The sequence below is a fragment of the Magnolia sinica genome, chromosome 16, assembly GCF_029962835.1.
Source record: "Magnolia sinica isolate HGM2019 chromosome 16, MsV1, whole genome shotgun sequence".
NCBI lineage: Eukaryota > Viridiplantae > Streptophyta > Magnoliopsida > Magnoliales > Magnoliaceae > Magnolia > Magnolia sinica.
In genome coordinates this window covers 37,936,803-38,008,891 of record NC_080588.1, presented here as the reverse complement: position 1 = coordinate 38,008,891, position 72,089 = coordinate 37,936,803, and the positions used below count along the sequence as shown (strand labels likewise).

Here is a 72,089-nt window from a genome sequence, read left to right as displayed (position 1 = left end):
CCTAACCTATTTCGTGATTTAGGTAGCCGTTGTGCTATAGACGGAAGCGTAGTGTACGAACCGAGTTCGTAGTGAGCATACCGACAAAAGGTGCATACTATAAATGTTTAGGTTATAGTTTTCAAAGCTTTCAATGTCAGCAATGATTTATGTTTGACTTGATTGTTGTCATATGATATTAGTTACGATGTTTTGATAAACTATACATGTGCAAAATATGTAAATATAAAAATGCATCCTATGTGTTTGTTGAAATGTTTAAATTAATGTGAAATCTTGATTTATACTTATAGTAAGTTCTAATCTAAGATACATGTATGTTATATACTTTATAACTGATATTGTGAAATGAATTACTATAATTCATGTCGTAATAAGTCTAGTCTATATATTTGGAAATGTGTAGTCTAAGTGTTTGTTAAAATGTCTGAATGAGATTTTGTTGATGGATTGTACTTATTAAGTGTATTGAGACAGGATTCTTAGTTTGCTTGGTCATATGAATAGTTTTTCTTCGTATATTGTAAATTGTTACTATATGACTTATGAATGAAATGCATATGTATATTAACTTGTCTAATGTGTTTGATAAAATGCTCAAATGAGATTTATATTTAAATTTTTTGTTAAATGATGTTATGAATATCACGTGCATTGACATGCTGCGTTTGAGTATGTTTGGGACTACTACGTAATCCAGGCAATCGGTAACGATTCCTAATTGAGTGGCTGAATTCGGTTCGCCATATTAGGCACGTTCGACGAATTCGAGCCATACGCTGATTGTTGATAGTGGTTAGACCACGTGGTGTGCTCATGCGTTCCATGTCGATCAATTCAATGTGCGCTCTTACCAATCGCACTTGTCAAATAACCTGATTGGCTTAGTTTGTGTTTACCATGTATGGACACTACTGGAGGGAGAAATCCAGCATTTCTTATTAGCTTGGGTCATCGAAAATGATGTGGACCAATGAGACCCAACAACACTGAAATTTCCTATGTGTTTAACACATACGATCCACACTCAATTATAATTTATAAGTAACTTCTATATTGATCAGGTTCGAGTTGGGTCGGGCAACCCAAGACCTCAACCCAAGCCCAACCCAAGTTTTATCGGGTTGATGTTTATATAGCCCAAGCCTGAGATCGGACTCTATCCATCGTACCCAAGCCCAACCCAATGTCAGGTCGGTCACGGGTCGGTCGGGTTCAACCCGCCCAACTTTCAGCCCTACCCATAGTGACCAGTGAGTATCTCAAACTCGTGAGCTGAATATGGTGGTGTATGAGACACCATATTCGAGCTGTCGGCCTACGTTTAGGTGACAAGCCTCCCGTAGTGACCTCGAGTATAAATTTAGTCCTACGCTAAGGTGACGAGCCTTTCCGTAGTGACCTCGAGTGTGAACTCGTGAACTTACCTATCCACTACTTTTCATCCGGGGTGATGCCCTAAACTTGATTATCGTATGTGATTAACTAGGATTGACGACCCTAGATGGATCATTGTTTGGGTATGTGATATAAAGGGAGGCACCTTAGCTTCCTGAATCTGCTGGATGAATAAGCCTAATAAATTACTTGGCTAACACGACCATGCACTGCATTGCATGTGCTTTGGCAAGGAAGCGCACGTTTAGGGAGTTTTCCATGCGTGATCGTGAGATAATGTCGTTGAGGGAGTGCAGGCGAGGGCATGCATCATTATGCATGTCATTCCTGCATTAACAAGAATACTTAGGATATGATTGTTCTATTGCTTTATCATTACTGCTTGACTGAATTGATAACATGTTAACCTTTGCCTTATAATACCACTGAGTTGATCACTCACTCCCACTCTGGGACGGTGTTTTAAAACACCAACCAGACTTTGATTTAGATGCAGGTTCTGATGCTGCTTATGCGACGGAGCTAGACTTCATGGATGAGGAGAATGAATTTTACTATATTCCGCTATCAGACGGATCCCTATAGACCTCGTTCTGATTAGATAAGATTACAGGGTTACATGGATTAGTCAGATAATTACATTCTGATATTTTGTTAATTTTGTAACAAACACTTGTATTTATTTAGCCTGGTAGCATACTTATACTCTAAGGATTGATAAACACTTACATACTTTATATGTTCATCTTAGTGTTCCGCTTGCCCAATTTAAGTAAATCTGGAGTATAATATGCGATGTTGGTGTAATCTCACTCATGTTTAATGCACTAATATGGACAACATTTAATCATCATTATCTATGTTACATTTTTTTAACACACACACACACACACACACACACACACACACACCCCACACACTCACGCTAGTGGAATTTCACCACCTATGAATACTCAAACCCTTGACCGGGTGTTGAAACTCCCGTGAGTCTACCACTCGAGCAAGAGTAAGGATCCATTATCTATGTTACATAAGTGATGCGTTGGAACTCGGGAGTTGAGCTTTGCTCGACCCTTGATTTTTGGGGTGTTACAACACCATATATCATCTGTAATGATTTAATGCAACATGCTAGTCTTTCACTAGTTCACATATCAGGATAGTTCTCAATTGGATCAGCTGTAACAACCCCAGTCATAGTAGTTAGTCACGAACCCTTGAGCATATAAATATAAATCACGAGGATGGTGGTGAATGATAAGAGACATGGTAAAATACATTATCCTCATTCCCATTTAAGGTAGAAGTATTGAATTTTGGGGACGAAATTTCTTTAAGGGGGGTAGATTGTAACACCCCGTAGTTTTCTATACTCGGGTGTTATTATGAGAACCTAACTTAGTATAAATACAATCCCAATTTATATGAACATTCACACTCTGGCCTATCTTAAGTTGATACCCTAATAATTCATTTTAAATGTGATGTGATTGTGTGTGCGTGTGTGTATATATATATATGTTAACCAGGCGTTAGGGTATCTTGTGAATATAGAAATCTAAATTTTAGGCTCCCTTGAAATGCTTAGGGTTAACCATTTGAATTTAGAAACAAAAACCTAAGTTTCGTTAAAAATTACGATTGCTGAATTCAAGAACTAAAGGACATTGTACATTAGATCAAATATAAGCATTCGATAAACTTAAGAATTCATACTAGGAATTATAACTCGAATTCCTCAATATGTCTCTTTAATTAGAAGCGACATTTAATCGCATGTTCCAACAATCATAAATAACTAATAGTGAAATTTTAGAATTTTAGGTTAAATTGTCAACCCTAGACTAGGCTTATTGAGACTAAAACTTGAAATTTAGATAAGTTAGCAGATCTAAAACCTAGAATTTAGGCGTTGTGGAAAGTTGGGGTCGAATTCAAGAACTCACAAGTCTAGACCCCTTGTAGTTCATCTCAAGACACAAAGATAACCTTAAGATTATGGTAGAACCTTAATTGTAGGTCGAAGACTAGAAGGCATGGGTATAAGGATGTTTAGATGGTCATCTTAGGGTCTGTCGAGTTGTTGCATCTAATCGTAAAAGGTAGGGAGTTGTTGAGCACCTATCGATTTGAACAATGCTCTAGTTACATAATTCGTATAAATTGCCTTACGATCTTAGGTTAAGACTTGTTTAAACTTATGAGGATAGGACAATGATAAATCCTTTCTTTCAATAGGATTATGGCCTTAAATTCCCGTCGTTCAAGATCGCGAACTTTCCATTTTCTACCTTCGTCGACAGACGAGGTGGTTAGAGAAGGGAGTCCTAAGCGCTCTCTACACCTCCAGTTAGACGAAGTGGCCCTGAAAGAGAGCATACATCAGGAACTATCCTGTCTCAGTCGCCTGTGAGTCATGTAGGCACACCTCCACCAAATGCGCAACTTGAAACCCCACCTGACGATGTTATTAGTCAGCTGACTACCATCGTACAACAACAACAGGCTTCGATTGCCACACTGTTAGAAGCTCTCCAACATAATATGGATGTGTCGGCCTCGAAGACTGAAGAAGTGAGTGGGGTAGATATGTTTGAACGGTTTCAGAGGCTGAGGCCACTGTCCTTCTAAGGAGCACCAGATCCAGTTCTAGCAGAACACTGGTTGAATAGAATGGCCAAGATGATGAGATCGCTGGGTTGTTCGGACGCCCAAAAGGTTATTCTCGCCACTTATGCCTTGGAAGGCGAGGCTGATATATGGTGGGAAGGGGTGCTAAGAAGAGTACCATTTAATTATGAGTGGACCTGGACTGAGTTTAAGAAAAGTTTCAATGAAAAATACTTTCCTCCGTGCTATTGTCACGAGAAAATATCTGAGTTTCTCAAATTGGATCAAGGGAATACAATAGTGTTGCAATATGAAGCGCACTTCGATGAATTGTCACAATATGTATTAAAGGCTGTTGAGGATGAGGAATATAAATTGAAAAAGTTTAAGAAAGGTCTTCGACCTAAAATCCAGTCGAGATTATGCACCTTTGACTTTACTGACTTCACTGATCTCGTGGACAAGGCCATGCAATAGAGAAGGACTTCGAGCGTAGGGCCAAAACACGTTCTCTTATCCGAGGATTAGCAAGCAAAGCCAAGACAGCACCGATTGCATCTCTTATGGCTGAAGAAAGGATGGAAGTAATGTCTCACCTAATTCATTCTTTGAGTCAGGATAGACGCTATAGCTATTGTGGCAAACCGGGTCATATATTAAGGTGGTGTTTCATGAAACAGCGAGATGAGAGGACTTCTTCGAATCCTGCTCAAGTCTCGCGACCTCAAGCACGAGAACAGGGAACTCATCGCATGTATACCTTGAATACATCCAACCCTGAGCGAGTAGACCAAGGTACGACCTTTATAGTTCTTCTTTAGTAGTTATAAAGTAGTTCGTAAGAATTATAAATTTTTTGGGAATGTGTAGTAATGTGATTAAATTGATTAGAAATGATTAAATTATAGATTTTAAGATAGCACCCCAGATAGCTAAATCACAATGTTGAAGTGTAATGAATCATTAGGCTTATTCTTTAGGGAAGTAGGAAATTAAATAACATATCTCAAAAGACTAGAATGGTTGGGAACACGAATAGATGGAACCATGTTTAAGCGAAGTATGCACAGTTTGATGTGAATTCTAAATCTTAATGACTACAATGATCTTAATGCCCTGATCAAGTAGAAGATCGATATTCACTAGGATTGAGAAGGATACTAGTAGACTCACTGCCTGGCCAGGCAGAAGTTTAGCATATCGGGCTTAGGCCGACCATAACTGCCTGTTCGTGTTAACCCAAACATTGAGAGCATAAACTACTATTCATGTTCTAAATTATGTGAAATTGTCATTGTGAATTTCAAACTCATATATATATATAGGATAATCATAATAATACTCTTCTTTACATCATGCGAGCAAACCTTTAATCCTAATCAACACTAAAGGAAACTGGGATGAGCATGATCGAATCTCATGGGTGAGATTCTTCATTAAGGGGGGTAGATTGTAACAACCCCAGTCCTATTAGTTAGTCATGAACCCTTGAGCATATAAACAAACATCACGAGGAAGGTGGTGAATGATAAGAGACATGGTAGAATACATTATCCTCATTCCCATTTAAGGTAGAAGTATTGAATTTCGGGGATGAAATTCTCTTTAAGGGGGGTAGATTGTAATACCCTGTACTTTTCTGTACTCGGGTGTTACCATGAGAACCTGACTTAGTGTAAATACAATCCCGATTTATTTGAACATTCACACTTTGGCCTATCTTAAGTTGATATCCTAATAATTCATTTTAAATGTGATGTGATTGTATATATATACTATAATACAAAGTAATTTTATAATTATTCGTAGTAATACATATGTTACTTGAATTATTCAAATTATGTATATTATTTAAGCTATATATAAAATATATTATATGCCAACACATTATAATATAATTGATGTACATTGACTAATATTTGCATCTTTAACTACATATTATTGTGTTATATATTATATATAAAAAATGTACATCACTTAACATAAATTTTGCTATACTAACATTTGCATATATAATCACAAAAATACGTTATAAATCGTAATGATTGTAAATAAATACTTATCTATAACTATTAATGTATTACACTAAACAAACATGTAAATGTATTTTTATTATATAATCTAAAATATTAATTACTAATATTTATTATAATAAATAGATAATAATATTATATTAATTAGTTATAGTACACTTTGAATTTTATACACACACACACACACACATACATATATACATAATATTACAAATTAAATGCCTTATTAGTTGATAAATAATTATTAGTATAAAATATGAAATAATACAATAAATTTATTATAAGTTGTGTATATATTTATAATATATACTATAATATATATTAATGTAATTAGCATTACATAGTAGATTATTTTTATACTAATGTTGTAACTAATGGACGGGCCAGATTCCACTTAAGATTTCCATGGGCCGCTCAAACCACCAATCAAACACGAAATTGGCGTGTATAGCCCACCTAAGCCATGGTTCTACCCCATTCTTTGGGCTAGGCCCTAATTTAACCTAACTAAATGAATGAACAGAGTGGATTTCTGTTAAGCGTGCAAGAGAGTTGTGCACAACCACATTCCAAAAGTGGAAAGAAATCCGTTCTTTTTTGCTTTCCACACTGACAATCTGCGTGAAAGCTTCTCTTGGGATCCCAACCATCCATTGTAAGCAATCCTAGCCCTCGAAAATAGGGCGTTCCCTAGCTAGAAGCTTACTCCCACTGTTGTTGTTGAAGCCAAATGCTTAAGAGGTGCTAGCACCGCTCGTTTGGTGGCCCCCACAATGATCAAGGGACCTATCCACACCCTCCAGTCACCTTTGATCCTCAGATACGTCATCCAACGATGACCTGCCATTAACAGCCAGATCATCTTCTCCGATGGCTGAAATAACCCACCACCATTGTGTGGGCCCCATTGTCTGATCGGTGACGATCATTCAGTGGGCCATGGCATCAGAACTCCGTCTGTGGCTCCGAATTTCAGCCATACATGTAGGATCGATTATGCCCTCAAGATCTCTTGCTGTTTGAAGCCGTTAAAACGCAACTAATCCTTTGGATTAGTTGCATCCAAATCCCATATAAACTAACTAAGAGAGCCCTATTTAAGCTCTCTTTTAGTTAGGGCAACCCACCCAAATATAAAGGAAAAGAAAAATGAGAGAGGGAGCCGTTTCTTTTCTCCCTTTCTTCTTCTGTCTGCACATTGCCGCATCGATTCACGGTTCGAGCTTCCCCTGCCCAAGAGAGAAAAGAAAATAGTAAGGAAGAAGAAAATAGAGGAGAGAAAGAGAGTCGAGTGGTGGCAGCTGCACCAACCCATCTCAGTCGGGTCAAGCACAACTCAGGCACTGGCTCGATTCAAGTGTTGATTGGTCGTTGTTGTAGAAGAAGAAAGAAGCTCGGAGAAAGAAGGAAATCTTCCATTGCTGCCTCGACATCTGACCATGAGTAGTTAAACCACCCTTGGGTGAGCTCGCACCGAGTGATCAGAGATCGACCCAAGCACGCTCTAACCCATTTTTTTTTTTTGGAAACTCCTGATGGGTAAAACTCAGGAATCAGGGCGTGCTTGTGAGATCAACGTCCTGATCTACTCAGGCCCATTGCAGGACGTTCTCCGACCTCCTCCACACGATCAGAATCAGGCTTGTTATGCTCCAACTCGCTGGAACACACCCCGATCATCTGTATTGAGTCTGAAAATGAGCTCCCCAACTGAGACGTGCTCTGATCAGGATCCGACTCATCCTAACTACTTCGACAACCACAAACAATCGCTATTAGGTATAAAATTAGCATCTACTATCTAAGTTTCAATTCTCTCTCAACTTAATGGTGAGTTAACTCATCCAGATTCCCAATTGAACCGGATCTAAAACAATCCCCAAAATAATGGTAGATATCACCTCAGGAGAGCTTGAGAAGCCTCACCAATCCAGGGACTCGACATCTATTGCCACTAAAGGTGGTTTCCTTAAAACATAAATTCAACTAGTTGGTTAGTTGAGAATCCCAACCAAGTCAACTCAATGGTGACTCATTGCGATCTTGTAATGTCTCACTCAGGTGCTATTTCCAACAGTTTACCTGAAGGACACTTCCCTTCAATCACTTTCAAGAACAAGTAAGTGATTCATTAAAGTGATTAATGACTCTTGTACAACTTCTAACCAGGAACCCAAACTTATACTTAGCTAAATTCTAGGACTCTCAAACTCACCTCATAATAACATCTCAAAGCAAGGGGAATATTCATTCAAGGTGAGGACTCGCCCTTTGTGCTTCCCACTTAAATTCACTAATCTAGATAAATATGATGCCTTGATTTCTCTCATTGAATCATTTACCTTAGTATATGAATATGTTAGTTTGTTGCACACTTGATTCCTGTGTTAGATAATGAACATATTACTTTAACTTTGGTAATCATAAATGTTTGATAATAATATGCTTTCTTTAGTTATACACATGTTAATTAATTGTGTGATTGTCATTTGCGATCATTTGACGAATTGAATGGAGCTTGTCGTGATCTTACTATTTTGTGGTCCATATTTGATCCACGCAGCTTGCATCGCACGTCTGCCTTATACGGCTTGGATTACACATTTGCCTTACCTGGCTTAGATCACACTTTGCCTTACATGGCTTGGATCGTTTATTTGCCTTTCATGGCTTTGATGGATTATTATTGCCCTTTTGTGACTTGTTGGTTATACTCGCATATCTGTTGTTTCCAGGCCATCTTGCGGTGTTCGGCTGTATGGTGATTTTCGGGTGGAGTGGGTGTTCGCTTAGCGATTTCCTACCCATCTTGCGATGTTCACATATGACATGATTTTTGGGTGGTCTAGAGTTCCTATGTTGTCCTCTCTTCATCTTGCAGTGTTTAGTCGTACCATAATTTTTGAGTAGAGCAGTGTTCGCTTAGCGATTTCATAGCCATCTTGTGGTGTTCACGTATGATATGATTTTCGGGTGAAGTAGACATTTGTATGTTGTTCTCTCTTCATCTTACGGTGTTCATTCGTATTGTGATTTTCGGGTGGAGCGGATGTTCGCTTAGCGATTTCCTAGCTATCTTGCGGTATTCACGTATGATTTGATTTCCGGGTGAAGTAGAGGTTTAAAGGTTGATTTTCTAACTATTTTATAGAGTTTGTAAGGTTGATTATTTGATTATCTGGACATATTCCCTCGCATTGCGATTGCTATTAATTTTGCTTATGATGAGATTATGCTGATTGTCTAAATTTTTGAGTATATGATCATGATTATGAATTGCCTTGACTTGCGATCTATACTGGATTATGAATGATGGGTGTGCAATCTTAGAGAGTACTCCTCACAGTGATAGCCATTAACGCTATCAAACTGTAACAGTTGATGCAGGTGTAGAGCGAGCCGATGTTGTTCACTAGGTTGTTAAAGCAGAGCGGGTAGCTGAGGAGCTAGTCGAGGTCCCTACGGCCTATATCGAGCTCCACCACTAGTTGATAGTTTCTTGTTTTTTGTTATATGAACATGGTTATTTGGAATTGTATAAGTCCTATATGGGCGCTACATATGGCATTTTGTAATGATCAGAATATTTTTATTCAATGGATGGTTTACTCTAGCTTCATTACTGTTAACTCTAATTAATGATAAGCGATTGAAATTTAATCTGAATTTCATAGGCTAACAGTTAGGTCTTTAGAGAACGAGTCATATACTCGGGTTCCAAAAACCGGGGCGTTACAATAGCACCGAGGTCCAGTACATTTCTGACCCTGGCTACCGCCCATCACACGCAAGACCAAATGAGTGCAAAAGACCTCACCATCTGCCTCATTAGTAGTACATAGAAAACCACCCGACCTGTTGATAGCGAACCCATTTCACGAGCTGGTTAAACTGAACCTAGCATATAACCCTCTACACCTGGGTGAGTAAGGTCAAACCCCATTCTAACTAACCTCAATACAGTGAGAGACGCGACCTACTGATATTTAGCTATTATGTGCTCATGAATCCACTCGGTGTAGACATTAGAGCATCTTACTGGTACCACAGGGTTTAAGGACTTTCACCCAGGGATGCCTGTGACACCTTGTAACCTCAATAGTTTTCAGTGTCAATAAAATCATTTGCCAGCCATAATAAGACTACAGGACTACCTACCTAGCGTTGCTTAGGAGTAGAAGCGATGTGTCACACATGATGTACAATGCATGAATCACACTATCTAAGTCATGCATCAATCTTGTGTGTATCATGCGATCATGCAGGGTGACCCTATTCCATATAGGTCCCTCAAGTACTTCAAGCCAAAAAGGTGTATGCCATGATCAATAGTCATTCTAAGACATGCGTACAGATGATGCGTATGGGTAGATGAATGGGCATAGTATCCATTACACATAGCATATCATTGGTATCGACCTATCAGGCTAAGTATACCAGCATGTTATTAAACATATCATGTGATGATCGACCTTGAATGACCTGAAATATAGAGAGTGGGATTCGATTAGTGGGCCCCTCTAGAAATGCAAGGGTCCATGTGGCATGACCCATTTGAGACTTGAATTGGCCCATCATATGATTCATATACTAAAATGGTACATCAGACATATGCATGGTATGGATAAAATACATTCATCAAGGCTGTTTTAGTCAGGTTGCAATGGTTGGTATACAACCACCACTGTTCTTAGCCTGCTTCAAAATCTAGTGGGTCTCTTGCCCTTGCCATGTTGGCAATGGGGTCAGCCCATCAAGGTGGGGCTCTCTAAATCAGGTTGGATGGAAAGTAGACATTACAATAGGCCTTAGGAAGTTTTTGAAGGGTAGGCATTCAATCACCTTGGTTTCCTTTGGTGTGGCCTGCTTGAGGGTTTGATTGGCCTCATTTATGGGCTCATGACCATAGTTTCCTTTAGTTTCCTCCATATATTGTTAGGACTATATTGAATTCACTAGCAAATTAATATACCACATGAATGCGGTGTCTGTTAATGAACTCACGAATAACTTCAGCTTTACATACTCATTTGTTGAGATTTCATCACATTCCACAATAAAACGACCAATGTGTTTTACCATATATTGGCCTATCTCCAAAGAATAACGAAAATTCTAGAATCTTAGCGCCTCTCGGTACCTTGGCGTACCTATAAACCCAGTTAGGATACAACCTATGATAAACAAGATGATTGGTATGACGACCAAGATGTTGGTCAGTTACCTTGTTAATCAAGTTAATCAATTCACCTTGACCAGTTGGTAACAAAGCGACTCCTCTTAGATCTCGAAGTCCTTGATTAACCACTTGAGGTTGTACACCTTCGGCAGGTGGAACCTATTCCCTAGGTATTTCGTTATTCAGCATATGTTGTCCTACAACAGGCACATCATAATCCTTTTCATTTAGGCCATTGGGATGACCATTTCGTCCATTCCTTCTAATGCCTATCGATAGTAGCATATTTTGTCCCACCAAACTAGGGTCTGGCCAGATATTATATAGACGAAAAATTGATGGCCTCAAAAAAATATTGCCGAATTGACGTATTTTCACGTTATATTGGCAAAAATTGGCCAGCTTGTTTTGAAGGAATGTCATCAACCTATTAATAGCCCCATTTTATCCCTGGAAAACTCGGCTTGAGCCTTGGAATATTCACCTTGCATTCTTTCATGTTCAATTAGTTTCCTTAGGCTAATTTTGATACTTCATAGAACTCCATTAACATTTGCGGAGTTATTTTGGTTCGATGATGCTACTTCTGGGATGATCGAAAGTGGAATATTCAAGACCTCTGAATCGGCTTGCATCTGAGATGCGTTGGGTGCCTGATTGAGGTCCTGTTCTTCAATGTTCCCACCGCCTTAAGTAAATTGCCTACTCGTGTTGTCGTAATATTCAATCAACAACTGCACTTTTGTCCCACCGGGCTTATCACAAATAGTGTTGGTGTGGTTTCTAGCCACGCATGTACTTGTCTTGGTGTGCATAGGCATGTCAGGACCGATGTGGGTCCAATCCAAACTATAATCACCGTTGACCCCTAGTGTAGAGATAGAGCGACGTTGGGTTAGTCGACCACCGTCTATTCAGTCAATAATCTTGTGCTTATTTTTAATTAGACAATTTGCGGAGGCTGGAGCCCCCCTTCTAATGAGCTCTTTTTTCCTTGTCAATCAAGGACTTGCGAATGTGCAATAGTCGTATGGGCAGAGGTGGATGGAGATGAATGCAAATTCCAAATGTAATCAGTTATAGTCTCTTAACACCAAGGTGGGATTGCCGACCCTAATTGAAAGCAGCAATAGCATGCTGGTGAATGGGGTGATGGCAATACCAAGGATTACAATATCTAATGTTAGCCCAGCCTATGAGCATAGGCATAGATGGAAGGGAATTACAACTATGGATTAAAACTATGAGTCAGTCCGGCATAGTCGTAGGGATGAACTTATGCTATTCCTAACCTAATGGTTCATGGCCGACAAGTGGTGGATGAACTAATTAAGCTAAGATGTTACATCAGTATAATCATCATCATTGCACTGGTAAGGGGTTTGTGCTTGGATTGATGATTGAGGATCTCGTCTTGCTCTTGCTATTTATAGCTTCTCCTACTAAAGGTTGAGGATAATTGATGACTTACATGGCACCTTTGCATGTAACCAGTTAGGCCCTTCTCTCGATCATGGCTTGCCTCGGGAATGTGCTTCAATGCTGACACATTCATAACAACTATTTATCCTTATCCAAAGATTGTTTGGCTGATGTGGCATTCAAAGAATTTATCTACTTTTTAGATATTTGGTGGGCAAGCTAGACATGTTGTACATGCCATGTGTCATAATCTGTGCTATTGATATGATCTGCCAAATTTTGATACGAACAGTAGTATTGCAATATGTTGACATGACATGCAAGGTGGGGAGTGGATTAGGTGCAGCCTTGTTCTCACCCAACATGGTGTGGCCCCAACCATGGGACCCACCATGACGTATGTCTAACGTATCCACTCCCTGGATCCATTTTTCTTGATCATTTTAGGGCATTAGACCAAAAATGAAGCAAATCCAAATCTCAGGTGGACTACACTACAGAAAACAATGGTAATTGACCATTAAAAACTTCTCGTGGCCCACAAAAGTTTTGGATCAAGTTGATATTTGTATTTTTCCTTCACATCCCAATCTCCATGACATTATCAACAGGTTGGATGGCAAATAAACATTATGGGTGTTAGGAAGTTTTTAATGGTGGGCATAATCAATTACCCATGTTTCTTGTACCGTGATCCACCTGAGATTTATATTTACTTCATTTTTAGGCTCATGCCCTAAATGAGCAGGCAAAATGGATGGACAGCGTAGATATATTACAGATATATCAAGGTGGGCCCCACAATCAGGGTTGCACCTAATCCGCTCTCTACAAGGTGATGCGGAAATGAGGCCCTCCCATAGGAAGGGTCATAGATTGTTTGCAGAATTCACTCTTATAAGTCTTATCCATCTAATCTATAGTTGTTAATGCAACGGTGGAAGACCAAAACAGTTAAGAATTACGCAGCAGGATGGATAAGCCCAAATAATAATAATAATAATAATAGAGAAGTTCCAAGTCCAACCGGTTTTACGGTCTACCCAGCTAATAACTTCCCACCTGTTAAATGCATGCGACAACCAACGCATCCAACAACAACAACAACAACAGTTGATAAATATTCTAATGGATTTTATTTTTAAAACATAAATCATCTTTGCTGGTGCCAGTTTATAAGTGTCCTAATTCATACATCACCGTGCCCCATATAGCCTGTACGGAGAAGGCCCTCCCACATAAAGGTTCCTGACCTTTACCATATCATCCCGAAAACCGAGTTTCGGTTTTGAGAACCAAGAAAACGCCTATGGTTCAACTAAAAAACAAAAAGCTTGCCTTTACTTGTCCGTCAAGGCCGGTAACTTTGGCCTAGCAGAGCATCAGATGCTGGTTGACTTTCAATTGACTCTAATGCTTATTTTGCACCATTTTAAAAATGATGGCAGCTTGTAAAAGGTACATATGGCTCAATGTATAATAAATCGGATCGTTCAAATCTCTAACCCAACTTAAATAGAGAATGTTTACTCGTGGTGGGACAAGAAAGATGCTACGACGATTTGCGCTTCCATTACGCCACATGTCCGGGAAAAGCCTTGTAGCTTCATCCGACCTGAGCTTTATTGAGAGGGAAGCGGATTGGGTACTGAGTAAAATCTTTGGGCCACCGTAATTCATGCATTTTATCCACTCCGTCCATCCATTTTTTCCAGATAATTTTAAGGTGTTATCCCAAAAATAAAGCATTTCAAAATCTCAAGTGGACCACACCACCGGAAACAGTGTGAATTGAACTTCTACCAATGAAAAGTTTTTGGGCCCACAAAAGTTTTAGATCAAGCTGATATTTGTTTTTTCACTTCATCCATGTCTGTTGATCTTATGAACAGGTTGGGTGACAAATAAACCTCACTGGAGGCATTAGAAAAGTTTCAACTATGAAAATGAATAATGACAAATAAACCTCACTCGAGGCATTAGAAAAGTTTCAACTATGAAAATCAATACTTCCATTGTTTCCTGTGGTATGATCCACTTAAGCGCCGGTTGTGCTTCAATTTTGAGATCAACCCCTCAAATGATATGGAAATACGGGTGGATGGCATGGATAAACTATTGCAATCACTGTGGCCCAACAGAGTTTATTCAGTACAATAAGAGCAGTGAGGGGATTTCTATTGGGAGCTTGGAGGAAAAAAAAAGTTGTGGCCCACCATGATGTCTATGCGACATCTACTTAGTTGAAATAGGATTGTGTACTGAGTTTATCGCACTGAGTAAACTCAGTTGAGCCTACTATGAATATATGTGGGTTATCCACACTGTCCATCCATTTTTCAGTCATTGTAGTAGTTGAGTCCAAGATAGAAGTATGCCCAAAGCTCAAGTGGACCACACCAAAGGAAATGGTGGGAATAATGACTTCCACCGTTGAAATCTTTCTAGGGTCCACAGCGATGTTTATTTGTCATCCAACCTGTTCATAAGATCACACAGACATGGATGAAGGGAAAGTACAAATATCAGCTTGATACAAAACTTCTGTGGGCCCCAAGAAATTTTCAATGGTAGAATTTCAATTCACACGGTTTCCATGGTGAGGTCCACTTGATATTTGGATACATTTAATTTTTGGGCTCAAGATATAAAATTATCTTTTAAAATGGATGGAGGGAGTAGATAAAATATGTAAATTACGGTGGACCCCACAGAGTTTACTCAGTACGCTTCCCCTTCCCTACTTGGTTCATCAATTACGCCAGGTCATGTTGGAGCTTTAGCCTAAAAATCAGACATGTAAAAAACTCAAGTGAGTCACACCAAAGATAAAACTGGGAACAAGAACACTCATCATTGAAGCCATCCGAAGATTCATAAAGATGAATCTCGCCAAGATGAAGGTGAAAACGAAATATCATTCTATATATGGAGACAAGTTGCCGCTAGGTACGATGGTGTGTTTCTGTATGATGTGGAATGTGTGATGTGTTTTGAAGTCGTCACTAGCCAAAATCTTGGAATTTACAAGGATTAGACAATTTAGGACCATAATAATCAAAAGGTTAAGATGAATGGTTTAGATTTTAATGACTTCGTGTGTGGTCTATTACCATAAATTTGGATTAAGGGCATCAATTGCAAAGAATAAAGGTTTTAGGGAATCGTCTTTGCCCATACAACCATATGTTCTCTACTTTATGGGATTTGAGTTTCATGAGATTCCAGCTTTAGATTATTGCTTAGAAGGGAAGGAAGATATAATAGTACAGTATATGTAAAATAATATAAGGCAATAAAAGGAACCGCTCAGATTGATTGAGGACACTAAAAATGTGAGTGAAAAGGAAGAACTTAGACACTTTTTCATTTAGGTAAAGGCTAAGAGTAAAATATTGTATAACTTACTGTGATTGGCTCTTGAAAGCCTTTGGAACACATGGCATCCTCTCATTAGTTGGTAGGGACAGTAGACTGGGTAATTTAGATGACTGTTAAGGGTAAAATGGTAAAATATTTTCTTTTTTAATGATTTATCGAAAATAGTATTAAAAGAGGCATATGATAAGGGTGGGTGTGATAGGAAAATTTAAAATTGTATTATAATTGAGTTTGTCATTAAAAGCAGAAATCTTAATTTCGCTCTGTGATTATCATTTGATCTTGATATAAAACCGATTGGCTGTTAATAGCAGAAATTGCAACATTTTCCTTCAAAAAAAATCCTCAATGATCCTTCAACCCAAATCATGAGGTATGACTAGTTTTCTTTTGATTTTTTTGTCATGCCCTGAAAACGGAGCCTAGACTCTCTTAGGATGCAGCTCGGGGATTTTTTTATTTTTTTTTACCAGTTGGTTTGATAGTGTTCCTCCTTAGCCATGATATCTAACATAGCAAAAAAGAGGTGAGAGTAACCCCAAATAAGATTCTATTTTATTTTCAAATACATACAATTATTTAGTTACATTATTACTCTCTCTAAAAGAAAGACTAGCACAATAGCCAAATCATCATTTAGGAACGGTTTAAAACCGCTCCTAACTGCTTCAGGAATGGTTTAAAACCATTCCTAAATGAGGCATTGAAAAAAAAAAAAAAAAAAAACAGGAACGGATTAGAACAATTTTGGGTACCGTTTCAAATTTTAGGGACGATATTTTAGGAACGGTTTTAAACCATTCCGTTGCAAACAGTCAGATTTTAGGAATGGTTTTAAACCCTTCTTAATGTTGCCAACAGTCAGATTTTAGGAACGAAAGTTTAGGAACAGTTTTAAACCCTTAATGCTTTTTTTTTTTTTTAAATAAAATAAAAAGCTAGAGAAACTTCATTGATGAAGATCCGATGATAACATCTATTGTATCCTTTTGCTGAAGCACATACATCTAAGCCTCAACAGTAAGATTACTCTATTTACAAAATATAGAAAAAGAAAAGAAAGCAGCAAAGGCCATCCCAACACCAAAACCAAAATTACAAATTTGAAGAAATTCTCAAAAAATCCATTAAATAAGAATTACAAAGTGGGGCGCAATCTGATCCCAAATTCAGAGCAACCAACCAATCTCCAAAGTGGGGCCCAAGCATTCATCCTAACCCAATCAATCCTTTTTTTTTAGAGATTTTGAAGCTTCTTTAGACTTCCCTTTCCCAGACTTCTTAGGCAAGAGAACAGAGTTTATGTTTGGCAAAACACCACCACTCGAAATTATCACACTAGCAATTTCCCAAGCTCCCCATCATTTCTCACAACCAAAAGAACATGCCTTGGAATGATGCGGGACTTCTTATTGCCTCTAGCAGCATTCCCAGCCAACTCCAAAACCTCAGCTGCCAAGTACTCAAGAATAACAGCTAAATAGACAGGAGCGCCAGTTCCAACCCCAAAACTATCTTCATGTAGAATGAATCCTTTGAAGCTCCCCGAATGAATCCTTCATCAAACAACATTGACTGTTTTGGATCAATTTTCTACCTGAAATATTGGATGATTTTCCAAGAGAACAATCTTCATAAGCATATTCACTTTTCAGCCTATATATGTGATTATAATCACGATGAATTATCTAAAAGTCTAACCTTCAACAGTCTCTTTTATTCACTATATATGCGAGCATCTAATTCAGCATGTTTTCTTTCAACAACATGAATGGCTTCTATGAAATCGAGGACTAATTTGCCATTTGTGGACACCTTTGCATCCTTCAGATCCTCTCCCATGACTCCCAAAGCCTTCAAATCCATGAAAAGCAGATTTAGCATATTGAAATAAAGTAAAATGTTTAGCAGATATATAAGAATGGGAACTACATGCATGAAGTTTCAGCAAGTAAAGAATGCATACAGCACGGTAAAAGTTCTTGCCATGAAATAACCTCTTTTTAATTTGAAAAAGGTGTAGAAAAAGGAGAAACCTCTCCACTTTTGGAAATCTCGGAGCTTTCTTCATCTCTCTCTATTAGAAGGTATTCTTCCAAAAGAGAGTGATGTCCTTATGTTTCATTACCTGGAGTATCCTGTAAGAAGGTCTATTCAGTACTTGAAATGTGAACTACTCATGGATGAATGAAGGAAAAAAAAAATGTAAAAAATACTCACATCTTCATCAAAGTCACTGTCAAACTCATCAGCAACCTCCCACTTCTTCTTCGTAATTTGTATGATCATTCTCGTCTTGAAAAGGTATTTCCATATGCCAAAAAAGATCAAGATCAAATTCAATATTTGGTATTGATACTAACATGATAATGTTAAAATGAAATGCATGAGTGATAGAAAATCACTAGTGCCCAGAGCTTATACTTCGTGTAACATGTGAACACAATACTTTATGGTACATATAGCCCAATTCTCTACTTCATTCTCCCGACCAAATCAGAAAGTGGGTGACATGTGAAAAGGCTAAGCTATATGTCCTAAGGGGGGGGGGGGGGGGGACTATGCCAAATTGTAACGACCTTGGAAATTTTTGTGCTAATATTTCCTTAAGTAGTTGTTTTTGGGGTAATTAGCGCTATACTTGATTGCTTGTGAAATTTGCACCAATTACTTTAAATTGTATCTGCTTGGCTTTAAACTTGTAGATTAGTTAGCGCTACGTTACTCTGAAATCTGGGATCCATCGCTAAATCCAGTTATTCTGGAGAATTTTTAGAAGATCTGGATCGGACCTGGACCGCGCGTCGAAAGTCCGATAGCGATGATCTTAGGCTGTTGCGGTCACCATGTTGGGCTTGACCATCACCTCGAAAATCAAGTCCATCTGATGTTCTGGGTTGATTTGATTGAGCTCGGAGTGAAGAGTGTGAGAACGGTTGGAATTTAATAAGTTTTTATGAAATCTAAGTCGTGTCGCTTGCGCGACGATTTTAAGCTATCTGACCGTTGGATTCTGACCCAATTTCACCCTCTGATCAGGGAAGGTGGCCCAGGCATATCCTAGTGCTTGTGGACCTGATCGAGATTCCGTGACTATTGAATTGAGTGTGGTCCGCCACGGCTGATCTGAAGAGCCGGTCGGTATGAAAACTCAACTTGACCTAGATCCATGATCAGTGAGCTTAAGTCCGACCTTTCGTGGTTATAGGCCCACCAGAAGTGCTTCGTTGGATCGCGAGAGTCGGGTTTTGGTTATACCATAAGTATACCTTGACCCTGGGGTTATTTTCATCAATTTGAGGCCTATTTATAGTCCTTTAACCCTAGCCCTCTTTTCCATACGAATTTTCTCTAACCCTAGCTTGGAAAGAGAGTGAAAAAGAGAGAGAAAGTGAGAGAGATAAGTTGGTGAATCATCTTGGGTTCTTTCTTATTCTTCTTCATCTTTGAACCTTCACTTTGAATCGTTATTCTGACGGTTCTGAGTTCATTTTGGGGTAAGTTAACCTAACCCTAACCTGTGTTAGAGCTTAGATTAGTCTTGGTGTTGTCGTATCTCATTTCTATTCTTGCTTTAGGGTATTCCATCGCCGTTGATGAAGACAACTCGTCTAAATCAGTTCAGTGTTCTTTCCTTGCTTAAGGTGCAGACTTTTAAGTGTATAGGTTATGGTTTTCAAGGCTTTCAATGCCAGTTAGTGATTTATTCTTGTTATGGATGAGATTTCACATGCCAAATGTTATGTTTACATTGCTTTCCTGATATGCATGTGCTATATTGAGATTTGTGTATTCTATGTGTATGTATAAAGTACCGTATATGTATAGAATATGCACTTGTGTTTACCATGATTATTTGCCATGTATGTATGTTAGATGTATGTATGACAGCTCCTTGGTAAAAGGAATTGTCTAAATGCATGTATTTCAACATACATCATGTATGTTGTTCCATGTATGCTAAGTGTTTGTAGAAATGTATGAATGATTTAAAGTGTAACTTATTACACTAATTGCGGGCGTTGAGAAGTGATTCTCAACACTCCTTTTGATGTGGATGATTTCCTTTATGCAAGTTACATTCCATGTTATTTAAATTCAGGCATTTCATATGCTTACATTTATGTTAAGTTGATATTCTTCAAATGTCTATGTATCATGATTGGAGTTGTTGTTCCTTGACTGTTTGACATTCAACATGAACATCTATAGTAGTGTAATGTGTTTGGGACTATGCATTAGTCCAGGAAATCGGTAATCGACTCTATGTTCGTGGTTGAGATTGCTTTCGCCACGTAGGACTTATTAGACGAACCTGAACCGTATTAGAGTTGTCGGCAGTGGTTTGGCCACGCGGAGTGTTTGCGCACTCTATGTCGCTCAATTCAACGTGCGCTCGTGCTAGTCGAGTTCGTCAAGTAACCCGATTGTCCGATGTATGTTCACCATGTATGGACGCTACTGCTTGAATCTAAGGTACCGAACTTACTAGTGAAATCCTAATAACCATGGTAACTTGATCCGCTAAGACTCATGAGCTGGACATGGTGGTATGGGACACCGTTGTCGAGCTGTCGGCTTACACTGGGGTGACGAGCCTCCCCGTAGTGATCAGTGAGCAATTAAACTCGTGAGCCGATTATGGTGGTATGGGACACTATATTCGTGCTGTCGGCCTACATTGATTGGTGACGAGCCCTTTGTAGTGACCTCGAGCATACCTGGATACCGCAATGAGGTGACGAGCCGAACTGTGGTAGTAAAGGTGTGAAAGGTGTGCATTGATTGGTGACGAGCCCTTTGCTACGACCTCAAATATATGATCGTATGAGATGTCTAGGACTGACGACCCTAGAATGGATCACTGTTTGGATGGTGATATGAGGAAGGTATCTTAGCTTCCCAAACCTGCTGTGTGAAATGAACTAATAACAACTTGGTAATCATATCCATGCACCGCATTTGCATGTGCTTTGTAGATGTGGCGCACTTTGAGGCGATGTCATGCGTAACGTAAGATGAAGACGCTGAGGGTGTATGCGTGAGGGCACGCATCATTTTGCATACATCCCTGCATTAATAAGAGTACTTAGGATTTATTTAATTATTCTGCCTTATCATTACTGTTTGATTGAACTGATAACATGTTAACCAGTGCCTTATTGTTCCACTGAGTTGATCACTCACTCCCACATTCTGGGGCGGTGTTAAACACCCACCAGACTCTGTCTTAGGTTCTGATGTTGCAGATGTTGATGCGACTTCTGAGGCAGAGCGGGAGATGGATCATGATGAGGCTGCCTTCTCTTATATGCAGTTTTCAGACGGGTTCTAGCGAGCCTTGGTCTGATGCGCGGAATGCTGGGATTATTTTTGGAAATTTAAATGATGTAACTTGATACTTCTAATTTTGTTAAATAACACTTTCATACGACCTGGCTTGTATATGTACTTCAGGGATTTACACTTATACACATTTTTTTCTATAAGTATTCCGCTTGCTTTATTCACTTATCCCTGAATTATATCTGTGTTTTAGCTTAATCTATTCCATATTTTATGCACTAATATAGTCAACATACATCCATCATTAAATATGTTGCATAAGTGATGTTTTGGAACTCGGGAGCTGAGTTATGCTCGACCCCCGAATTTCAGGGCGTTACACAAATTTAGACTATAATAGTGGAAGAATGATAACCAAATAAAATAAATTATTTCACAATGCTTCAAATGAAAAGCAGCCTCAATAATCAAGTATTAAGAGATTGAAACAAATGCAGTTCTAAGGACAACCTTACACCATAAAAACTAGGGGTCTAGAACGTTCTTTGTATCAAAAACTCAAACTAGAGTGGAATAAATAAATAGCAAAGAATTAAAAATTTGTAAGAATTTAAATCTAAATTATTACAACATTCCCTACTGTGCTTGAAATGTAAATATTACAACATTCACATCCACACATACATTCCATAACTTGAATGATAAAAGATAAGAAATTAAGCAAACATTCAAACTACAATACATAAGGAGTTAGAGTGGTTCGCCTGTGTGTTCACCAACTGTTAAACAACAGCCACACAGAATGCTACTCCACTCCTAATATCCTCACACAGGGGATATTAACGTTCACTATCAAAATAGGTTTCACAGGTTCACTGAAAACCTTCACAGTTGTGTCTTTTTAACTTGGGCTTACACAATCCAAAAACCCACACTTTCTGAGTTTTTTGGCTTTCCTCAGATAACCAAAGATAATGAGATTTTGCTAGCTTAATCTCAAAAGAAACCATAAACAGAATGTAAATTACAATAATGTAAAATACCTGGATTTCTCCTTTGTAGCAGCCCGGAAGAACCAAGTCGGAGTAGAGGTTCGAATGTTAAAGTTCAATGTCCAATACTCACTTTAGAATGGTTCTAGGTTCTAATAGATTTTAAATTAAACCAAAATGGGCTAGCTTTAATTGATTTTGATTCCAAAAAAAGGAAAATAACACTTCCTCTTTTTAGATCAAATTGGAATACAAGAAACAAAATCAATTTAAAAAGCTAAAGAAAGAAAATATTAAATATGCACACTTAGCTTAAAATGGAGCACAGACTAATCTCTCAGAAGGCCGGATTACAATTACTTCAGATGTCCTCAATATTAAGAGATTTGTTCTCTATTTATAGGTGAGCAAATCGCATCTTCGACTGGTCCAGAGATTGCTACGACTGGTCTTAGAACTAATGGATATTTGAAAATTTGAGCGCGATAAGATAAGGCAGTTTCATGACTGGTCATAGGTAGTCTACGACTAGTCAAAGGACTCCTTCGACTGGTATTAGGTTGATCACGACTAGTTGAAGCCAAGCAAAATACATCGCTGTAGTTTGAGTCGTAGGTTCATGACTGGTCGAAGGAACAATCGACACTGTTCATACGATTGGTCGAACAGACCCCAAGACTGGTCGAAGTTTAACAAAAAATTCTAAATTTTTACAACAAACTTACGACTGGTCTAGGAAAATCTTAGACAGGTCGAAGCAGTGCTAGGACTAGTCGAGAAAGATCCAGGACTAGTCTTAGAGCAGATTAGGTTCCCAAATATAAAACATTTGCATTATGTATCCGAAATGACCTACTCTAAAGGTCAACCTAAGGTCAAACATACCTTAATAGTGACGTAAGGATATTTAACCCTTAAGATATGTAACCTTGAAAGAAAGCGAAGCTTGAAATCTTGAATCTTGACTTGTAACTTGTAAATTCAGTTGAACATTCTCGAGTCTTGACTTGTAAACATGTCTTGTCTTTCGAAGTCGATCTTACGAGACAATGTCGTGGCTTGACATATCTTGAGTTGAGCATTGTGCTTCACTAATGTAGTTAACATCCATACACTGAGACTCACTTCATCCATACATGCTTCATCCATATTGTGTCTCGAACATTTGCATTTATGTAATTTCACAAAGTACAAGCAGTGTTTTTGGCACCACAAATTTGACAACATAAAGGGGCTTTCAACCATAGCACTTACAATCTCCCCCTTTGTCAAATTAGTGACAAAACACACTTTCAAGATATATTACATAAAGTAAAATATATGGTTAAAGAGTCATGCACCATTTATTATTAACTGGCCCATATTCATAATCAATTCAACATATAGTCCCCCTCTGCACATACCTGCACATACTCCCCCTGAGTAACATACATCACATAAATCCAATACCATAGACATCCATTAGACATCCATTCTCCCCATTTTTGTCACAATAGGACAAATGAAGCAATGATCAAATGGTGGAGTTAAAATGAAAGAGAGAGTAAAAAAATAATCCACACACAGAGATAAGTCAAAAGCAGTAACAATCTCACAAACGGAGAGAGCAGAAGAGTAATAATGTTATTACAGTCCAGTAGAATAAAAAGAACTAATTTGAGCCAGATGAAGGAGCAGAGATCGAAGGATCAAGTTGATGCATGCCCTTGTTCAAACACCTAAGATATTTACGCATATATTTGAACTGTGTGACATTAAAAACATGCATAATCTCAACCTTCTCACTATAAGAAATATGGTTTTTACCAACGAAATTTTTACCGACGAAAATAATTTTCGTAGGTAAAGATGACTTTTACCGACAAAAATTATTTTCGTAGGTAAAAGTAAACTTTTACCCACAAAATTAAATTTCGTAGGTAAAAGTTATCTTTGCCTACGAAAATTTTCGTAGGTAATGGCTGAGTGATCTTTACCTACGAAAATTTCCGTAGGTGAAGGGTCTTTTCAATTAAAAAAATCTAAATGTATACTTTTACCTACCGAATCGAAAGTTGTAGGTAAAAGTTATCTTTGCCTACGAACATTTTTGTAGGTGATGGGTGTTAAATGTTTACTTTCACCTACCAAATGTAATTTCGTAGGTAAAAGTCATCTTTGCCTACGAAAATTTTCGTAGGTGATAGGTGTTTTCAATTTAAAAATCTAAATGTTTACTTATATGTAAAATTCATCTTTACCTACGAAAATTTCCGTAGGTGAAAGGTCTTTTCAATTTTTCACAGGCAAAAGTTATCTTTGCCTACGAAAATTTTCATAGGTAAAGGGTCATTACAAGAAATATGATCTTTACCGACGAAACTTTTTACCGACGAAAATTAAATTTCGTAGGTAAAATCCATCTTTACCCACGAGAATTTTTGTAGGTAAAGGTTGTTTTAAAATTTTCAACTACAATAAAAACTCGAAAAGTACTTTTATCAACGATGTTAAAGGTTGCAGGTAAAAGTCATCTTTACATTTCGTAGGTAAAGGGTGTTTTGAGTTTTTCTTTAAAATGAAAAATTGAAAACTTTACTTTTACCAACGAAATATGATTTTGTATGTAAAAGTCATCTTTACCTACGAAAATGTTCGTAGATAAAGGGCGTTTTCAATTTTTCAAAATACAAAAAAGCGAAAAGTTTACTTTTACCTATGAAATCTAATTTCATCGATAAAGGCATATTTAAAATTTTTGAAAAGTTTACTTTTACTTACAAATTGAAATGTTGCAGGTAAAAGCCATCTTTACCTACGAAACTTTTTGTAGGCAAAGGATGTTTTGAATTTTTGAAGAGTTTTATCTAATAAAAATACACTTGTACCTACGAAATTTTCGTAGGTAAAGAAACGTGTATGGGGACTTTTACCTACGAAATGATTCGTGGGTAAAAAGATAATATTTTATTTTACACTCTTACCTACGAAATATTTCGTAGGTAAAAGTCAACTTACACCTCCCCCAACGAATACACTTTTACACCTCCCCCAACGAATACGTGAATGATTTTTTCCCTCAAAATTTCTGATATCCACCTCTTACAATATAGTTCATCAAATTCTTCCTGATATACACCTGTTATATAATATATATACACAAATACATGCATATGTGTTTGCGTGACCTGAACTCAAATCACCATTGAAACCAGACAAGCAATTCCAATAACCCTGCAAAGAAAACAAAAGTTATAGCCTTGCATTAGTTTTTTGAATGTTCCCACTTGTTACATTTTTTTCACGTACACAGTTATCTTCCATCTGGATAACATGATAATACTTACCAAAGAAAGGGAATCCCCTCAAAGAGATTGAAGAAGCTCCAAAACTACTTTCCTGTCAGGCATGCTTGGAATGGCCCCCTTCACTTGAAGGCACAGAGAAGCTGCGGCAGCTGCAATACAACAGTTGCAAATGGTAACATCCCATAGCTGTAAGAATATAGAAGGAAGCCACAGCGAACGAAACACAAACATGCGTACCAGCAAACTGCAAGGATTCCCTCTTGGACTTGCCCTCCACAAGAGCCAAGGCAATAGCAGCAGTAAAGGTATCACCAGCTCCAGTTGTATCTAGAACTTTGGAAGCTGAAATGATAGGTTGTTGTATTGGATCCTCCCCTTCTACAAATAGAGCTGACCCTTTTGCCCCAAGCTTTACCAGGACTTGTTTGACACCCTGAAATGCTCACAACAGTACACAATCTACAGATATTAAGCATGATGCCATCTGTTATTGTTCAGATTACTAGACCACAAATGGATGCCATGTTTTCAGCGCAACTGTAAAATCACATGGGTGCACATCAATTCATATTTGTATGTCCTACTTCAAAATTATTATTATTTTTTCTATAAAATGCGTCGATCAAGACCAATTTGGTTTGCGTTGAGAAAAAAGAGGAAATAACTCCATAAAAAACCTGCGGATCCAGTTCGATGCTGCCACATGGGAGCGCTTTGGTCTTATGGTGTGGCTCCAAAGGTGGCAGCTTTTGGCTAGCTTGTTGGTCGGAATCGAATCCTAACTATTGATAACCAGAAGAAAAGAGGGATGATCCTTCCCAATGCGTCTCCTGCCTGAGGGAGGAGGAATCTGTAGATCACCTGTTCATTCATTGCCATTTCACATCAGATCTGTGGTGGGGCGTCCTTAGATTGGCAGGAATATCGGCAATGCCCAATTCTGTCGATCAACTCCTCTGTATATGGCATGCGGAGACAGGAGGAGGTCTTGGAAAGAGGAAATGGAGAACTCTTCTGCTAGCTGTTTTTTGGGCTGAGAGAAACAATCGCTGCTTCAGGACACAAACAATCTCTATCCTAGATCATTTCTCTTGATGACCCCACATAAAGTGAAAGTTCCCTAAAGGGAAAAAAAAAAAAAAAAAAAAATCAATGATCAACAGTGTATAACAAGATAAGATTTGCAGAAATCAGGCTTGGGATGTTTTTCCATTGAATGAAGTAGATGATTTTCCAACCATACACACCAAGAATCATCCAGATACAAAAGTGAGACACACCATTGCCCACAATATAGAATCTTGCCGAAAACATATATATTCACATGGTATGGTTCACCTGAATTCTGGAATGGCCTGCATTTCATGGGTGCGCCTTCATCCTATCCCTCTCACCAGATGAGAGGGCTAGATGGTATATTTACAACGCGGTGGACCCCACATTCCATCTGGAAGTTTCTGTGATCAGGCTGCATTTGGGATCTAGGCCTAACATGAAGGGGCCCATCTAGTGTTAGGGATTCTGTAGTTCTTACCATTTGGGTAATCCTCTTATCGCACCAGTGCCCATGGGCAATAAGTAGTCGCTCCAGAAACCGGAACTGAGCAATAGAGAAGTCACTAGGTGGTTGTTCTTGGCATTGTCATGGCCTTGGATTGATCTCAGCATGCAAAAGAGAGTCAGCTCTTGGATTCTTTTGTGTGTCAAACACATAAATATGACTTGACCTGAAGGAAAAAAAAAAAAAAAATTTTTAAAGGACCAACTATTCAATGATGGTGAACTACAAAAAACAAAGGGATCACAAAACTATGTTGGGTTGATTCTTGGGCACCTGATGGCCTATGCTGCATGTACTGTTAGAGGTGGAAATGGGCCAGGGCAAGGATATGCAGTTTAAAAAACTACCAAAAGTGCCAAAAGCAGGCATTAGTTTGGGGTTCCAACAGAGGCTAAAGAAGAAGTTACAATCACCAACTTCTCCACAAAGTGGTAATGGAGTGAATGATGATCAACCTGAACTCTATAGATGAACTTGACTTCAGTTACATACTTTATCTAAATTAGGAAAGGATGTAAACACAAGTCTATCTGAAATTTTTTGTAATCCAGAAAACAGAGGCCACCTTTGAATTCTGATATTGTAGTTTCAATTTTTCAGAAGAGAAAAGGCATCTCCTTGAGCATTTAGATTGAAGTTTGAATTTTTTTTTATTTTTTTATTTTTTTTTGTAGGGGTATTTAGGTTGAAATTTGAATATGCAAATTCACGAGGTACAGATTCATTCACCTTCGAAGAGATATTGTTGTTTCCTCCAGTGACCAGTGTATCAAAGAAAGCTGCAAACATTTGAAAAACAAACCATGAGAAACAATGATTGATTGTAAGGTACATTCAACATGATGGAACAAAAGAAACAACCAAAGGAAAAGCATCTACATGATGTTGTTTTTGCTCTCTTCTTGGTGTCAGGGACAATATTCAGCTTCTTTATGAGACCAAAAACTTATCGGGAATTCTCCACCAATCAGCAAGATATGAACTTTAAATTGGTATTGTTTTCAGTTCACGAGATATCTAAACAAGCACCCATGATTTAGATGGTTTAGTTTAAGTTAACCACATAAGAGTCATGCTATTTGTTAATGCTAATGCATCTATTATCACACCCTGCCACACTATCAGTGTTTTTCTCTCACTGTAATGAGGCAAGATATGAACTTTAAATTGGTATTGTTTTCAGTTCACGAGATATCTAAACAAGCGCCCATGATTTAGATGGTTTAGTTTAAGTTAACCTCATATGAGTCATGCTATTTGTTAATGCTCATGCATCTATTATCACACCCTGCCACACTATCAGTGTTTTTCTCTCACTGTAATCAGGCAACCAAGCACGCTTGCATTTTAAGAGCAGCATTAACATGATAGCTCCCACCACCCATTTTAAAAAAGGTGGTGATTCATCCTCTTTACATGTAGCACTCATGTAAGGCTATTCAAAAAACCATCAAAATTTTGCATAGGTAAAAGTGAATGGACCATATGATGAAATTCCCACTAATCAACCAATCTTAACCATCCATTTGACAGTTAAAAGTCAAACGGCGATTGGCTCAAATTCCAAAGGACCAAATTGAAACATCAGTTGGGCCAGCAATTAGGATGGCCCGGATATGTGGTTACCTGTGTAACTTTATGCTCCAAACACAATTGAGCAAGCAATTGGACAGCCTGGATTGTCATATAACCGTGACATGTGTATGTTGGAAGAGTTTACCATCATTTTCTTAAAATTGTAGTTAACTATCAAAGGAGTCTGCATACATGTCAGAGCTCACAAACATCTTGAACATGGTAGTTTAGTGAGTCATCTTCCTCAAATGTGGCACTCATGCATGGCTATTTATCATTTCAAAAATCACATTAATAAATCAAAGATAATCATTTGATTGATGATTATCAAATGGATGATTAACAGTGAATGGCTCAAATTCCAAGGCAAAATCAAATAATTACTTTCATGTGGTTGGTGAAATTCTGTTTTATGCTCAAAGCACAATCGGTTAAGTTATTTGTATGATCTAGATTGTCATATTGGAAGATCCTATCCTTCAATCAGAGTTCGGTGACACAATGCAGCCCATCGATGGGAAAACAATGTTTAGAATTGCAAGGAAAAGGAGATTTTTGTACATTAGCTTGCACGATGGCAAACCAGATGAGCAATCTAAATTACAGACGAAAGGTGCACCTATATCGCTATTGTGCCGAACAATATGAGCGCTTTGTTCAGTCAGCTCACAAATATTGTAAGCTATGAAAACATAAATATGGAACCATTGGAAAAAAAAAAAAAAAAACATGAGTGATATGTTGTTAGTAGTATCTTGATGCTTTTTAGACTAGATTGTATAGTATTTCATCAGCCTATTTGCTATAAGCTATTTCAGAGCTAAGATTGTATAGTAGTAGCCTTCTGTAAGGTTCTGAATTTTCATGGTTTCTGTTTCTTCAAACTTAGATTAAGCAAATGAGTTTTGTTAAGCACACGAATATTTGATTGGTATAAATAAGCAGTGGAGCCCACATATCTGAATATGGGGTCTAACGTCCTACCTATTTAAATCCATCGACATGTGGCTGCTTATTGGCCACGTGCTTAATTATGGATACTAGAAGTAAGAAAACAAGGAAGGACAGACGAACATACTACTGGATCTGCAATCTTCGAATGATTCTTGCAATCCAAAACTCATCCTGATTCTTGCAATCTTTACTTTAATTTGTGGGTTTTTGTTTTGTCTTTCTTGTGTTTGTTTTATTTTTGGGTGTCTATTTTATTCGGCTTCATCTTGTGACTGGCTGTAGCTCTAAGTTTGGGAGATGGCGAGAGGGTCACTTCCTGAGTTACCTTTTATTCCTTTTGGCTTTAGTAAATAATAAAATTTCATCATCATTCACAAAAGAGTTGATGGCTTAACAAGTGTGGAGAAAACATGTGAATTACCTGACATGGGATTTGATGCACCCAAATAAATGACCCAAGGTTTTGAAATCATAACTGATTTCAAATCAATCATAGTTGATTTCAGATGGTAAAAACTTAATTGCCTAAGATTTTGCTACTGAGGAACTGTTTCTGGTAACAACTCACAAGATTTTGATATAGGTATTCTGGCAAAGCTTATGATCTTTCTTTAGGTTGTGTATGTGCTTGGAGTCAATTCACATAGCTTTCTTGAGTACCCTGAATAAATCAGCATGGAACTTAGGTGCATTGGATGGATCTTGTCCATTTATTTATGAGAAATGCTATTCTGATGTCCACTTCATAGAAGTTCTATTAAGTACATAAATACTGCTAGATGTGAGATATGAATGAAGAGAAAACATAAACATTAGGTGTCCCACCTGGATGAAGGGTCAAACCCAGTTTAAGCCACATTCAAAACTCATGTGGGCCCCACCAAGTGCTTTTATAATTTTTATGATGTCTTCACATGGTTTTAGATGGTATGGCCCATCTGAGTTTGGATGATTTTGTTCTCTAGACATCAAATTATCCGTTAACATGGATGAATGGAGTGGATAAAATAAATAAATAACAGTCGACCCCACAAAGTTTACTCTGGTAAGGACTTTTTGAGGCCCACCACATTGTGTATCATGATGCTATTTTAAACCAGAGTTTCACATCTCTGCAAGGATCCCCCACTAAAAACTGAGTTTTGTAAAGTCGACCATTCCATTACTATCTGCAGGGCATCCAAGCCTTGAATCAGGTGGGCCCACTACATATATGATCGACCAAATATAATGCCAGTTCACTAATCCGTTGGGGCTGCACGTGAACGTTTTGGCAGTTTTCATACAGAGATGATCACCTTGATCTTCAGTCAGGTTGCCACACAAGAATGGCCAACCTAGTACAAATCTCAGATGTCATGCGATGATGGCATGCGTGGGTGCATTGTGGGCTTCAAAGCTCATAAGACGCGAGCATTGTCAGCGTGAAGTTTGTAATTTGGAAGTGGCTAGATCCCAGCACTGACAGAAGCAACATGCTTTTATTATGTAACAAGATAATAAAATTAAATTGGTTCTTTTGCATTGACTAGTGTCTTTGCTTCTTCTCCTTTTTATTTTTTGAAGAACTCTTTGCTTTTATTTTTAAAAGAAGAATTATAGAAATGGTTTAGGATGTGTTTGGTTGTTCCAAACTTAATGAAATATTGCAGCAACTTAGACTGATAATAATGAAATTTCATGATATTTGGTGCGAACAAATGAAGTAATGCATAATTAACAACGTGCTCTATTGCAATTGAAAAAGCAGGTAACTAGTACAGCAGGGGGTAATGAAGTTGCCAAATTCAGTTAAAAATACGAAAAAAAATAAAAATAAAATAAAAATAAAAAATAAAAAAATCACCAAATATAATACAAAATTAAAATTATTACTTCTAAAAAGAACCATAAAAGGGACAGTTCCAAAGATCCGAAAACTTACATTTGTCGTAGAAACTCCTGAAACAGCACTTGCCAGTCATGGCAGCATCTTTCATTACTTCTTTACACTGGGCAATGCAATTCTGGAGGAACATCACTGACAGATTGAGTTGAAGGTAACCCCTCAATCTCCTTCACAAAAGCATCTCTGGATGGGAGAAGTTGACAAATAGAAGAGCATGTCCTGATTGGAAAGATTATTGCAAGATCAATCACCAAGATGGGAGAAGCACCTGCATGACTTGTATGCAGCTTTCAACTTTCTGGAAAATTTGTATTGAGAGAGAGAGAGAGGGAGGGAGGGAGAGGATTAGGGCGAGAGAGAGAGGAGAGGGGGACGCGGATTAGCTACTGACAGGTTGAGAGAGAGAGAGGATTAGGGCGAGAGAGAGAGGAGAGGGGAACGCGGATTAGCTATTGACGAGAGAGAGAGAGAGGATTAGGGCGAGAGAGAGAGGAGAGGGGAACGCGGATTAGCTATTGACGAGAGAGAGAGAGAGAGGATTACGGCAAGAGAGAGAGCAGAGGTTCTCTGCTCCTCTGCTGGACGCTGGAGACCGGCCGCGGATTAGATACAGGTTAAGTAGCGAGTTGGCTATTGAAGTGACGTCACCAATTTCTGTGGGGCCCACTATGATGTATGTGTTGTATCCACACCGTCCATCATTTTGAGATATTATTTTAGGGCATAAAAACATGTAGTGGACCTCACCACAGAAAACACTGGAGAGAGTGATTCCCACTATTGAAACTATCCTAAGGCCCATCATAATTTTTATTTGAAATCTAACCTGTTCAGAAGTTAAAAAAGATATGAAATAAGGTAAAACACAAATATCAGCTTGATCTAAAACTTTCGTTGCCTTTAAAAGTTTCTAATGGTGGGTGTCACTGTCCCCACTGTTTTCTGTGCTGGGGTCCGCTGGAGCTTTAGATTTAACTATGTATATTGCCCTAAAATGATCTCTCCAAATGGATGAAAGGTGTGGATATAAAACATACATCATGGTGGGGCCCAAAAATGAGAGGTATATAAATATCAGGTGGACCACACCACATGAAAACAATAGTGGTTGGATATCCATCATTAAAATCCTCGTAAGGCCCTTTGTACTGTTTATTTGGCATCCAATCTGTTCATGAGGTCATACAAGCCTAAATGAAGCGGAAAAACAAAAATCATCTCAATCCAAAACTTTTATGGCCCCTAGAATGTTTTAAATGGTTGATGCTAATTCAACATTATTTCTTGTAATGTGGTCCATTTCAAATTAGTACATGCCTCATTTTTTGTCTCATATCCATCATTAAAATCCTCATGGTGGGGTGTACCTAATGTTTGCTGGAAATCAATAAGCAGTTTGACTAGTGCACTCAAGGCTAGCCAACTAACTGGTGTCAAAGCTATGTAGGCCCCACCACGATGCGTGTGTCTTATTTACCCTATCCATCCATTTTGCCAACTTATCTTAGCCGATGAGGCCAAAAATAGGATAGATCCAAATCTCTGGAAAGTTATGGAAACTTTTTGGGGCTACAAAAATTATGTATCATGCTAATATATGTGTTTTTCTTTCATCCATGCATGTGATGCTATCAACAGGTTGGATGAGAAATAAACATTACAGTAGGTCATGGGAAGTTTTTAAATGTTGACATTCGATCATCATTATTTTCCTGCAGTGTGGTTCACTTGAGATTTTAATCTAACTCATTTATGAGCTCATGCCCTAACTTTATATTGAAAATTGGATGGACGATGTGGATAAAATATATATATCATCGTAGCCTATAAAGCTTTGACTCGTGGACTACTGGTGTTGGGGTCACTTGCCAAACTGCGTGCAAATCCTACACCTCCACTCTTTCCATCTATTTTGACAGATCATTTTAGGTTATGATACCAAAAAGGAGGCAGATAGGAGACTTTGGTGGACCACACCACAGGAAACAGTGGTCACAGCTGTAATCATTTAGGTGGGGCCTATATAGTTCCACAATAATGTCCATATGATACATTAGAATGTGATCATAGAAAGTTATGGTAGTATGTGATTTAAAATATCTTGTAAGCAACATAAAAAATCAAGAAAAAAAATAGTATTTTTTCATATACGTAACTTCCTTGCCACCAGCTACACTTCATTGAGTCATTTCATCAAACACTTGATGAGCAACAACAATATCAAAGTCACCGAGTCACTGAGCTGGTTCGATTTAAGTTGGGTTCGATCTGAGTCAAGCCAAGCTCGAGCAAGCTTGAACTGACAGCGAAGTGTGAACACCGTGGGTGTACTAACAAGCTAAAAAAAAAAGCTTGAACTTGGTTTGAAATTTTTTCAAACCAAAAAGTAAACTTGACTCAGCTCGAACTCAGATTTGATTCTTTTTTTGGATCAACTGTTAAAAAAATCCGTTAAAATGAATGGACGGAGTGGATAAATAACATATATCACGGTGGGCCCTACAAGACTTAAAAACTAGGAATCGGATTGGCTACTCCCTCTGACACCCGCCCCTGGCTGGTGGTTGGTGCTCCGTGGGGCCCACCATGATGTATGTGTTTCATCCATTCCGTTCATCCATTTTTATAGATCATTTTAATAATTTACAAAAAAGAATTATAGGGATATAAATCTTAGGTGAACTACACCACAGGACAAAAATAATGATTGGATATCCACTATTAAAATCCTCCTAAGGCCTAATGTGCTATTTATTTGACATCCAATCTGTTGATTAGGTCATAAATACCCAGATGAAGGGAAAAAATAAATATCATCTTGATCCAAAACTTTTATGGCCCCCAAAGCGTTTTTAACGGTCAACGTTCATTAAACACTGTTTCCTGTAATGTGGTCCACTTGAGATTGAGATATAACTCATTTTTTACTTTATGCTATAAAATGATCTATAAAAATAGATGGATGGAATGGATGAAACACATACATCATAGTGGGGCCCACAGAGCACCGTGGCAGGGGAAGTAGCCAATCTGTTTCCTAAAAACTAAGCCCCTCCCAAAATATTGGTTGGTGCATACAATGAAAATATTTTTACCTACGAAAATGTTAGTAGGTAAAAGTTTTGTAAATAATTTTCCCTGCGAAAAAGAACGTTGGTAAAAGTCTTATCTTTGCAACGAAATTTGTTTTCGTTGGTAAAAGTTTTTCCCCTCGGTCTTTTAGCAACGAAATTTTCGACGAAAATTTTCGTTGGCAAAAATATTTACCTACGTACAAAAGACTTTTAAAAAGGGTAGTGTTTTTAGCTACAAAAACGTTCGTAGGTAAAAGTCTTAACACTTTGTAGGTAAAAGTCTCAACAAAGTTTTTAATTTCGTTGGTAAAAGTCTTACCATTGCCGACGATGACATTTTTTCGTCGGTAAAAGTCTTTAGCCACGGCTTTTTACCAACGAATTTACTGACAAAATATTTCGTAGGTAAAACTCTTTGCCTGCGAAATAATATCATTTACCTACGAAATGTTTCGTAGGTAAAAGTGAAATTTCTTGTAGTGTCTCCTCCAATGCACGTAAACGCGCATCAAACTCAGAAGGCTCATAATCTGGATCATTAGCAGAATCAGATTCAAGTTCTTCAAAAATATCATCCATGTTAATGTCATCATGAGGAAGATCACCAGCATCCTCCTCATTTCCAGCTTCAGCACCACCATTACCATCACCTTGGCCAGGAAGCAAATCCAGCTTCATCTTATTAAGGTTAGAATGGTTAAATATCAGATGATGGATCAAGGCCTCTCCAACAGGCATGTCGCTCAACATATGTGTAGCCAACACAATCATCAAATAAGCAAAAAGGATGTCACTGTGACCTGGATAGAGTTGAAAATTGAATAATGGAGTGACAAATCAAGGATGGTAAACAAACATGAACACCTCTGGCAACAGAATGAAGAACACGAACCATGAAGGACGTCAATTCAGATTTATTACCCGATTGAGGATACAAGTTAGACACAGATTTTGTGAAGAACTTTGTATTTGGGTAACAAAAACTTTGAGGGGAGCGTATTCCCTTTATGTGTCCAATGTACGTCCAAATTGCATAAGGCTCTAGTGAGCATATGTTTTTCAGTTTTTGAAAGTTTTTCAGATAAGAGATGGATGGGAATGCCCTCATCATTCATAGGAATTTTCATAAGAGTTGAAATCAAATAACGATCAACATCAAATGGTCCTTCTCTTGTAGCTATTTTAAAAGTTAAATTTTTCAATGAAAACTCACTTATGCAAGCGAACATGGACTGGGCAATGGACCGATATGCTGGCCACCCCAATGCAATAAGTTATCCCAACCTACAGTTTGAAGAATAGGAAGGATATCATATGGTGCAACATGATCTACAAAAACATGACGTTCTACAATAACATTCCTCAATCTAATGTCCCGTACATAAGATGGATCTTCTTCATAGAACCGAAAATGACGCTTGGTAATTGGAGTAGATTTGGAAGAAGATGGACCACGGGATGTTATCTTTTTACCTCTAGATACCATATGCAATGAAGATATGAAGGAAACAAAGTGTTGCAATGGATTGAGAAATGGATTTTCCAAAATCAGATTTGGGTGAAGAAAAACCCCAAATCTTAACAAAACTAGAAATAAACAACTTCAAGTAAGAGATAGAAGCAAACTTGTCACAAATCTATAAGAAATAAGAAAATGGAATACTAATCTCGACGGATTTGGAAAGTGGGTTCGACTGGTCGGGCGTCGGCTTGTTGGAGAAGGAAGTTGAAATAAGGAAGAAATGAAAATTTCCCCAATTTAAGTCAAACAACGCGATTTATGACTGGTCGTAGGCTTTCTTCAACCGGTCGTGTCACGACAGGTCGAGGAAATCCTCGATTGGTCGAGTACCACCAAAAATCTGATTTTCAGCATATTTTACAAAATTTGAAATTTAAACGAAATATATACAATATGATACAAATAGGTATAAATAAACTTTTTAAAATGTACATACCAAGATCAAATTTCAATTTGTTAAACCTACTTTTGTCGAGCGGTTTAGTGAAAATGTCAGCAAGTTGATTCTCGATAGGGATATATTCCAAAGATATAACCTTTTCTTCTACTAATTCATGAATATAATGAAATCTAATGTCAATGTGCTTAGTACGAGAATGTTAAATTGGATTTTTTAAAATATTTATGGCACCAGAATTATCACAATATAATAACATAGAATCCTGTTTAATTCCATAATCACTTAGCATACGTTTCATCCAAATAAGCTGCGTACATGCATTACCAGCTGCGATATATTCAGCTTCAGCAGTTGAAAGTGATATAGAACTTTGTTTCTTACTAAACCAAGAAACTAAATAATTTTCGGTATAAAAGCAACCACCACTGGTTGATTTTCTATCATTAAGATTACCTGCCCAGTCAGAATCTGAGTACCCAGCTAATTGAACACTAGTCTCAAGTGGATACCAAAGACCGAGATTAAAAGTACTTGCGACATATCTCATAATTCGCTTGACAGCAATCAAGTGTGATTCTTTAGGATCAGACTGATATCTAGTGCAAATACCAACACTTAGAGCGATATCAGGTATATTAGCAGTTAAATACAGTAAACTACCAATCATACTCTGATATAATTTTGGATCCACATTTTTACTTGCAAAATCTTTTGAGAGTTTCAAAGTTGTACTCATAGGAGTATCAAAATTCTTACCATTCTCAAATTCGAACCTTTTAATCAGGTTCAAGGCATACTTGGTTTGAGAAATAAAAATACCATCAGATTGTTGTTTTACTTGCAATCCTATGAAATAATTTAATTCCCCAACCATGCTCATTTCAAATTTAGATTTCATTAAATCTGTAAACTCAACAGTCATGTTAGTACATGTTGATCCATAAATAATATCATCAACATAGATTTGAACCATTAAGATATCATCGTTATGTTTCTTAACAAAGAGCATCTTATCGACACTCCCCATTTGAAAATTATGACTTAGTAAAAACTTGGTCAATTTTTCGTACCATGCCCTGGGAGCTTGTTTTAGACCATATGGAGCCTTTTAAAGACGGTATACATGATCAGTAAGCTTAGGGTCTTCAAACCTTGTAGGTTGTTCAACATATACTTCTTCATGTAAATCGTCATTCAAAAAGGCACTTTTTACATCCATTTGATAAATTTTAAATTTTTTAAAGCATGCAATGGATATGAAAAGTTTGATTAATTCAAGGCGAGTAACTGGGGCAAAGGTTTCATCGTAATCAATGCATTCTATTTGAGTATACCCTTGAACAACCAGTCTTGCCTTGTTTCGAATAATATTACCAAGTTCGTCAGACTTATTTTTGAAAATCTACTTTGTTCTAATAATATGTTTATCTTTAGGTCTAGGAACAAGATACCAGACATCATTTCAAACAAATTGATTAAGTTCTTCCTGCATAGCTACTATCCAGTTTTCATCAGAAAGCACTTCTTTTACATTTACCGGTTCAATCTGAGATGTAAAACACATGTAGTTATATATGTCTTCTAATTGTCTATGAGTGCGCACACCAGCGAGAGGGTTTCTAAGTATCTGATTGGTTGGATGATCTTTGACAGTCCTTAGTTTAGAATTAACTTGATTTGATGAAGTATTTAATTTGTCAATCAAAAGAACTTCATCATTATCTAAACTTGGGGCAGGTGTATTCAAGTAATCATCAATGACTACATTGATGGACTCTTGAATCACACCAGTCCTGTTGTTCAGAACACGATATGCCCGACTATTTAAAGAGTATCCTAAGAAGATCCCTTCATCACTCTTTGTATCAAACTTTCCTAGATTTTCACTGTCATGTAAAATATAGCACTTGCTGCCAAAAACTCGAAAGTATTTGACAGTAGGCTTCTTATCAAACCAACGTTCATAAGCAGTTTTATTATCAGACTTACATGTATACACTTGGTTGATAATATAACATGCAGTATTTATAGCTTCAGCCCAAAGATTTTTAAGGAGCTTCATACTATTTAACATTACGTTTCCCATATCTTGAAGCACTCTATTTTTCCTTTCCACAATTCCATTTTGTTGTGGTGTTTTGGGCGCAGAGAATTCATGTGATATTCCCTGATCATTACAGAATTTCTCAAAACTGCTATTCTCGAACTCAGATCCATGATCACTACGGATCTTACAGACTTGAGAGCCTTTTTCAGTTTGGATTCGTTTGAGAATCTTTTTTACTTCACCAAGGATTTCTGATTTATCCCTTAAGAAGGCTACCCAAGTGAATCTGGTAAAATCATCCACGATTACCAGTATGTATTTTTTACCTCCTCGACTCTCCGTCCTGGTAGGTCCTATAAGGTCCATATGGAGAAGCTTGAGTGGTCTTGATGTGGCATTGGAGTTCACCTTTTTGTGAGAACTCCTTGTTTACTTGCCATACTGGCATTCACCACATATTTTGTCTACTTTTTGTAATTTTAGTAGACCTCTTATTAGTTCTCTCTTACTCAATCTGTATAAATTACGGTAGTGTACATGTCCAAGGCGTTTATGCCATAATTCAGTCCCATCAGTATGGACCATGTAACACAATTGTTTAGATGAGTTACCATCACTTATAATATAGCAGTTTTCAGAAGTCCTACGACCAGTTAATATTACAAAACCCTTTTTGTTTAAAATTTCACAACCTTTATTAGAAAATTTCACACTATGATTGTTATCACATATTTGAGATATGCTTAATAGGTTGTGTTTTAGTCCCTTAACATATAAAACATTTTTAAATAAGGGGAGGTTATAGAGTTGAACCATACCTTGACCAATAATCTTGCAGTTGCTACCATCACCAAATGTGATTGATCCATCAGTCATATCTTTAAGATCGGTGAATAAAGCCTTATCGCCTATCATATGCCTGGAGCATCCACTATCAAGGTACCACTTCGAATGACTTGTAGCTTTGAAAGCGGTGTGGGCAACCAAGCAAGTAACCTTAGGAACCCATTTCATAACTGTTTTGGGTTTAGAAGTATAGTTGGTCTTCTTGTATTTGTAATGACCCACTGAGTTAGATTTTAAGTGCTCCTTAAGCAAATCAACTATCTTTTCAGCTAAAGGATTTCGGTTCTGATTTTTATAGTTGACATAGTTGCTTTTAGATTTTTAAAAAGATTTAACATTTTTAGAAAAACTTTGATTAGTACTATTCCCTTTTGAGTTTGAGGTTTCTCTTCTTACAAACTTGGGAGGAGTATTCTTCTGTTTAGAAGGTATATTCTTATCATAGCCCAACCCGGATCTGTCACCATATTTTCTAGATCCGATAGAAGTTTTTCTAACTTCAGATCACATTGAGCATACCTCCATGTATCCTTCAAACTCAGAAGAGAAGATACTTCATTTTTAAGTTTCTCATTTTCAGATTTCAGATTATTAATCAGGGAGGTTTTGAATTCTAAACTGTATTTAGTCTTTTCAAAACAGTCTGAAATATGAGATTTTTCTAAAATAAGAGACTCAAAATTTTCTTTTAGTTTTAAAAACTTTTCTTTTTTGAAGTTTTAGTTTTGCGGCAATTTTACAACTCTCCTTGTATAGGGCATTATAAGCATCATGAAGATCTTCTTCATTTTCATGTTCACTATTCAAATTTTCTTCACTAGTTGAAACATCATGATTTGAAAAAGTGAACTTGACTAGAGTCATAAGAGCTTTAACTTCATTGCTCGACTCGGTTTTAGAATCTTCTGATTCAGAAGAGGCTTCAGAATCAGACGATTCATCCCAAGTAGCCAACATTCCCTTCTTTTTGGGTTTTTCCTTTTTAGGACATTTGTTTGCTAAATGCCCATATTCTTGGCAGTTGTAACATTGACTATCTTTCAAAGATTTCCAAGTTTTTAATTTAGATTTAAGTCATTTCTTATCATTTTGATTTTTGAAAATCAACTCTCTTTTTACTTTTGAAGATCTTGTAAAACTTTTTTGCTAAAAGTGCCATATCATCTTCAGAATTTTGTTGAGTAATACATTTAAAAGATTTAAGAGCGATAGATTTGCCTTTAGGAGCTTTAAAATTTAATTCATAGGTTTGTAAAGACCCAACTAGTTCTTCTACCCTCATATTGTCCGTATCACGAAGTTCCTGGATCGCGGTTACCTTAGAGTTGAACCGTTTAGGAAGTGAGCGTAGTATCTTTGCACACACTTTACTTTCTGGAATTTTATCGCTAAGACCCCACATAAAGTTTACAATGTCATTTAATCTTGTATAAAAGTCCATAAACATTTCATTTTCCTCCATATGAATTTCTTCAAATTTGGTTGTGAGGAGTTGGACTTTAGATTTCTTAACAATTGAAGTACCCTCGTGTGTCATTTCTAAAATATCCCAAGCTTACTTTGTAGTATCACAGGATATAATTCTTTTGAACTCATCCGGTGATAGTGTGTAAGTGATTGCATTTAGTGCTTTTGCATTGGCACTACTCTCATTTTTCTGAAGAGTGGTCCATGAGAAATACGGTGTTACTCTCATTGATTTTGAACCATCAATCCCAGTCACTTCAGTGTTAGGTGGGTTCTATTCAGTCACTGTGGCTTGCCACACACTCTCATCCATTGATTTGAGGAAAATCCTCATCCTGGCTTTCCAATAAGCATAGTTGGAGCCATCAAATGGTGGAGGCTTAGTGACTGAAAGGCTATCAAAATTTGACATCTTATATATATAACTTAGATCATTAGCTCAGAAAATGAATCCAAGAATAAAGAATTAAAAATGAGCTATTAAGCTCTGATACCACTTGAAAAGGACAAGCTATATGTCTTAGAGGGGGGGGGGGGGGGGTGTATAGGACTATGCCAAATTTAGACTATAACAATGGAAAAATGATAACCAAATAAAATAAATCAATCCACAATGCTTAAAATGAAAAGCAGCCTCAATAATTAAGTATTGAGAGATTGAAACAAATGCAATTCTAAGGACAACCTTACACCATAAAAACCAAGGGTTTATGGTAGGACAACCTTATTTCTAGAACGTTCTTTGTATAAAAAACTCAAACTAAAGAGGAATAAATAAATAGCAAAGAATTAAAAATTTGTAAGAATTTAAATCTAAATTATTACAACATTCCCCACTGTGCTTGAAATGTAGATATTACAACATTCACAACCACACATACATTCCACAACTTGAATGATAAAAGATAAGAAATTAAACAAACATTCAAACTACAATACACAAGGAGTTATAGTGGTTTGCCTGTGTGTTCACCAATTGTTAAACAACAACCACACAGAATGCTACTCCACTCCTAATATCCTCACAAAGGGGATATTAGAGTTCACTATCAAAATAGGTTTCACAGGTTCACTTAAAACCTTCACAGTTGTGTCTTTTTAACTTGGGCTTACACAATCCAAAAACCCACACTTTTTGAATTTTCTGGCTCTCCTCAGATAACCAAAGACAATGAGATTTTGCTGGCTTAATCTCAAAAGAAACCATAAATAGAATGTAAATTACAATAATGTAAAATACCTGGATTTCTCCTTTGTAGCAGCCCGGAAGAACCAAGTCGGTGTAGAGGTTCGAATGTCAAAGTTCAATGTCCAATACTCACTTTATAATGGTTCTAGGTTCTAATAGATTTTAAATTAAACCAAAATGGGCTAGCTTTAATTGATTTTAATTCCAGAAAAAGGAAAATAACACTTCCTTTTTTCAGATCAGATTGGAATACAAGAAACAAAATCAATTTAAAAAGCTAAAGAAAGAGAATATTAAATATGCACACTTAGCTTAAAATGGAGCACAGACTTATCTCTCAGAAGGCTGGATTACAATTACTTTAGATGTCCTCAATATTAAGAGATTCGTGCTCTATTTATAGGTGAGTAAATCGCATCTTCGACTGGTTCAAAGATTGCTACGACTGGTCTTAGAACTAACAGATATTTGAAAATTTGAGCGCAATAAGATAAGACAGTTTCACGACTGGTCGTAGGTAGTCTACGACTGGTTGAAGGACATCTTCGACTGGTCTTAGGTTGATCACGACTAGTCGAAGCTAAGCAAAATACATCGCTGTAGTTTGAGTTGTAGGTTCACAACGGTCAAACGGACCCCAGGACTAGTCGAAACTTAATAAAAAATTCTAAGTTTTTGCAACAAATTTACGACTGATCCAGAAAAATCTTAGACAGGTTGAAGCAGTGCTAGTACTAGTTGAGAAAGATCCAGGACTAGTCTTAGAGCAGACCAGATTCCCAATATACAATATTTGCATTATGTATCTGAAATGACCTACTCTAAAGGTCAACCTAAGGTCAAACATACCTTAATAGTGAAGTAAGGACATTGAACCCTTAAGATATGTAACCTTTAAAGAAAGTGAAGCTTGAAATCTTAAATCTTGACTTGTAACTTGTAAATTCAGTTGAACATTCTTGAGTCTTGACTTATCAACATGCCTTGTCTTTCGAAGTCGATCTTGCGAGACAATGTCGTGGCTTGACATATCTTGAGTTGAGCATTGTGTTTCACTAATGTAGTCAACATCCATACACTGAGACTCGCTTCATCCATACATGCTTCATCCATACTGTGTCTCGAACATTTGCATTTATGTAATTTCACAAAGTACAAGCAGTGTTTTTGGTACCACAATTTTGACAACATAAAGGGGCTTTCAAGCATATCACTTACAACATGTCCATGTAACCTAATAGTAAAAAATGCTACCCAGTAATAACAATTTTACACTACTTATGCAAAGTGCTTTTAACAAACCGATATACTTTGAATTTCTCTTTTGGGCTAGTCTCTAGAAGTTACATTAATTGTTATATATTACTCAAATTGAGATATTAGATATGCATAATGTTGTTGAAACTTGAGTCTATACAAGTGTGGCTGTTGTTTTATCTGCTTGCAAAGAAACACCAGCTGATCCGGCTTCAGAAATTATAGCAACTAGTTTATTACCATCCGTAAACATCTTTTGGCAACATATTGACCATTTCCATGGCAACATCCTTTCTGGAAACAATCAAGCATTTCAGAGACTGAAGAACAATTGTAAAGCTAGGACAAATACTAGAGCATCCAGACTCATGTGTTCCATGAAAACATATTGACCACACCTTTTCCACTAGTAGCCTTAACTAGCATACCCCGCCTGCCTGTCATTTATATAACATTATCAGGGCCTCCAAGCTGCATATAAACTTGGCAAGTAGTAGCTATTTAGATAACTGATACTCTTGATGTTAGGTTATCAAAACCAACATTAACAAGTTCAGATCACAAGACCAATTCTAATAAACAGAGTTACAATTGAAACCTCATTTAAACAAATAAGTATATTAACCATAAATGGAGAATGAGAAATATTATTGGGTGTTTATCAAAACAATTCTCATGCAACCTACCAAGAAAGATGCTCTTCACTATGGTGCACCCTAAGATTTGATTCTTTCTTTTCATTTTCCTTTTAGATCTGGTTAATCTACACAGTACAAAGTGATTAATAAAGGTAATGTCAACAATGATTGGAAAGCTTCAACCTAAAAAGGTAGACCTGGTATTTGAATTCATAGACAAATCAAACTGACTAGAAATTTAATAAAAAAATTCCACCAAGAAGCATGAAAAACCAAGCATTTCATGTTTGCCTACCTGCATGACCACTCCAAAAACCACACAACAACATAAGATAAAGAAAAGGAGTAGACAAGTGCACAAGTGTATAACAAGGATAAACCTAATAGTTGGTGAAGGAATAACTTCAATCACACTACACCAAAATCACAAAAATATAGTTTTTAACCACAAAGGTAAGAAGAACAGAAGACTGCATGCTTTTGGTCATTTGAAGAAGATGTATTGCACAAATGTCCATATGAAGGTTCCATGGTGCACATATCATGCTAGACAACTCATCTAATGGGTTAGTTTTTGGGCTATCATTCATTTATAACATTGTGGCCCATAAGATAAATGAAGCATTTATACACTATCATTTCTAACATTGTAGCCCATCAGATGTACATCTTAGACACCTCTTCTAACAAGTACTTTGATTCAGTTGACCAATCAACTAGGGCCTGTCTCATGACTATGATCCTCTGCCTTTTCTCATTCATGTACTCAATTTTCCACCATCTTCTGTTGCAGAACTTTGCATGAAAGAGTCACTCCATGTTTGTCAAGCACCTACATTAATTAACAAAAAAAAAAAAAAACTTTGAGCATTACAATTTCATCTATTCAATGGAAACTGGTAACAAAGTAGCCATAGAGGCTAAAATAATACCTTCACATGGTAATGCTCATTCTCTGGTGCATTACCAAATTCAGTCATTGGGACAACCGGATCTTTAAGCTCTAAATGACATAGCTCTAAAAGGGCAAGCTTACTACTTTTCTTGCATACTGGCTTAGTATCGTAGTACTTCCTAACTCTAAATGGGCTGACGCAATTAGACCTACTCTATTTGCCATCGTAGGAGGGTTAGCAGAAGGTCAAAAATATTCATTGGCACCCCCTGTTCTCTACTCGTTGTATAGGGCTTTCGGCGATGTAGCGACTCACTGTCAAAACCCATCCATCAGAGCAAGTTCTACATTTACACCATGGCATTACTTCTCAGGGTGGCTTGGTGTCTATTTTCCTTAGACATATGACGACCCAGAGAAAGCTTATGTCAACCCTTCACATGTCCTGTTATGGCATTAGCAAAGGTGGTCGATGCCAACAAGAACATACGAATGGGTGATTGATAAGATCGAATCGACAAATGCCATTGATTTTTATCAGTTCTCCTTTTCTAAGTATGCTGATGATCCTAAAGCAGTCGATAATGAAGATCTTCCTCCGACTGAATGGGCTTTCTTTATTTCAATTAGATTTAACGGTTTGCCATTGAGGGAGGACAATGAATTCTAGAGAGAGCCGTATTATATGAGTATATTTGCTCGCCAATTTGTCTATGACCAAATAGTGCCTGAGCATCCTGATGTAGTAACCCACACTATGAGAAGCTATGGTGTGGGACCTTACAACTGGGGATTGGTTTGGAGACAATTGCTTGTTGCGCGTATTAACTCAAGGTTCATCATTCCCGGTTTCAGACATTTTGTTCGTACCACGTATCCTTGGATGAGATGGTGGGTATACCAATCTCTCTTAATATATCGCTGCATGGCAGTTGATTCCCCCATATGGGTACCTACTCCTAAGATCAAAAAGCGCAATCTTGTAGAAGGAGTAGGGCATTTTGTTGAACAGGATTGTGCACCTACACTAGGTGAGGCCTGTGTGAGGCTTTCTATAGAGGAGCCAATTTGCGAGATTAAACTTGCAAACACCCTTAAAGGTTGGATTGTCCACGGATTTCCTTTGGAACATTTAGGAACTCGAAGGAGGCACACTGGCCAAGAAGATATCGCAGGTACTGTAAAAACTTCTCAAGTTCCTGAGTCTACTATTCCATCCTCAACTTCAGGGGCTGCTGGACCTTTCGAACCTCAAGCGGTATCTTCATTTGTTCCCCAGCCATCATCTACTCACAGAGATTCATCATTTTCGGTCACAAGATCACAAACTCGAGCTAGATCTTCTGTCTCCCCTACAACTGCTGCCATAGAAGAACCTACCCCTGCTGATAAGATAAGATCTCCAAAGAAAGAAAAGCAGGTGGCCATTGAAGAACCAATTTTGGATTCATCATCATCAAAAGATGAAGATGGAGAATCTTCCTCTAGTAGTAGTTCTTCTATTAAGAATGAATCATCCTCTGAGAATTTGAAAGAGGAAGGAGAATTGAATATGGATGAAGAGGAAGAAGGGGAAGTGGACTTGGTGAGGAGGTGCAAGTCATTGCAACTACTGAGGTAGATGAGGAAATGCCTCAAGATGCCGCTGCTCCTCAAACAATGACTACAGAAGTTGATGAAGAGGAAGAGCCTTTTGATTATGGAGAATATGAAGATGTACCGGGAGTTGACTTGACTATGTCATTCAGTAACAATTATTCTCCTCTCCTGTGTATAATATTTTCAGGTCCAACAGCTGGTACCGTAATAGCTTCAGAGACTCTTCTAATTTTTGCAGGCGTGGTTCAAACTGTGACAACTGTTCCTTCTTCGGACACACGTTCTACTAAAAGGGCTAGAACATCTCTTGCGCCTTTAGTCAAAATCAGCACAGTGGCACGTGAAATAATCTTCCTGACGAAGACGGTTGATACCACAACTCTGACTACAATCGCTTTTAGTACTGAGGTTGGAGCGCCATCTTTTACAGATATGGCTTCAGATGTGCCTGGTCCTTCGTCCCTTCCCGAGAGAGTGCAATCTGTGGAGATGCCAACTCCGGTTCCAATGGTTTCAACTACAGTCATATTTATTTAATATCTTATTTTATGATGGTATTTTATAAGTTCCATTCTAATTACTATTTCCTTTATTATATATCTTAGTCCGTCCAGCTTCGAGTGGCTCTGCATGCTCCAATTTCGTTGTCACTATTTCAAATATAATATCTTTGGAGAAGATTCCTCCTCACGCGTTGATCTTGCTAAAAGGTTCCATGTCAATAGCCGTATATATTTTTAAAGATCCAACACAGCGGCTAGATTTAGACATGGCATTGACATCTCTAGACAATGCTACATGGATGACGAAGATCGATATTTCTCCTTTGTGCGAATCTCTCTCACTTTTGCGCCACACTTCGTAAGCTTGAATCTGCTCGAGACATGAATATTGCTCCCGAAATACCTACTCGTCAGAAGGAATTATTACAGCTTGAAGATAACTTTTCAAGGGCGATGGCAACGATTTTCGGATACAATAAGGAATTCAACTCCCTCCATGAACAATGAAGGCTTCTAAACATTTATTAGCGGTTATGAGTGAGAAGATTTTGAGTCTCAAACAACAAATTTCCGACCTTGAGGCTCAACAGTGTGAAGCGGATGTAAAGACCAGCAAGCTTGAAGCTGATATCGAAGACATCATGTGAATAACCAATCTTGAGCAGTCAGAGATTTCAAAAGATGAAGTAGCCATAGTTTCCATGTAATAAGAATTGTCTGATGTTCCTGATCAAGTTAGACTCATTGTTGATGCGAAATTAGACGATGAGGCTCCAGAAGTTCAATTGAAGCAGGATTTCTAAAGATATATGGTTGCATTAGGAATATTAGAGGACTTATGAATTTCCTTCACATCTAATGTAATTTCATGCTTATACTTTGATATATCATGAATGAATTTTAACCATTCTAGTTTTTTATTTTTTTTTGTGAATGTACGAGAAATGATTAGGCATATGTTTGCACGCTATTTACTTTATTCGTTCTTGCAAGCATACTTTGATAATACATGCTATTAAAGTAACAACTCATTCATGATTGTTAGTATGATGGTGCCTATATGGTATTCCTTCTCTCTCTCTCTCTCTCTCTCTCTCTCTCTCTCTTTTTGATTGGTGGAGCTAGTTTTTCATCTTAATTAGTCCACACAGTTTAAGCTCTTGAGTAGTGGAATAATCATAGTTTTTTAGACTCTTAAGTAGTTGGAGTCGGGTCTTACGCGAATGGTCTCTATAACTCTCATGAGGTCGCTGGACTTATTGTGGTTGGGGAGTTCACAAACCATGATCCATCAGAGGGGCCCAGTGAAGCTACCGGGGTAGTGAACTTGATAGGTTTTACGCGCAAGGTTGGTCACGGTAACTCTCAAGAGTTCACGGGGCTCGCAAGGCTATCTTAAGGGTACCAAATCCAAGGTCGCCAGTCCATCGATTAGGGGGTAATTTATTTTAAAGACTCATCCTCATGAGTTTTCACTAGAATCAAACTAGGAATCTGGGCGGGCGGGGGGAGGGGGTCTCACGCATGGTTGACCTATCAATAGACGAGCCAAAGAGCGCACACTGCAACCCACTTTTTCTTCGTTTGCCAGGTTGAACCCATTCACAGGAGGACATTTTTCTCACCTTCCCCCGTGACGCTGTTGGAAATATATAGACGGCATTGGTCTCACGCGTGATGGGCTGTTATGGACTTTTGGTCGCTTAGGGCCTTTAATCACTAGTTCTCTCCATTACCTGCATGGGTCTAAGCATGTGATAACCTTCGCAGGCTTTTTAAGGCCACTGGCTTCTCACTGCTGCCCGTATAGTATTTGATATATTGCTAATTATAGTAGGTCCTATGCGTAGCATTTTGCCGCCATAGATGATAAATCTCATCGTTATTGTAGGAATTATGCGTAACACTTTGCTGTCGTAGATGATAAATCACTAAATGATTAGTACTCTTGATAATATTTATGTTTAAAATAGCGTATCAACTTAGCAATAATATCAATTTGACAATAATCATTGGTGCTTGTGTTGAGTGTGAAATATTGCATATTTCTCCCTATTTATACCTTGGTTTTATATGCATGATAGTGCTTAATCGATTTAATTATTCATGTTTTCATGTGCGAGGTGATTTCGAGAGCTTAAGGTGAAATTGATGCCAAAAGGAAGATTTATGCTCAAAAGATTACTAAATGAAGATTTGGAGATTTAGAAGTCATGAATGAAGAATTCACATGCCAAAGATCCAAGAAAACCAAGTGATGAATGAAGAGAATAAAAGATTTGAAGTGAAGAAAAGGAATCCTGAAATTGTCTTGAAAACAAACATATTCTTGAATTTATCCTGAAAAAGCATATTCTGAAACTTCGAGTCCATTTTGGGAAACTGCATATAGTGAAGTCTATTTTGGAAAATTATGCAGAGTACATAAATTTGAGGCGGTTTTTAGATTTTTCCAACTCGGTGCGAAAGTTGGAGTTCCACAACTATAAATAGGATTCCCTATGATGCTCTAAAGCATATTCAAGGGTTTGGAAAGGTCTCAAGGAGCATAGCACGAGGGTGGGGCAGCTACCAAAGAGTTTTTCTTCTTCTCTAGTTTATTTTTCATGCTTTGTTTAAGAGATTTGATTTTAATCATGTCTATGGTTGCTAAACCTCTTAGATAGGGCTAGGAGGTGAAGCTTATAGCGTGTTGGGATGTTTATTTTGCTTTGATTCTTGTTCTTATTGAACTTCATTGATTTCTAGTTTAATATTAAAGGAATATTTTTAGTTTTCTATGATTTATTATGACTCAAATTATAATAGATGCTGTGATAGCTTTGGATATCTTCTTTTCCTGTTTTGAGATAGTGAGATTGGTAAATCCCGTTGTTCACCATCATCTCCTAGGCATGGTAGGTTGATGGAATCCCTTCCAATCTTCACAATTTTCCTCCGTTGAGTATTAGGTCAATGAAAAGTTTAGATTTGATTTAAATTGCTTAATCTTCCAATTGGATAGGATAGACCTTCAATTCCAATTGTGTTTTTATTGAATCAAGTAAAGTAGCATCTTAATAGCTACAAGTGGATCCTTGGCACCCTAGTTCTCACCTTTAAATTCATAAGTTTTAATCAACATTATTCACCATTACTCTCAATTATTTAGATTCAATTTGGATTTTTTTTCTAGATCTAGTTATTTTCAGAATATGTACAAGTTTAGTCCCCGTGGATTCGACCTCGGTCTTACTGAGTTATTACTACATCGGGACCCTACACTTGGGGTTGTGAAAAAGTTTTTGGCACTGTTGCCGGGGACCATGTCTCTGTTTTTCTGGAATTAATTGGTATTAGAATTAGGTTAAGATTAGAGTTAACTTTCTACTTTGATTTAAGTTAAGATTTTTTTCTTTGAAATTATTTTTAGAAACTAACATTGTTTTCTGTTTTGTAGGATCCTAACATAGCAACTCCAATCCGGTAACCTCTTTCCAATTCTCTCTTTCTTTTCTTTTCTAGATTTCTTATTTATTTTAGTTTTTCTAGTTTTATTTTTCTTAGGTTTAATTTTTAGTTATTTGAGGACTGAGAGTGTTTCATGCCCAAGTGGGTTCGTGATAACACTATACGTCTTTTGAGTGAAGGAGGATTAGTCGAAGGATTGCCTATCCATCATAGGATTAGACACCACTTGAGACCCTCTAAGTTAATAGATGTGATGGCTGCAAATCAACCATAACCACCAGTTGAGGAAGATGAAGTTCAAGATAAAAACGAGGTGCATAATGCACCCTCACCTCGTACTATACAAGATTATTTACAACCGGCGGGGGTGAGTACACCTTCCTGCACGGTCTCTCCACTTAATGCAGGAAACGTGGATATCAAACCTGGAGTGATACAACTCCTTCCTAAATTTCATGAACTAGATTCTGAAATTCCATACTTACACATCAAAGAGTTTGATGGGATAGTCGCTACATTACACTCTCCAAACGTGTCTGAGGACAGTGCAACTAAAATTATTTCCCTTCTCATTGAAGGAGAAGGCTAAGATGTGGATGCACTGTTCATAACCCAAAATGTAGGGTCACGATGTGGTAATAATCTCGGTAAGACCGAGGTTGAATCCACAGGGATTGAACTCATGTGTATTCTAAAAGTAACTAGAATCAAAACTAGAAAAAGATCTAAATCTAAATCAGGAATATAAGGAAGTAATTGTGAGGTATTTAATTAGAAGCTTAAGAATTCAAAGGTGGGAACTAGGGTGCCCAGGGATCCACTTGTAGCTATCAGGATATTTCCTTGTTTGATTCAAGGAACACAAATGGAATTAGAGTCCTATCTTATCCAATTGGAAGATATATCAATAAATTCAATCTGAACTTCCACTGACCTAATTCTCAGTAGATGAGAGTTGTGAGGATTGGAAGTGATTCCATCATCCAACCATGTCCAAGAGATGATGGTAAATAATAGGATTTACTATCTTCACAATCTCAATTCAAAAAAAGAAGATACTCAAAGCTATTGCAGATTTATTATAATTTGAGTCACAACAAACCATTAAAAACTTAAAGTATTCCTTAAATATCAAATTAGAATCAAAGAAGTTCAACAATAACAAGAATCAAACAAGAAAAACATCCCAATCATGCTACAAGCTTCACCCCGTAGCCCTAGCTAAGGGATTTAGCCAACCATTGACATGATTGGATCTAAAATCCTTAAAGAAAGCATTAAAAATTAAGAAGAAAAGAAGAAGAAACTCTTGGGAGATGGCACCACCCCTTTGCTCTGCTCCTTCAAACCCCAGATATCTCAAAAAGACTTAGGAAACCCATATTTATAGGCTAGTTTCCGCAAAATCGTAAAACCACATCAAATATACGCAGTCCGCATAACTCTGTTTAACGCCTTTGATGTCATCAAACAGCCTTTGATATCATCAAAGGGGTTTAAATCCGGAAGTCACGCCTTTTCTCCTTTCGCACTGCATAAATCTCTATGTCATCGAACCTTCCTTTGATGTCATTTAGAAGTCCTTCGATGCCATCGAAAAAGTGTCCAAAATAGTCCAGCGAGTTGCTTCAATTTCCTCAATAAATTTGATGCCATCGAATTGACTTCGATGTCATCGAGCATCTTCTTCGAGTCATCGAACATGTCTTTGATTCATCGAGAATTGCATCCAATATATCGAGCAACCAACTTAATTTTCTTGTGAAAATTCGATGCCATCGACCTATGTTCGATGTCATCAAACAATGTCTTTGATGTCATCGAATAGTGGTTGATGCCACAGATATTGAAGTGAATTTCAACACTTTGTTCTTTCGATTTCCTTCCTTCTCCACTTGGTTATCTTGGATCTTAGGGTCTTGAAATCTTCAATCTTGGTCTTCAAAGAACTGTTCTTTGCGTTGGCAATTCTTGAGCCTTAAATCTATGCTTTTAACATTCTTTTCAATCCTTTTCAATCCAATCTCTTAAACTCACCTTACAACATAAACATGTATAAAATATACCATTAAGCATTATCATGTTCATAAAACCAAGATATAAATGGGGGGAAATATGCAATATTTGAGTCTCAACATGTACTCCTTAAATCTAAGATCCATAGGCACATGGGCTGAGATGACTCAGGAATTTCTCAAAAAGTTTTTTCCATTTCAAAAAATGAACACTTTAAGGAAGGTAACCATGAACTTTGCCTAGAAAGAGGAAGAGACCTTCTTCTAATACTGGGAAAGGTTTAAGGATCTCATGAATTCTTGTCCACATCATGGTTATGAGATATGGCGAACAATAAACTTTTTCTATAATGGATTAACTTCACTAATGCGCCAGTTTATAGAGATGATGTGTAATGGTGACTTCATGAATAAGGAGGCCAATGATGCATGAGATTTCCTAGATCAATTAGCAAAAAATGCGCAATCATGGTACACCTCTCTAAGACCCACTACTTCTAAGCGTTCTTAATCAAAAGAGGAGGATGATATGAGTGCAAGAATAGCCAATCTCATAAGAAAAGTCGAGGTCATGGAACTTAAGAAGGCTATACCTATCAAATCCGATAAGGCTACAGAAGTTGTTTATGGTATTTGTGCTTGCAACATACATACCATTGAAAATTAGCCAACAATTTTTGCTTTTTAAGAGATATTGAATGAACAATCAAATGCTATGAACAACTACCAAAAACCTTTCAAAGGACCCACCTCAAACACAAAAAACTCCAGCTAAAGGAACCATTCAAATTTTAGTTGGAGGAATGGACAAATGGCTAACCCTCAAGAGGCCCTTAAGCAATTCTTAAATCAAAAGAGGCCTCAATAAGGTATGGTTCAAAAATTTATGCAAAATCAAGAGCTATTCAACCAAAATACGATGCAGGCATTTCAGGATCTCAAAACAACAATGGGAATGTTCGCATCGTCCATTCAAAGGATTGAGTCACACTTAGCAAGTGGGGAGAGAGGGATGCTTTCATCCCAACCCCTCCTCAATCCAAAACCACAATATGAAATTAGCGACCCAAGCTCTTCAAATCAAATGAAGCAAGCCAAGTTTATCACCACTCTTAGGAGTGGAAAGACAAAATGACAAATCTATTCCGGTAAGGGCTGAAAAGCCTAAGGACCTGGAAGAAATTGAGAATGATAGACCTAGCAATGCCCCACATGGGTTGAAACCGGAACCTCAAATTAAGCCGATTGCACCATTCCTCTAGCGGTTGATTGCACCAAAACCTCTTTTTAACTCTCAGGATATTCTAGAAGTGCTTAAATAAGTGAAGGTCAACATCCTTCTACTGGATGCAGTTAAACAAATCCCTTCATATGCCAAATTTCTAAAAGATCTATGCACTATCAAAAAACAGCAATGCATACAAAAGAAAATCTTTTTGACAGAAAAAGTGAGTGCCATCGTCAAGTAAGATGTGCCACAAAAATACAAAGATCCCAGTAGTCCAATCATCACTTGTGTAATTGGGAATCACCGAATTGAGCATGCACTTCTTGACTTGGGGGCGAGTGTAAATCTGATTCCTTACTCAGTTTATGAACAACTGGGTTTTGGTGAATTAAAACACAACCGGACCACGTTACAACTTGCTGATTGATTAATTCATGTACTAAGAGGGATGATTGAGTATGTGTTGGTCTAGGTTGATAAATTCTACTACCCAGTCGATTTTATTATTCTGGATACTTAACCCATTATGGATGTGAGCACTCAGATACCCAACATTATTGCTTGCCCATTCCTTGCTACATCAAATGTTATCATTAATTGTAGGAATGAGATTATGAATCTATCTTTCAGAAATATAACATTGGAGCTCAACATTTTTTTCAATATGAACAAACAGTTTCGGGTCCATTACACCGACCTGATAGCGCAATAAGTGTGTGGTTTCTGTGCAAAGCCTCATGTTGAAGTATTTCGAGAAAGGAAGAATGAAGATGAATTGATCCACCATTTTCATCTTAAAAGAAGAAATTCAAAATGAAGGATCAAGGTGACATTTGTTGAAGTATAAAAAAGATAAGATAAGAAAGCTTAGAATTTATAGTCTTTGGTTGCGCGGTGCGCAACAGAGGTTTTGGAAAATTTAATGCGCGATGCACAATGAAAATTCACGCGCAAAGGATGAGTACGCACAATAGATGTAAGCACGTAATGGATGTGTATGCACCATAGATATGTGCGCGCAATACATGTTGTGTGGTTGTTCATTGCATGCATTTTAGGGCTAAGAGAAGCTCATTCCGTGGGAGAAAATATCTCCACGAGAAAACACATCCACATGAGATTTTGGCTACGGCTGAAAATATCGTATGTGTGACACTCCTATGAGGAATGTGGTGATGGATGGTGGACCCTGTAGCAGCTAGTGGACCCGTCCAGTCCATCCAAATCGCTTGGATCACCATGATAGGCCATTGAAAAAAACTTGCCATGAGCAGTGACTTCATCTTCCCTGTTCATCCAAGAAACCCATCATCATAGTGTGGGCCTTATTGGTCGATCAGATACATTCTTTTGGTGGACCATACGATTGAAAGATCATCCACATCATGAGATCTTGGCCATGCATATCGGATCATCAACTATTGCCTATAATTCTCTCGATTAGAACAAACACTCGTAACTAATCTCATGATTAGTTATACTCTGTCTCTAGAAGCTGATTAGGACAGCTATATATAACCCTTTCCAATTCAGGAAACCTTCAGAAAGGACACCCTAAAAGTTGGTAAGAAAGGGGAGATTTCGAGTGTGGCACCGAGCTACTGCACCTATTCGAGTCGACTTGGTCCGAGTTACTGTAAATCGGGTTGAGTCCAGCATCCCATTCGGGCTTCCATTAGAGAGAGAGAGAGAGAGAGAGAGAGAGAGAGAGAGAGTAAGAAAGAAAATAGAAAATGAGTGGAGGAATGACGCTAGTCCATTCCTCGGAATCACTGCTGAATCAAGTCGACTCGACTAACTGAGTTAAATTGGGTCAGATTGAAGCTAGTCTTCCAACGCTACTAATGGAACTTTGGTGGATGGAAGAAAGAGAAGAAGTGAGGGAGAAATGAGAGAGGGAGTGGAGAGGTTGCTGCACTCCTGATTAAGTTTGGATCGAGTCAGCTAGCCACGGTTGACTTGCTATTGAGCTAACGGATGGCCCATATGATTTGAGTCATGTTGGGCTTGGGTCTATGCCCGGTTAGAATTCCAGTAGGTGAAAAGAGAGAGGAGCAGAAAGAAAAGAGAAGAGAAGTGAAAGAAGAAGAAGAGTAGAGAGGAGAGTATTGTTATCGAGTCAGTTGGCAGAGTCTGACTCACTGACTGGCGAGTTGTGTTAAGTTAACTCATTTAGATGCTTAGTTAGGCACACGGTCCAGCTGGTTGTTCAGCTACGACCATCTGCATGGGACATTTGAAACTTGAACTTTTACCAGATTTTGTTGATTGGGTCCTGATTTGACTCGGTGAGGAACTGAGTCAAATCGGTTCAAGTTGCACAACTAGGTGAGTCGACTCTCTATGGGCATTTGACCAATGTTAGTTAAATTTATATAGATCATTGATTACTGATATAAATGTTAAATTTTCATAACGCTACTTTATGTCTATTTAGCCGAGCTCGGGTTAAATCCAAGTTGAGGTGAGTCAAGGTCAGGTTGGAGAGTTCGATTGGGTTTGATTTAACATCGAGTCGTACCATGACTCATCTAAGTAAGTTGATTTTAGAGTTTTAGCTTAAATCTCAATATAGAAATCATTTAACTATGCTATTCTTATATTGGAATTCGAATCACTTTCTCTAAGTCATAGATTCCTACTCAAACCCCACACTATCTAATCTTTAGGGTTGATATTAGTGAAGGATATTGCGATCTAACCACACTAACTATGTTAATCACGTTAGATGCCGACCTTAAAGTGAGAACATCAAATTCTAACAAAACTGAGAGATAATCCAACCCTAAGGTGAGGATCACCCTTCAAGCTTTTCTACGTCATGATAGTTAGCGTAGTTCATTTAGTTTGTTGATTACTTAATCTAGTGCAATGTGGAAATAATGATGAATGTTAGTTTCATTTAGGTAATTCTTTATAAATGAAACATGTTTAGATTTAAATTCAAGGAATTTAGCATGCTATGGATCTCTAGTATCCCTATTCTGATTTAAGACGTGCACTTTATATGTGTAAGTGCTAATGACATTATACGTGGCTTGTTCTACCACTTATGCTTACTTGATTGTGTTTTTAGAAGTCCTCGAATTAGTGGCCACTTGTCTAATAGATTAAATGGAACTTTTGATGTGGATTTACCATCTTGTGGATCATTTGGGCCTATGTGACATTTATGGGATAATCCCTTCTTATCACATCATTAAATAGAATATTTGGCCATTGCGGCTTTGATGGAATAGTAGCCCTATGTGGCTTGATGGACTATTTATGTATAACCTTGCGATGGTATATTCCACTTGTCGAACTATGATTGGCCACTAGTTAAAGAGGTTATCTGAAATGGCCTAGCTAGAGGGGGAGGGGTGAATAGGACGATGCCAAAATAAAACTTTAACAACGGAATAAAAGAATATGATAGCCAAATGAAATAAATCAATTCACAATGCTGACATAAGTAACCTCAATAAATAATAATTGAGAGGTTGATACGAATTCAGTTCTAAGGACAACCTTACACCATAAAAACCAAGGACAGCCTTATTTCTAGAACGCCCTTTGTATCAAAAACTCAAACTAGAGAGGAATAAATAAACAACAAGGAATTAAAATAAATTACAGGAATTTAAATCTAAATTAGTATAACATTCCCACTGTGCTTTGAAATACAACATTCACATCCACACATACATTCCACAAATCTGAATGATAAAAGATATAAAACTTAAGCAAATATTCAAACCACAAGACAGAATTATAGTGGTTTGCCTGTGTGTACACCAACTGTTCAACAACAACCACACAGAATGCTACTCCACTCCTAATATCCTCACACAGGGGATATTAGCGTTCACTAACAAAATAGGTTTCACAGGTTCACCTAAAACCTTCACAATTGTGTCTTTTTAACTTGGGCTTACACAATCCAAAAACCTACACTATCTGAGTTTTCTGGCTTTCCTCAGATAACCACACAATGAGATTTTTCTGGTGAATCTTAAACAAAAACTAAAAGAATAGAAATTTTACATAAACGTAAAATACCTGGATTTCTCCTTTTGTAGCAACCCGGAAGAACCAATCGGAGTAGAAGTTCGAATCAACGTTTAATGTCCAATACTCACTTAAAATGGTTCTAAGTTCTAATTGATTTTAAATTAAATCAAATGGGCGTAGCTATATTTGATTTTGATTCCAAGAAGAAGGAATACAACAATTCCTTTTTTCAAATAAGATTGGAATACAGGAATAAAATCAAATAAACAAGCTAACAAAAAGAGAATATTAATTATGCACAACGTAGCTTAAAATGATCACTAACTTATCTCAGAATGGAGCTTTGATTTTCTTGAAATGAGTTATAAAACTCTGAGATTCGTGTTCAATTTATAGTTGCGGAAATCACGTCTACGACTGGTCTTGAGAAAGCTTCGACTGGTTGTTAAAACAATGGCATTTTGAAATTTTAAGTGCGATCTTAAAAAATCGTTCTACGACTAGTCGTAGGGATTCTACGACTGGTCGTGGACCACATAGGACCGGTCGTAGCTGACCAAGGACTGGTTGTATGAAACATGATTTGCACACTGTAGTTCGAGTCGTAGATACACGACCGGTCGAAGGTCGAGTCGTGACCCTCCTACGACCGGTCGACCAGTTCTCAGGACTGGTCGAAGCTTAACCAAAAATTTTTGAAAATCTTCAACAACTTAGGACTGGACATGCAATTTCTTGGACTGGTCGAACCAGTGCTAGGACTAGTCAAACAAGGTCCCGGACTAGTCTTAGAATAGACTAAAATCATCTATAAAGATTTATCTTGAATTATGTAACCAAAATGACCTACCCTAAGGTCAATCTAAGGTTTATCATACCTGGAACATTAAGTATGAGTATTGAACTTCATTCTTTTCAGATAATGGTTGACCTTTGAACCTTGTAAAGCTTGAGATCTCTACTTGATGTAGCTTGATCTTGAGATCTTCTAAAGCTTGAAATTAAACTTGTCACGCCCCGAACTCGGAAACCGGGCTCACAAAATTCCCGATCGCCGAATCCGGCACCGACAGCCTCCGTAGAACCCCATTTTTTTCGGATCCTGGCACCCATTCACCAGGTTCCGATCCTGGAATACTACAAGGAGGATTTCAAGTCATCAGTCTGATTCATAATGAGCATAACAAAAGCATAACCCACAAACAATAACCACAAGAACACCACCACAAAATCCACTATGATCAAAAACTTTTGAGTACAATGCGGCAGAAAGGGGAAATACAGTGCAACAAAAGAAACAAAACTCCAGAAGCTCGGCTGCACGCTCCAACTATGGCCAGACTATGGCTGCGACTGCGTCCTGGTGTCACCTGCACGCATCAATCGTGCATAAGCTTATGGAAAGCTTAGAGGGTGGTGTAAGTGTGTGCGCAATATAAACGTGCTCAAAATGCAAGGTCAGAGTGATGCGGAATCATGGTGATGAGCACATGAATGCAATCAGCCGTACCAAGGCTATGCGGTGCAAGATATGAATGCTATCGGCCATACACAGCCATGCGATGCGAGATGCAACTCAAGCATGCCAATTCTCAACATGTATCAGTATAGCAGTTCTCATTCGGATAATCACCGGGGTCCAATACACTCCAAATGGCACTGCCGCTCTCCTAGCCGCACATAGCCCAAGTAAGCGTAAGAAACCTCACTATCCGCCCGATCAATAGTCCGCCAATACCTATCCCGCACGTCGATAGCGGACCCATTCACGAGCCGGTCAAACTCGGCTAGTATTGCCCCCTACCCTCGGGCGAGTAAGGCTACACTCCTTTCCAACCGACCACGACACAGTGGGAGACGCGGCCTCCTGGTATACGGCCCTCGCGCGCTCGTGTATCCACTCGGTCTCGACGTTGGAGTCATCCTCCGGTACCATCGGGTTTAGGGATTTTCACCCAGAGATATCTATGGCGCCCGTATGCTAAAACTAAATATTTTCAGTATCCAATCCTGCCATCCACGATGTATCTGTGGAGGCTATGGCCCTGATGTCGCTAGGGCACATAGTAACTATAATCACACAAATGCAAGTGCATGAGTCACATTATCAGTCATGCAATAGTCTGTATGTACCATGCACTTATATGGGGCAACTCCGCCTATCAGGGAGCCCATAAACAGTCTGCCCAAAGGCATATGCTATGATCGGTCACTCCTCACGTCAGGCATACATATGATGCGAATGATCATGAACCATGGATCTATACTAAACATGCATATAGGGATGGGCTCTGCGTATCACAGAAATGGGCCTAGACGGCCTGCAGAGTATAAATATGAACCTATCAGTGGCCTTAAGGAGTGTGACAATGCGGACATTTAACCAACATTGTCCTTACAATGTGGACGTCAAATCAACATTGTTCCCAAGGCTTAGCCCGCCATAAAGCACCATTACACAAACCATAGGAAATCACACATTGCAATGGACTAATATACATCTCATTGGGCCTCGACCCATAGTTCTCAGATACATTAAATGGGCCATCTCCTATGGGCCTTATATAAATCAAGTGGGCCGCATTAGTGGGCCTTATGTACATTGCAATGGGTCATACTCCATGAGCCTTTGAAAACATCACAATGGGTCTCGTAACATGGCCCTTATATATATCAGAGTGGGCCTCGACATCGGGCCACCAATACGTCGAATGGGCCTAACCTCATGGGCCTTATATATATATCAAGGTGGGCCTCCCCAATGGCCAGAATTACATCAATATGGCTCCACCACATGGGCCTAGGGCCCACCATAATATTTATTTGAAATCCAACCTATTCATAAGGTCACACGGGCCAGGGAGGAGGGGAACAACAATTTTCAGCTTGATCTGAAAATTCTGTGGACCCAGAAAGGGTTTCAATGGTAGAGTTCAATTCACACTTTTTCTTGTGAAGTGGGCCGCCCGAGCGCTGGATTGACCTGATTTTTGAGGGGGGTCCATGTCAAATGGTGGCCCACCAAATGGACGGTGTGGATACAAAATATACATCATGGTGGGGCCCACAGCTGGAGCCGTGGGTCCCTGCCTCGTGGCCGCCCGTCAATGCAGCAGCAGCAGCGCTGCTGCTGCTTTTAAATTTTTTATTTATTTATTTATTTTTTTTTTGTTTTGGGGCCCACCGAGATGTGATTCACAATCCAGCCCATCCATTATGTGGGTCCCATCTAAATAACCGTATAGACCAAGTTTCAACGACATCCAAAACTCAGGTAGGCCCCACCAAGTGTTTTTATATGTTTAGGAATGTCTTCACATGATTTTTAATGGTATGGCCCGATTGAGTTTCGTTTATGGCTGATTTTTGGGGTGAACGGGTGGTACATGGGGACCCTTCAAATGCACGGTGTGGATCAACGAAACACATCAAAGTGGGGCCCACAGCTGGGGCCGTGAGCCCCAGCTCGTCCGTCCGTCAGCAGCCGTACGGCACGGCAGCAGCAGCGTCAGCGCTGCTGCCTCCCTTCTATTCCTTTTTTTTTTTTTTTTGAAATCCGGTTTTTTTTGCAGATTTTCTATGGTAGGGTCCACTTCAGTCCGATCCGTCCCAGCCACCGGATTCTACGACTCAAGATCGACGAAACGAGACCAATATGCAATGAGTTGTTGGCGGATGGACGGGTCAAAGTGGATTTCAATGGTGATACGTCTGTTTCTTACGGCATGGCCCGCTTGAGAACCGGATTGGTTCCAAAATTTAGCTCAACGTCTAAATTAATCCAAGGAAGAGGATAGACGGATTAGATCAAATACTTGAATCAAGGTGGGGCCTATGTGAATGGTCCACCCCCAAAGGTTACCTTTATCCCTTTTTTTTTTTTTTTTTTTTTTACACACCCATGCCACTTGCCAACGTCCAGCGTCCAGGGACGCTGGACGGCATACATAAGTGTATTATTGGGGTGGGTCCCACGTAGATGTGGCCCACCAACCTATATACATTATATATATATATATATATATATATATATATATTATATTATATATAATACATAATATATTATATAAAATATAACATATATATATTTATATATAAAGCATTTAACCCACCTAGATAGTGGATGGTGTGGATCATCACCTGTAATAGAGTGGACCACACCGTCTGGTGTAGATGGACGGGGGAGATGTAACACATATTGGTGGGATCCACACCATTACAAAGAAAGAAAGAAGGAGAGATAGAGAGAGATACACGGTGAGATAGAGGAACCCCGCCACTATGGGCCCTCTTGATTAAATCACATACATCCAAATGGGTCCCACCAACAAGTGGGCCCTAAAATTAAAAAAAATGACAAATCACCCACCTTATCTTCCTTCTCCTTGCTCCTTTGGACTCCTTAGCTCCTTACCTTCACTTTTAATGGAGATTGATGAAGGATGAATGGTTGAGATTGGAGATGAGAGGGTGGGCCACACTTGAAGTTGAGAGGGAGTGTTGGATGAGTGAAATTTCTCATGGGATTTGGAAAATTTGCTAGAGAATGAGAGGGAGAGATAGAAATAATGGGTGGAGGGATGGGTGGAGTGATGGTTGTAAGAAAGAAGTGATGAGGGGTATGGTTTAGTTTGAAATTGGTGGAGAAGAGGGATGGTTGAGGTTGAAAATGAGAAAAGAGAAATGGTGAGGTGGAAAGATGGTGGACTTTTGGAAAAAGAGGGAATGGTGAAGTACTTTGAGGTATGGTTGCATTTATGTTTAATTAGTGGGACTAATTGTGTAGAGATTCCCTCGAAATCCGCAACGCGCGGTGTTTCTTCGGAATAAACGCTGATCGGCATCTTCTTACCTGGGTATCGGTTCGGTGCGCAAGTCACGGCGTTGGAACCGCGGCGACGACGCGATCACCAAGACATAAGTTTCGGATCGAGCCGACGTCGGTGCGCGGGACCTGACTTAGGATCGTGCGCAAATACCGAATACGGTGCGAAGGTTGCCGGAATTTGACCGGAAGGACCGCGAAAGCTAATGAAATGGTACGGATTAGGACACGGGTCTTACAGCTCTCCCCACCAAATAAAAATTTCGTCCTCGAAATTTAAACAATCATCACAAGAAAACATAAATCATAATAGAAGAGGAAGCAAGGCATCGCCATATAAATATCAGAGACAGCATACAACATACAATCAATCATCAAAAAGATGAGGATAGCGCTCTCGAATCTCAGCCTCGCGCTCCCAAGATGCCTCATCCACAGAATGGTGACCCCACTGAACCTTCACCAAGGGAATGACCTTGGTTCGGAGGACCTGCTCCTTCCGATCAAGGATACGAACTGGCTGCTCGATGTAAGAAGCGTCCTCACGAACCTCCAACGGCTGCCAATCGATAACAGGAACTATGTCTGACCCACACTTCCTCAACATAGAGACGTGAAAAACGTTATGGACGCCAGACAACTGAGATGGTAAGGCAAGCCGATAGGCCACAGCGCCAATGCGCTCAGTGATCTCGAAAGGTCCTATGAATCTCGGGGCAAGCTTACCCTTCGCTCCAAATCTAACTATGCCCTTCATAGGCGAGACCTTGAGATACACACGGTCCCTTACATCAAACTCTAAAGGACGACGCCGGCGATCAGCAACACTCTTCTGCCGGCTGTGCGCATCCTCTGCCTGATAATATCAATAACCTCTGATGTCTCCTGCACAAGCTCAGGACCTAGGAGACGCCGCTCTCCAACCTCGGTCCAACAACTCGGAGATCTGCACGGTCTGCCATATAATGCCTCAAAAGGAGCCATGCCAATGGTCGCCTGATAGCTGTTGTTGTATGCGAACTCCCAATCGCAGATGCTCATCCCACTACCACCGAAGTCAATCACGCAGCCCGAAGCATATCCTCAAGGATCCGGTTGACCCTTTCTTGGCTGCCATCGTTGCGGATGATACGCGATCGAGCCGCAAATCGCCATAGCTCTCAAAAATCCTCCAAAATCGAGACGTGAACCTCGGGTCTCGGTCGAAACGATCGAGACCGGTACGCCGTGCGCCTCACAATCTCCTCAATGAACAACCTCGCAAGCCGGTCCCAAGGGCCAAGTCGCACGAATCGCAAGAAAGTGCGCAACTTCGTCGACGGTCCACGACAACCCGGATGGCGTCATGACCGTGCCGAGTCCTTGGCAAACCCATAATAAAATCGTGGATACGTGCTCCCACTTCCACATCGGACACTCAACGGCCGCAATAGACCAGGGGGTCTCGATGATCGGCCTTGACACGCCGGCATGTGTCACATCGGCCACAAAACTAGCAATCGGGCGCTTCATCCGCCACAAATACCGCCTCCTCATATCACGGTACATCTTCGTCGAGCCGGGTGGATAGAAAATCGCGATCGATGTGCCTCGGCCGAAGATCTCTGCGCAACTCAGAAATATTCCGGACACACAATCGGCCTCTAAAGCGAAGTCCACCATCGCACCCATCCGCTAACTGCTCGACTCTCGATGCCGCATCGCTCGGTAACCTCGTAACGACTCATCTCGTCACGAGCCTCGATCACCCTTGCGACAAGAGAGGGTTGAATCGCAAGGCTCGATAGCAACGATAGAAGACCGCAGACCAAAATCAAAGTCGTACTGCTATATCCTCGAGCATCTTCCATTTCTGAATCATCATATGTGCCACTGGGCCTCGTGGACGGCTAAGGGCATCCGCCACCACATTTGCCTTGCCTCGGTGGTACCGGAGGTCAAAATCATAATCCTTGAGGAGCTCCACTACCTCTTGTTCAGTTCAGACCGAGAAAATAGATACTTCAAGCTCTTGTGGTCGAGAAGAGCTCGAACCTAACCCCATAGAGATAGTGTCTCCACACCTTCGGTGCGCTGCTGCCAACTCCAAATCGTGCGTGGGGTAGTTCAGGTCATGACTTGAGCTGGCGAGACGCAAATGCTACAGGTCTACCGTGCTGCATCAGAACAGCACCCAATCCAATACGCGAAGCATCGGTAAATACCACGAATCCATCACTCCCGAGGGAAGAGTGAGGACAGAGCGAATGCAGACGGTCCTTCGGCTCCATAAATGCTCGCTCACGGCGTCACTCCAAATAAACTCGCGCCCTTCCGAGTCAACCTGGTCAACGGCTGCAATACGGAGAAGCCCTCAATGAAACGCCGATAATATCCCGCTAAACCAAGGAAATTGCGGATCGTCGTGGGCTGGTCCCACTGACGCACCGCCTCAACCTTCGAGGGGTCCATTATGACACCCTCCTCGTCACCACGTGACCGAGGAATCTCACCTCCTCCCGCCATAACTCACACTTCTCCAGCTTCGCATATAGCCGGTGGGCACGGAGGGTCTGCAAGGTGATCTCCAGATGCCGCATATGGTCCTCACGGGTCCTCGAATATATCGAATGTCATCGATGAAGACCACAACAAACCGATCGAGATATGGACGAAAGACCTCGTTCATCAATCCGCATGAAGATCGCGGGTGCATTGGTCACCTGAAACGACATGACTCGAAACTCAAAATGACCATAACGCGTCCGAAAGGGGCTTCGGGATGTCCTCCTCTCGGACACGAATCGATGATAACCAGAACGCAGGTCAATCTTAGAAAAGCACCCTGCAGCTGATCAAATAAATCGCCTATCCTTGGGAGCGGGTACTTGTTCTTAATCGTGACCGGTTGAGCTCGCGGTAATCTACGCAGAGCCTCAACGAGCCATCCTTCTTCCTAACGAAGAGTACCGCCGCTCCCCACGAACTGCTCTGACGAATAAATCCCAACTCACGCAACTCGTCCCACTGGCCGCCGCAGCTCACGCAACTCCATCGGTGCCATACGGTACGGGGCCTTCGAGATAGGCGCAGTACCGGGCACAAGATCGATCTGAAACTCGATATGACGGCGAGGAGGCAATCCGGGAATCTCCTGGAACACGTCGGGGAAGTCGCAGACAACCGGCCACTGATCAATACACAAGGCAATAGGCTCCTCGACGGCGCAGGACATCAAACAAGACTCTCCTCTCGGGCTCGATGAATCGAATCGCGGCAAGCCTGGTATGTAATGTGACCGTCCTCGCAGTAATAGCCCAAGATAGCGTGGTACTCGGCAAGCCAATCCATGCCCAAGATAACGTCGAAATCTGTCATCGGCAGCACAAACAAGTCAGCAGGCAAAAAGATATCACCGACAAGAACCGGGCAAGATGGACAGAAACGGCCCAATACTGCGGTCCTCCCCAAGGGCGTCGATACGGTCAATCCCTCACTAGTAGACTCTGTCTGCCATCCAGTCGATCGGCAGAAACCCTCGGACATGAATGAGTGAGAAGCGCCAGAATCAAATAATACTCGAGCGATGCATGAAGAGACGGGAAGTATACCCTCGACGACTCCTCCGGATGACTGCGGGTCCTGCTGAGCCGCGTAGAACCTAGCCTGAGCTGGCTGGGGAGGTGCCTGTCCTCTCTGAGGTCCCTGGTGCTGCTGCTGCCTCTGCGGCGGCCTATACTGCTGCCTCTGCTGCTGCTGAGGTCTCGGCGGCTGAGGTGGCTGCGGTCGCTGCTGATGGGGTCGCTGCTGCGCTGGAGGCTGCTGCTGAGGTCGCTGCTGAGGTCGCTGCTGTGCTGAAGGCTGCTGTGGTGCTCTCGGCGGATGTGGGTGAGGCTGCTGTGATCCTCTCGACTGCTGCAGATGAGGGCGAGGGCACTCAGACAGGCGATGCCCTGACCCACCACATCCAAAACAAGTCCCTGCAAACGGCTGCTGGGGTGGCGCTGGAGGTGCTGCTGGGGCTGCTGGTTTAGTTTGAAATTGGTGGAGAAGAGGGATGGTTGAGGTTGAAAATGAGAAAAGAGAAATGGTGAGGTGGAAAGATGGTGGACTTTTGGAAAAAGAGGGAATGGTGAAGTACTTTGAGGTATGGTTGCATTTATGTTTAATTAGTGGGACTAATTGTGTAGAGATTCCCTCGAAATCCGCAACGCGCGGTGTTTCTTCAGAATAAACGCTGATCGGCATCTTCTTACCTGGGTATCGGTTCGGTGCGCAAGTCACGGCGTTGGAACCGCGGCGACGACGCGATCACCAAGACATAAGTTTCGGATCGAGCCGACGTCGGTGCGCGGGACCTGACTTAGGATCATGCGCAAATACCGAATACGGTGCGAAGGTTGCCGGAATTTGACCGGAAGGACCGCGAAAGCTAATGAAATGGTACGGATTAGGACACGGGTCTTACAAAACTTCATCTTGAGTTATACTTGAGTCTTGAAGTGTTTATTGATGTATCTCTGAACATTGATGTTTACAGAAGTTGACAAAGTACATGGCTTGACTTGGCTTGAACTAGTTCGTCGTTCTTGACAGAAGCAATGTCTTTAAAGAGTCGATGAGATGTCTTGAACAATGTCTTGAACATATGTATACCATCATACAAATACAAGACACAGATAGAGTTTTGGCACAACAAAATTTGACAACTAAAGGAGCATGAGACCATAGCACTTACAATCTTCCCCTTTGTCAAATTTGTGACAAAACACACTCCAAAAAAAATAAGATAAGTACAACATGTTCAACAAAGAATCATGCACCAGTTTTCAACCAAGAATCATGCACCAGTTTTAGTAGACAAACTAGCACACACATACATCTATACTTACTCTCCCTGAGTAGCAGCACTCACAAATATCACAAAGAAAATGCTACTCAAAAGGCTACTCATAGCAATAGCAACCCATTAGCAATCCATAAGCAATAACACAAGCCTTCTCCACCTTTTTGTCACATAATGACAAAGGAAGAACAAATGACTAAGAATAATAAACAAGAGAGTAAAGTATCCAAGATATGAAATAAGGTGCATAAATCCATATATCATGGGCTAGTCAAGTCCAAAGACAAATAAAAATAGTCTTACAAACTTAATAAGTGCAGAATAGTATTAAAGTTATTACAGACCAGTAGATAGAAACTTTTAGTCAGATCCAGAAGATGGAGCAGGATTAGATGGATCTATTTTGTGTAAACCCTTAGCAAGGCACCGCATATACTTATGCATATAAGAAAATTGAGTTGCTTGGGTAACACGAATTTGAGCCACCTCTTCCTGTAGAGAATGCAACCTCTCATTAAAGTCAGAAGGCTAATAATCTGGATCATTACCCGAGTCAGATTCTAGTTCATCAAAAATATCATTCATATCAACGTCATCAGGAAGATTGCTAGCATCTTTCACTTCATTCCCAGCTTCAGTACCACTACCACCAACATCCACTTGGCCAGGAGCCAATCCCAATTTCATCTTGTTAATATTTGTATTGTTAAAAATAAGATGATGAATAGAGGCCTCTCCAACAGGCATAGCCACGAGCATGTGAGTAGCTAAAATAGTTATAAGATAGGCAAATGGAAGATCACTATGACCAGGATGGATTTGAAACTGAATGATGGAGTGACAAATTAAAGAAGGTAGACAAATCTTTACACCAGTAATGACACAATGCAAAACACGAAGCATAAAGGCAGTTAATTCTGTTTTATTGCCAGACCGCGGATACAGATTTGAGATAAAGATTCTATGAAGAACCCTGTATCTGGGTAATAAATACCTTAAGGGGAGCGCATTTCCTTTATGGGTCCATTGCACTTCCATATTGCATAAATCTCTAGTAAGCATTTGTTTTTCTGATTCAGAGGGTTTTTCAGATAATGTATGAATGGGAATACCCTCATCATTAATAGGAATTTTCATGAGACCAGCTATTAAATGTCAATCTACTTCAAATAGACCTTCTCTAGTATCAATTTTAAATGTTAAATTCTCATATGAAAAATTAGAGATTGATGTTAACATGGATTGAGCAATAGACTGGTATGCAGGCCCACCCCAATGAAGATGTTATCCCAACCTACAGATTGGAGTAGAGGTAGGATACCAAATTTAGCAATGTGGTTAAGATCAACTAGACGTTCAACGATGACATTGCGCATACGCAAATTCCGTACATCAGATGGATCATTTTCGAGAGACTGAAGATGGCATTGTGTGATAGGAGCTGATCTAGAAGAAGATGGACCACGAGAAGATTTCTTTTTTCCTTTGGGATCCATTTGCAACACCAGATACAAGAAAACAACTAGTTTCAAAAAATATGGAATGGGTTTTGATAGATCAGATTTTTAAAAAGAAAAACCTCAATCTTGCACTGAAAGACCAAATAAAGTGTACAAGAGTGAAAAATGAGATACAATAAGCAAGATTCTACAAGAAAAATGCAAAAGAACCACTAACCTTGAAGGAAAATGATGGTGGGTTCGATCGGTTGGGCTTAGGCTTGTTGGAGAGTGAAATGGAAATGAAGAAGAAGAAGCTTTTTCCCAATTTAAAGTGATTTCACGAGTTCCACGACTGGTCATGGATATACACGACCGGTCGTACCAAGACTGGTCATGTATACTCACGACTGGTTGAGTACCGGCCAAAAATTGCATTTTACAACTAATTTTAAAATTCAACCAAAAAGATAAATAAACATATATATATAATATGATACAATAATGCAAGAATATTCAATTTAAATTGCACATACCAAGATCAAACTTTAATTTATTAAACCTACTTTTGTCAAGTGGTTTAGTGAAAATATCCGCAAGTTGAGTCTCGGTAGGAATATATTCCAAAGATATTATTTTTTCTTCCACTAATTCACGAATGTAATGATACTTAATGTCAATGTGCTTGGTACGTGAATGCTGGATTGAGTTTTTAGAAATATTTATTGCACTGGAATTATCACAATATAAAACTATTGAGTCCTTTGTAATTCCATAATCGCTTAACATACGTTTCATCCAAACAAGCTGAGTACATGCATTTTCAGTTGTAATGTATTCAGCCTCAGCAGTTGAGAGCGATATAGAACTTTGCTTCTTGCTAAACCAAGAAACCAAGCAATTTCCAATATAAAAACAACCACCACTGGTTGATTTTCTATCATCAATATTACCGGCCCAATCAGCATCTGAGTACCCAGCCAACTAGACACTAGTATCATATGGATACCAAAGACCCAAATGCACAGAACTTGCAACATATCTAATAATCCTTTTAACAATAGTTAAATGAGATTCTTTAGGATTAGACTGATATCTAGCACAAATACCAACACTAAAAGCTATATTAGGTCTACTAGCAGTTAAATAAAGCGAACTGCCAATCATGCTACGATACAATTTAGGATCTATATCTTTACCTGTAAAGTCTTTTAAGAGTCTTAAAGATGTACTCATGGGAGTATCAAAATTCTTACCATTCTCAAATCCGAACCTTTTAATCAAGTTCAAAGCATACTTGGTTTGAGAAATAAAAATTCCATCAGGTTGTTGTTTTACTTGTAACCCTAGGAAATAATGTAATTCCCCAACCATACTCATCTTGAACTTAGATTTCATTAAATCTGCAAACTCAATAGTCATGTTAGTACAAGTTGATCCATAAATAATATCATCAACATAGATCTGAACCATTAAAACATCATTATTGTGTTTCTTAACAAAAAGCGTCTTATCGACACTGCCCATTTGAAAATTATGACTGAGTAAAAACTTAGTCAATTTCTCATACCATGCTCTGGGAGCTTATTTTAGATTATAGAGAGCCTTTTTAAGACGGTATACATGATCAGTAAACTTAGGGTCTTCAAACCTTGTAGGTTGTTCAACATATACCTCTTCATGTAAATCGCCATTCAAAAAAGCACTCTTTACATCCATTTGATAAATCTTAAATTTTCTATAGCATGCAATGGATATAAGAAGTTTGATTGATTCAAGGCGAGCAACTGGGGCAAAGGTTTCATCGTAATCGATGCCTTCAATTTGAGTGTACCCTTATACAACCAGTCTTGCCTTGTTTCGAATTATATTTCCAAGTTCATCAGACTTATAAATCTACTTTGTTCCTATAATGTGTTTATCTTTAGGTCTAGGAACGAGATACCAGACATCATTATGAACAAATTGATTAAGTTCTTCCTGCATGACAACTATCCAGTTTTCGTTAGAAAGAGCTTCTTTTACATTAGCCGGTTCAATTTGGGATGTAAAACACATGTAGTTACATATGTCTTCTAATTGTCTACGAGTGCGTACACCAGTGAGAGGGTTTTCAAGAATCTGAGTAGTTGGATGATCTTTAACAATCCTTAATTCAGAATTAACTTGATTTGATGAAGTATCAGGTTTGTTAATTAAAAGAACTTCATCATAATCTGGTCTAGGGGCAGGTGTATTCAATTGATCATCAATGACCACATTAATGGACTCTTGAATCACACCTGTCCTGTTGTTCAGTAGACGATATGCACGACTGTTTAAAGAGTATCCTAAAAAGATCCCTTCATCACTCTTAGTGTCAAACTTTTCCAAATTTTCACAGTCACGTAAAACATAACACTTGCTGCCAAAAACTTGAAAGTATTTGATAGTAGGCTTCTTATCAAACCAAAGTTCGTAAGCCATTTTATTATTAGATTAAGTATAAACCCGGTTAATAATATAGTAAGCAGTATTCACTGCTTCAGCCCAAAGATTTCTAGGGAGCTTCATATTATTTAACATTACGTTTTCCATTTCTTGAAGCACTCTATTTTTCCTCTCCACAATTCCATTTTGTTGTGGTGTTTTGGGCACAGAGAATTCATGTGATATTCCCTAATTGTTACAGAACTTTTCAAAACTACTATTTTTGAACTTAGATCCATGATCATTACGGATCTTACTAACATGAGAACCTTTTTCAATTTGGATTCGTTTGATGATCTTTTTCACTTCATCAAGGGTTTTTGATTTGTCCCTTAAAAACGTAACCCAAGTGAATCTGGTATAATCATCTACGATAACCAAGATGTATTTTTTGCCACCTAGACTCTTCGTTCTGGTTGGTCTTACAAGATCCATGTGGAGCAGCTCGAGTGGTCTTGACGTGGCATTGGAGTTCACCTTTTTGTGAGAGCTCCTAGTTTGTTTACCATACTGGCATTCACCACATATTTTGTCTACTCTTTGCAACTTTGGTAGACCTCTAATTACTTCTCCTTTGCTCAATCTATATAAATTCCGGTAGTGTACATGTCCAAGGCGTTTATGCCATAATTCTGTCTCAACGGTATGGACCATGTGGCACTGTTGATTAGATGAGCTACCATCGCTTACAATATAGCATTTTTTGGAAGTTCTATGACCAGTTAATATTACAGAACCCTTTTTGTTTATGATTTCACAACCTTGATTGGAAAATTTCACACTATAGTTGTTATCGCATATTTGGGATATGCTTAACAGGTTGTGTTTTAGCCCCTCAACAT

General features: G+C 38.8%; 2 protein-coding genes and 1 long non-coding RNA gene across 3 annotated transcripts; all 3 read right to left on the bottom strand.

The window, feature by feature from the left end:
* Positions 1-17,356: 17,356 nt before the first annotated feature.
* On the bottom strand, positions 17,357-18,312 carry LOC131228804 (uncharacterized). Its single transcript, XM_058224665.1, has 3 exons — positions 18,244-18,312; positions 17,748-17,877; positions 17,357-17,538 (listed from the first exon to the last, which is right to left on the bottom strand). Exons 1-3 carry the CDS (start codon positions 18,310-18,312, stop codon positions 17,357-17,359), a joined length of 381 nt encoding a protein of 126 aa, XP_058080648.1.
* A 7,209-nt stretch (positions 18,313-25,521) lies between these two features.
* On the bottom strand, positions 25,522-26,642 carry LOC131229674 (ribokinase-like). The gene is made up of 3 exons (XM_058225659.1): positions 26,450-26,642; positions 25,826-26,021; positions 25,522-25,737 (listed from the first exon to the last, which is right to left on the bottom strand). Exons 1-3 carry the CDS (start codon positions 26,465-26,467, stop codon positions 25,646-25,648), a joined length of 306 nt encoding a protein of 101 aa, XP_058081642.1. The 5' UTR covers positions 26,468-26,642; the 3' UTR covers positions 25,522-25,645.
* Positions 26,643-43,766: 17,124 nt separating this feature from the next.
* LOC131229676 (uncharacterized) lies at positions 43,767-44,799 on the bottom strand. The gene is made up of 3 exons (XR_009163536.1): positions 44,263-44,799; positions 44,055-44,131; positions 43,767-43,839 (listed from the first exon to the last, which is right to left on the bottom strand). It is a non-coding gene; the product is annotated as an uncharacterized LOC131229676 (long non-coding RNA).
* Between the last annotated feature and the right edge of the window lie 27,290 nt (positions 44,800-72,089).

Excerpts from the sequence above, each read along its gene's own strand:
- LOC131228804 (XM_058224665.1), bottom strand. The coding sequence starts at position 18,312 with ATGATCATACAAATTACGAAGAAGAAGTGGGAGGTTGCTGATGAGTTT. Across the intron at positions 17,878-18,243 it reads ACAGTGACTTTGATGAAGAT|GCTTTGGGAGTCATGGGAGA; the intron begins GTGAGTATTTTT and ends ATGGATTTGAAG. Across the intron at positions 17,539-17,747 it reads ATTAGATGCTCGCATATATA|ATAGTTTTGGGGTTGGAACT; the intron begins GTGAATAAAAGA and ends TTCTACATGAAG.
- LOC131229674 (XM_058225659.1), bottom strand. Across the intron at positions 25,738-25,825 it reads GGAATCCTTGCAGTTTGCTG|CTGCCGCAGCTTCTCTGTGC; the intron begins GTACGCATGTTT and ends GTTGTATTGCAG.